The sequence below is a fragment of the Ischnura elegans genome, chromosome 2 (genome assembly GCF_921293095.1).
Source record: "Ischnura elegans chromosome 2, ioIscEleg1.1, whole genome shotgun sequence".
Lineage (NCBI taxonomy): Eukaryota > Metazoa > Arthropoda > Insecta > Odonata > Coenagrionidae > Ischnura > Ischnura elegans.
The window spans coordinates 39,605,102-39,677,190 of NC_060247.1; the positions used below are offsets into that span (position 1 = coordinate 39,605,102).

Sequence of the window (72,089 nt, forward strand, 5' to 3'; positions counted from 1 at the left end):
ATATTTTCCAGAAAAAAATATTTAGAAATCATTTTACTTATACGTAGGTATGCGTGAAAACAAAAAGCCATAAAAGTGTACTCATTCTTTGTTATATTACGCTTTTTTGACCACACCTTTTTACAATATGATTTAAATTACAAGGTCGTCAAAATTTGTTCGAAAACGTAGGTGTTACCTATGTACTGCCAGCATTTGAATATGAAAATGTTACTCAAAACATCGTATTGAGCAAACTTTTTTCAAAAACCGAAAGCATTTTTAATTAACGACAATATCAATGTTTTGTCAATGCTAAGTTTGGAATCGGGTCAAACGATCTTCAGACAATGATTTAATACTTCCGCGTGATCGGGGGTTAAATTTACGTGAATTGGCATGACAAAGAGTTCTTCTGTACCAGTAATTGTACCACGGAAGCTTTGACTTTACGTTCCACTGCGCAAACCCCTACGCTATCGTAATACCAGGTTTACCATATTAACTATACCGAAGCTCATAGTACTAAGCTTTCAGCCATTTCGATTCATCCGAGATGGCCACGCCACGTAGGAAAGGAAGGATTTCCATGAAGCCAAAACCGGTTGAAAGCCTCAAACCCGCGCTAAAGCTACACATTACAGTAATTTGTAATGTTTCAGTCCTGGTGTGTAATCGGGGGTTAGGTTTACGCAAATGGCAATAAATAATTATTCCAAACATCATGCTCCATGAACTTCGGTAAAACTGCCACGAGAAATCAGGAATCTAGATAGAGCAGTGGTCTGCGCAGCGGCTCGGAAGGCCAAATGTCCGTGGTTCGATTTACCAGCCCAGAAATATTATTTCTCTAGGCAATTTATACTAAATTCATCAGAGTGCCATAGAAATGAAGCAACCCTACGAGAAAATATGGGACGTTCTGATTATAGGCGAATCAACTGATGTTTCGCCATAAGCACATTCAAATTCCCCATAATGACAGAATAAGGGGTTATAATAAGTTTTATTGAAGGGTTAGTTATCATGAGGACTAGGTTATCATGTAACATGTTTGTGAATGTATGTTTTCACTTTCCTTGTCTACATCATTTCTCTGCATGAAATTTTTCAACTAATGTTGCTAAAAACTTAAATTCTAATTCAGCATGATTCGTTTGCCTTTAAGGTACTATCAACGCACACATATTTGTGTTTTCGACATTGGCAGAGTAAAGGGTCGATCCGATGTTTTGAGTATCATACTTTCGGTTTAGGGTGGTAGGAATACACTAAGAATTTACTTTTTGATAAGATTTTTTCCAATGCTGCATACCGTAATCAATGGACATGTTTTGAGTGATAGAGAGAAATTATTTTCGAGCATTGAAGTCACCTGCGTCGTGGAGTCCCTCCTCTTGGACACGCTGCCCGCCGTGGGCGTGGAGGGTGCGACCGGCGCCGATGGCACTGGCGACCCTGGTGGCGCGGCCGTCGTGGGTGCCGTGGGAGACGTGGACGGAGGCGTGGTCGAGCTCGTGATTATAGTCGGCGGCGGCGGCAACGACTGCACCCCGACGGCAGACACGTTGGGCGACTGCTGCGGCGACGAAGACGGAGGGACCAGCAGCAACTGGTGCTCGCCGGCGCAGGAGGGCCGAGGCGACGGACCGCCGCCGCAGCCGCTGTCCGAGGTGGACGAGGTGGAGGGCCTCTGCTCGGTGCGGTAGTAGCGCGGCCCCCCGCCGGATGGTGCGGTCGGAGTGGCGGGGGCGGTGACGCCCGGGGCGGGTGTGGTGGAGGAGGGTGGCGGTTGGCCCGGTTCGGGCGAAGGGGAGGCGACGGAGGGAGCCGTGACGACGACGACCCGCGTCGAGTCCCGCCGGCCGCGACGTGAGGACGTGGGCGGCGTGGGAGTGATGGACTCCCGGCGCCCGCTCCTCGCGGACTCCCCGGAACCTCGGCGCTGCGAGGACGAGGAGGAGGATTCGCGGCGGTGGGACCAGAGGCGGGCCAGGTCGGAGCGGAAGTCGGTACCGGACTCGCGGCGGCTCTTTATGCCCGACGACTGCAAGATTAGGGAGTGTCAGTATGTTATTATAAACGTATAAGGAAGATTTGAGTTTTGTATTGCTACATGTATACATTCTGGGAATGAGATTACCAAGTTATGTACCAACAGGAAGTAAAAAAAAATTATTCAATCACCGATAAAGAATCAAAATAATTATTCATCCTGGCTGGATGAAAAGATATTAATTTTGTATGTATTACTGTTCTCTGCTTTTCGTAATACGTTGCCAAGAACTGAAGGTGCTTGTGCATCACACATAAATGTTTGCAGTTTGCCTCAGGGACCAAATATTTTGAATGAATTCGAAAAGGCAGAGTATAGAGATACGATTGAAAAATTTATATTTTAACTGATCTATTCATAATTTTTTAATATTAAACTTTTTCAAATGTTCTTTATTCGCAAATTATGAGAATGATTTATACCAAAAATTTGTAAATATACCAACACGTTGCTTAGTATTTTTCTATATTAAAAATAAGTTTCCAGTTTCACATTAATTACAATCTCCTGAATAGCCTAGATAGAGGACGAACTTTATTTATTTTTGTGTGATAATGATTAAATAGGTCCAAAAAACACATTGCTGTCCACGCATTAATTTTAAGTAAACACCATCATGGGTAACAATTGCACCATTAGCATTCCATTTTCATATCCTCAGGATAGCATTTTTGCACTGCATTATTTTGGAATAGTCAAATATATTATTAATTTCCAAATGGATAGCTTTTTACGCAAAAAAACTGACTTCACGCAGCTAAAATAACCCTGTCACATACTTATAAAAATGCTTTTCGGAATAAGCATGCAAGTTTACTTGCTAACAATGGGTATTACAAGTATCATAGGTAATAATTAACAGCCAAAAAGAAATTTTCAACCTTAGGTGGCATTTGTGGTTTGAAAATTACACATTTTCAATTTCATAACTAATTTCGGCTGTCTTTGGTTCAGACAGACATAAGATACGTATGTTATAAAAGGAGACTTTAAACGTTTAAGAGGGTAAAAAAAGTTAGCTAAAGTGGCTGCATGATAGTAGCATAAAAAGTCAGTTTTCGAGGACCAGAATCACGCGTTTTTCAATTAGTTTCCAAATAGGTAAAACAGCCTCCGTTGGTTGTAACGTAGATAGGGTATAAGAATAGCATAGTTTTGAAAGAGTAGGACAAAAATCCTATAGTCGTGAATACCATTTAGCTTTAATTTATTGATGAGCTTAAAGTAGTAGAAATACACGTTGCATGCTACATGTTCCTTTGATGCCATTGTCGGCTAACGCTGAAAATCCCAAATATATAGGTTAAATTCTTTGCCATGATTGGATGAGATACGTTAAAAATTTATTATCCATGCTGCATGCAAAATAATTGGGTTCATTAGTGAAACGCTTAGTTATGATTTTTAAATGGAAGCAAATTCGGTGCAAAAAGCTTATCAGGTTGGTAACACTATTTCCAATCCTGCTGGACTCATGGCAAGGTAATTTAGAGAGATATTTTAGGGCACATATATTTATCACATATTATCCATTAAGGCGGGCGTACCTTGGTGGAAGCAGCTTCCGCTGACGACTCCCTCCGTTTTCTGGACGAAGACGTTTCGGCAGAGGACGAGGACCTTCCCCAGGGCAGGCTCTTGGCAATGTCCGCCAGGGTCTCGCGGCGGGGCATGTCTTTGGAGCCCCGCCTGCCCACCACTACCCCAGATGACGAAGACGAGGTGTCCTTTCCAAAGCCACCTACGCCGACTCCGCCGCCCCATTCTCGGAGCAGGTCCGTCAGCTGCGCCAGCGACGACCGCCTGCGCCGACGTGACCTCTGTTGTTGTCGCAGGAGCGAGGTGGCGGGCGGAGGGGAGGAGGCATCCCGGGAGAGGCGCCGATGTGGCGGCGACCCCGCGGTGCTGCCGTCCAGAAGGGCGCCGATCTGCGCCGCCGAATCTCGGCGTCCGCTGCCCAGACGTTGGCGCAGCGTCGACTCCTCCACCTGCTCTCGGACGAGGTCGTCCCATCCGTTGCCGCCTTGCCACACCAAGCCCACCTGGTGGCTCAGGATGGGCAGGTTGCAGACGAAGCATATGGCTGTCATAGTCCTGCTCGGGGTAGAGAGAAAAGAAGTGAATTTCAGTCGTTGGTTTCGGCAACAGATAAGCTGTACATCAGCTTAAAAATAAAGAAGATCGATATGTGACGATTTCCGATTCCTATATTTCAAGGAAATTATTTTCCGGTTTATTCTTAGGTATCTCCAGTTAGATGACATTTGTTTTGCGACATTTGCATCAAATATAGAGGATACATGACTGTAATATGGGAGTAACTGCGGTAGCGCCTGCATGCTGGCATAATGCAGAAAAAATGTGCTACGCCTTTTTTTGTATAATGGATGAAATGAAGACAACAATTATCCTCATAGAGTAAAAAAATATTTTCAATGAATTCCGTACATATAGCGTGAGAGATGTTAAAAGTTTAAACAATTAGGAATGTTAGTATTATGCATTACCCTACGTAAAGTATGAGTGTATTTTGGTATTAATATCGAAGGTTACAGTTATTTTCCAATGAATATATCGACCTAGTTTAACGTTAACACCATGGTTAATTGTCATATCAAAATAGCCCGCAAGAACCAACAGCCTTAAGGCATAACTCAAAATCGTAGGATATTTATCCAACTTACATCTTGGTAAACATTTTGGTCAACAAAGATTATAAATACGAATGACAACTTTGACTTGGATTTGTCTTATTTGCAAAAATTAGGTTATATAACATAAATATTTAGGTTATATTACATAAAATTTTATATTTTATTACATTAAGGTTACCCAGTTTATTCATAAATGAATATTGAACATTATTTAGGTGGAATAGCCACGCATAAATATTTCTACTTTCAAAACTCTATGCAAGAGAAAACAAGAGCATGAAATACATATTATTTATAATGCAGTATTTAGAACAATAGGAATTTAAAGTCATGCAAAATAGTATATTTACCGAAAAAAATGCATTTAAAAAACACTGCACCAAACTTATACCTTCATACAAAGTCTTGGGCACTGATGCAGACGCAGCGAGAATGTTGTTTGGCGAAATAAAATCATTTGAATTTACTGGGATTCAATAAAAGGTTACTCTCGATTACCTGTTAAGTATGCATAAAGTAAGCAAGCATACCCATATATTCATTACTCTTTATATATTCCAATTTCAGTTAAGCGAAACGGTTTTTGCTCCGTGCGAAGCTTACATCAATGCATAATCACCTTAATTGTAATGCACTAAGAAGTTTTTGCTTCATTCGAACGCAAAAAATAAATCTATTCCAAAATAAAACCTATTCACCCGTGATTTGGTAACGTCATGTTCATCCATTTACACTCACTTGAGTCAATTCTTCATTATTGCCATAGCAGCCCCTGCTCTTAAAATTCTGTGAAATCTATTTTGGTTACAAAAAAACGTACCTCTGACACATCGCGCTCAATTATTTGTTATTTTTTGTGGAATTTATGGCAAATCAATCCAAATAATGTTGTAAATGAATTTCAAAGGCCAAAAAAGAAAGTTTTCTCGTTTCGAGCAGTGGATTGGGTAAAATTTCTATAGTTCCGTATGAATTATAAATGTATCATCGGAATTCTTTGAAAATAATTGATGAGGCTAAAACTATTCTTATTATTATTATGAATGGTGTTTTTAAACACTGAAAATATCGGAACAATTTCCCTATTTCGTAGTATTATTGGCTCCGTTTATTAAGTAACAAATGCAACAGGTGCGTGTAACGGATTTATCAATGTTTCTATCAACTTTCCATTGGAACACAAAAATAGTTTTAATTAATAGTTGCTTAAATGGCGCATTCTGTTTAATATCGTTTGAGTAGATTGAATTTGGCATGCTTATTTATTTTTATCCGTTTATCCTAAATTATATCCAATTTTCAATTAATCTGTTAAGTATTTTCTGGTACAGTCTTAGAAACTTGTATTTTCTTGCAGTTAAAATTTTATCATTTGCACACGAATGCCAAATGCCAAATGTTTGTTTATGAACATCCTCCAAATTTATGAGTATGACGAAATTTATGTTGCCTGGAGTTTAGTATGATGGTAATTAAAATAAATTTCAATGTTGATTAGTGTTTTGCAGTGTAGGTATTTCAATGAACAAATATTATAAATAATATTAATTAATTTTTTTACATTGAGTCGAGCTTAAATAGAGACTAAATTTTAATAATTATTCCATTCCTGAAGAAGATGCGTAACCATAAGGAATAGAAATACATAAAATCATTGAAAAAAAAAAACGCGTTCATATAATAAAATTATTCACTATCAAATGGAGCTTCAATTCGAGGGCGAATGCTTTGCAAAGCCTGGAAGCGATTGTATCCGTAAAATTGAAAAAATATAAACTACATCTTTTTTCTGCATTGCTATTGGTAAAATCGGTTGAGAGCCACCGAGAAAAGTTGTGCGGAGTAAGTAATTTGATATATATTAAGTTAAGACATTATGGCAGCAATGAAAAATAGTTTCACAAAACAATTGTGTACCTCGGAGATAATGACACAATGTTCGTTCTCTTAAAGTTTCAGGAAAGCATTTGAAGATTTTTAAAATATTTAACCGGTAATTACTAGAATGTTAGGTTGCTATACAAATAGCATTGTGATATAAATATGTTGTTGTAAACTTTTTAACTAACCTTCCAGTAATTACTGGTTAAATTTTAAAAAAACTTAAAACTTCATTCCTGAAAAATTTGGAAAACGGATATAGCGTCATTTACGAGGTATAGAATTATGTATACTGATATGCGCCCAGGTTTTTACTCTGAGGAGTGTTCAGAGTAATTACAAAAAAATTTTCTCCAGACGAAAAATATCGCGAGCAGGAGTAAATGTAATGGTAAGTGTTTCTCTCACTTGCATCAAAGATATCAAAAAGGCGAGCACAGACCATTATTACTCGGCAAAGAGAGCAAGCTACTTTGAGTGAAAATGTGCTGTCCCGTGCGTAAGAAAATGGAAAAATACACCATATCATTTCCCTTCACCGATCGCTTAAATACGGGTCAATGTTTGCTTAAAAAAGTTGTGGGGAATCGGCAGACATAACTTTATTTTGCCTTGAAATTATGATAATTATTGAAAAAGAAGTTTCATAAAGCAGCTATGAAGACTGATATACTAATTTATTCACTCTGAGGAGTGTTTAGATTAAATAATAATTATCAAGACGAAAGGTATCGCGTGTACGGATACATGGGGTAGCACTCATAAAGTATGAGTTTGTTCTAAAAAACTCAGGTAAGTGCGGAATATCAAATTGTACATACCATTATCGCTTAGCAAATGGAGTTGCAAACTGAGAGTGCGAAAGAGTTGTTCGGCTTAGAAGCGATCCTATACGAATGAAGATGGAAAAGTACACCATAATGTTTGAGTTTTTTCAAAATAATTCTGGCATATGCGGAATACTACACATTACATACCATTATCGCTCAGCAAAGAGAGAAGCAAACTGAGACTTGGAATGCGTTATACTGCTTATGAGCGATCCTATCAGTATGAAGATGGCTAAATACACCATAATAAACCATAAAGTTTGAGCTTGTTCAAAACAATTTCGGTATGTGCGGAATACTGCACAATACATACCATTATCGTTTTGCGAAGAGAGTATCAAACTGAGAGAGATAATGCTTTTTACTGCTTGGAAGCGATCATGTCCGTACTTCGACGGTGAAAAATTACACCATATCATTTTCCTTGGATCGCTCGTGTTAATACCCTCTTTTCGCATCCACCTCCGAGTATTTCTTATTATTTCGACTCCATCCACCTACCCACGCACCCGAGTCCCTTGTTTATTTCTCCTACCGAGTTGTGTGCCTCCCCTACATCGCGAAATCTCCACCTCCCCTTTACCCACTCCTCACGTTCTACGAGAGCTCCCCCTTTCCATTCCCCTTCAGCCCCTCACCCCACGCGATTCAACTCCCCCTCATTCATCTCTCTCTTTCCGTTTACTCACACTACCCCCTCTTACCCACCCCCACCTATTTTTCTACCCCTTCCTTCACCTGCCATTTGCTCCTCCTACCCTGCTCACCTGGTAATCAATGAATGGATGCTTTAATTCATCAGAATAACTAGCACAATCTCAATGTAGGTATTCGCGATTCGTTGATTATAATAGGCGTGATTTTCACGACTTTTAATCGACCGAGCTCCCATTAAAAAAAAGGATTTCCGACATCCGAAAGAATTATCTCGTAAATATTTTTATTACTTTTAAATCTTTGGACCCTTGAGTTCAGTCCTAGAAATTTTGCATCAAATATATATCGCATGACCTCAGTTAACAGTTATTTACGCCTCTCTTCCGAATTTTTTCCTATGCCATATTTGAATTACTAGCGCAATAATCAATGTACTCGCGATTCGTTGATTTTAATGAATAGCAAAAAAAGAATTTACAATATCCAAAGAAATTATCTCATAGATATTTCATTATACCAGGTAATATTTAATGTTTTTAAATCTTTGGACCCTTGAGTTTAGTCATAAAGTTTATCTTAAAATAAAAACATCGCCAGAACTCAGGAAAAGAAGTGAATTCAACCAATTCCTCCTTTCCCTCACACTTAAATTCCATTTTTTCCTGCTAATTCTCTACTTAATTAGACATCAATTAATCAATAAATGGGTATTTTATATATTTACTGAAAGAATAATAAAATAGTGGATTTACTATCAAATTGTTGAATCCAATGAACACGATTTTACGAGCATCCAACCTGGCCAAAATATCTTCAAAATCCGCAAAATCATTACATTATTATTTTTCCTGAAAATTTTCTAATGATTCATGAGCACTTGCGACTTGTCATAAAAATTAAGGTAAATATATTTCGCATAAGTGTGGCAAACGGTGAACTCAGAGCATTCCCACGTGAAAGCCTCTTTCAATAGTAAATCCAACTTCCAACACCAAATAAAATATTTCTATTCTTGAACGGTTTAAAAAAGTTACACTCCTATAGTTTCTGCAGTTATTAATACTCAAGATATTACCCTAACCGTTTTTCTATAATCGATATAAGAAACAGTTGAAGATGCGTTGAACTAAATAATTTAAAATACCGATCAATAAAATCTCGTATAATGTGATGTATGAGCTGCCCTGAATGAACTAATGAATTAGATGCACTCATACTCAGTAACGTTACTTTCACTCACAAATCCAATTCTTTGAAGTCCACCATCAGTTATTCAATGCTCACCTCATTCAAAATTTGAGCCACATTTCAGTCCCTTCTCGCACTGCTTCGCCCATTTTGGAGTTTGAGAAGTGAAAGAGAGGCCGAAAGAAATAATCTGACAACTTTCAGTTCGTGCTATGTTTCATGCTTTAAATACGTCCTCGAGCAGCTTTATAAGTTCCGTTTCTTACCGCAAGTATGATCGAGAGATTTGCTAAACATGATCCAAATAATGTATTCTTTTCTCTCAAAAAAAAAAACTTGAACGAAACCTTTCACACTAAATTGCCAAACCCTTAACATTTTGACGTAAGCACCTAATTCATCACCGCAAATTATCCTCCTATAATGAAAACTACCTAAATTACGCTTTCAATAGCAGGCACACGTGGTATAGAATGAGAAGCATTGCTAGCTTCGTTAGATAAATGCTGGAACCAAGCAGATGTGGAGAAAATCATAGGGAAAATTCACCTGAGGGAAAGAATAGATCTCGCCCGTGACGAGTAGACAACAATAATGTGGAAACAGAGTCGGAGCTATTCATCATATTTGCTTCCAGCTCTTTCCAACATCTACCTTGTTACACATGCGCATATTCCTCCCACTACCCACCAAACCTGTGACGAAAGGGAGGGGTCACAGGGTTCGGAACCCCGCAGATATCGGGGTGATATGGTTCAAAGAATAACTTCTCCGAATTGACTCCTCTAAAAATTACCTCTCCCCAAATGGCTTCGCTGAAAATGTATTCCATCCAAGGTCTTGAAACTTAAATATCCTTACATATACTTAATATCACTCTCTAATGATTCCCGGAAGCGAGAAAAATAATTTTATGGAAATATTCCATGTTTAGCTTCAATTGATACCTACCTGAAGAGTATGAAAACAAGTAGGATGTAGATACCTCTCATATTTGCTTTCAGCTCAAACCTTTACATCCCGCCAACCTCCTTAGGTGCGTAATCAGTTGTAAGTGGTTTACTGAGAACTAATTTTCAATATAATGGCCGCTTTACGCGTAGCATCAAATTACACACCACGAGGCTGCATTGTTCTCTCAATTGTTTTTAATGAGAGCAAGTGGCTAGCTAATTTGCCAACTTACACTCATATACACAACTTGAAAATAAGTTTGTGTTTCTAGCGGCTTCGCACGATACATTTTGCAATTCACATTTGTGTCCACATATGGTGGTGCAGTAACGTGCTTGTCGTAAGATGGTCATAAAAAAGAGTAGGAAAGTAGAAAAAAACACGACTTAGATTGGTATTAGCATCTTCATTACAAAGGGTGGAAAAAGGCCACGGGATCATTTCCCTACAATCGGGCAGAGGTCAGGGCAAGGGAAAGTAGGGATGGGGAAATCTCTCAAAAAAATGCAGCCACATGCCGCAGTGATTTAAATCCTGACCAACAGAATGGGAAGCCCACTCTCTCAACACTACCTGAACATGAACCCTCCTACTTCAAATTCATATAATTTCTCCTTTCTTCATTGAATGCTGGAATCGAAAAAAATGTACCCAGGGAAGGTACTACAACTTTACCTCTAATGGTGTCAGCGAGGAGAGAAGAGAAAAACATTGGAAATTACTCGCATTTCTGCTTCCAAGGGAGGCCTCTCGCATATCAGAATTTTTAAATCCATAAAAAGTAAAACAGTAAGCATAGCTAGACATTTTATCGCTGGAGGCATTGTTATTTAGAAAACAGCTCATCACACACACAACATCTGATATTTCAACTTTACACTCTACACCTTTCCCCAGAATTCCACATCTCATTCAAAAACATACATTCATCCCATAACTGAAGACAACTATCCACTCCAATGAAAATGGATGCAAATTAAGCTTTGAATAAGTAGTAACACAAGCTGAATTCTGGAACTGAACGGAGATATTACATGGAGAAAAATCATGGTTCTACTCATACTGGAACCAACGTGATAAGTTGAATTAACTAAAGGGAGCTACCTATCCTTTTTGGGACCAAGTTCACTCTCCCACATCATCGGCTTCATACCCACGCAAATTCCATTCAAATAACTGCTTTCCCTATCCCGTTAGGTATACATATATTTATTACGTATGTATATTTACCCCTTTGCATGAATGCGGAAACTGTACCGAAAAAATATAAACAGAAAAAAATGCTTGCTTTGCTTATAATAAATCCAAAGTGAAGAGATGAAAATAAATAGTTGCAAGAATCTTTTCTTTTATATTTTCTCTTATACTTTTATCTTAAACATCACGCGTAATTGATTTTCCGCCCGTGCAAATTCTATATGCAACTGGAATACCCTTTTCCCACATTCTACTTGAATTCTCATATACAGCATTTTCCTTTTCAATGAATACTGAAGCTGAACTTAAAAATTACATACACAGTAAATAGAACGGCATCAACTTCTAACAAATGAATATGACCTTTTTTCAATAAATACGAGTCCTGAATTTATTTGATACATGTCAATCTTAATATTGATCATTTAATTATTAACCAAGTTTCTCGTCAAAATCAGTGAAGAAAAAATTTGCGGTAACCGCATCTCATTTTCAACTTTCAGCACAAGTGATAGGTTCAGTCTTAACTTCGTGGAAGCTAGCGATATTTACAAATAATACAACTTTTTTTAGTCCAAAAAAATTCTTTCTAAACAACCAACCCGGTTTTCAAAGATACATTGCTATTCTGCGAGCCTATAGATAATAAATACCGATGATATAAAATAAATACCGATCAATTCAGATATGACCACGCAGTTGACGGCACTTGGCTTTGAAATACGGGTGTGTGACTGTATTACATTTTAGTGGTCTAGAACCAAGTTATTAGAATGATAAATATTGTACTTCTTGCTTAAATCCTTTGTACAACGGAATAATAAAATGCTCTTTGCCTTTCCACTCTAGTTTTGTTGCTGGGCAACCGCTTTCAACATACTCTACGTCATTCTCATGCACGGCTGCCTGTAGTTGAGCTTGATAATGGCGTAGAATACTTCGAAACCGGTTGCCGAGTATTTAAAGCGGTGTGGAAAGTAAAGAGTGCCCTTTATTATAACTGTGCATTACCTCCACAAATTGAATTCACCTCCTATCAAGTTTTCCACGACGTTGCTATTACACCGCCGCAAGTCCTACCTGCTACCTACATTCTCTCCTCTCTTTATATATATATACGTACCGATGACCCCTCCTCCCACTTCTCTCCTCCCACGCGGCGACAAAACCTCCACCCACTCTCTACGGCCTCACCCACTCGAACCAGAGTGAACCCTTCCTACCATATCCCCTCCCTCTCCCGCAACAAACTTGTGCCCCCCAATTCCCCACACCACCCTCGGCATCGGGAGCTATGCTTCCCCCACCCCTCTATAACTCCACCCCTCCATCCTGCCTCCCCCATCCACCACGAGCTCCCAGTCATATTCCGTTTCCCCGCAAACCACCTTTTACATCGATCCGAAAAAGCGGGCTGTCCCGGAGGAGAAGGGGGGTGAGAAGAGAGGGGGGGGTAGGGAAAAGGAGGGGGAAGAGAATGAAAAGGGGGCAAAGAGGATGAGAATGAGGGGGAATGAGAGAAGATGAATGGAAAAGGAGGGAATGTGGGGTAAATGGGAATGGAATGTAGAGGAAGCGAAAGATGGACATTTTCTTATTAAATTGCGAGTCTTTTGGCTTTTCACTAGTTCCCCCACTTCGCTGCAGAAAGGGTCCCATTTGGCTAGTCGTTTATTTTGGGATTCGACTGTCATACGAAGTCATTCATGCCGTTTTGGGCAAAGAGACTAACGATGCCCAGGGCAAGGTTTACAGTAAGGGGTCGGCAACCTTTTGCGTACCATTGACCCACACATTCATATCGGCTGGACTAGGCAGGCTGCAAGCACTGTATTTGCCCGTGGTCATGTAATATTGTTTGGTGTGCTTAACCATTTGGATAGACTATATTTACGTATTATCGGCCCTGACAAGAAAAATAATTAACAGTAATTAGTTTAGGTAATAAAATATAAAACTTCATGTAACCCAATACTGCTGGATTCCGACCTCTGGACTAAAGAAAACATCTTGCATACAGGTATTTTTTCGGCAGTCCGATTTCGCTTTAAGTCCAATAAATTAAATGTCATTCCAATAATAAAGTCGCAGTCATTCAAACTCACAGCAGTATTATATTTGAATTTTCAGTTATGCCGTTTTTTATGAATTTTCCAAATGCAGTTTATGAAAATCATTATAGCATGTATTAACGCGAAATCCTAATGTAAAAAAATCATAAAACGTAACCTGTTGGAGAGAAGTCAAATTAAGGGTAATTACCAGCAAGATTTCTGAAAGTGCCTCATGTGGACAAAAAAGTCTAAGTAGTTAATAAAAGCATGTTGAAGCTACTGCGTATTGTATCATTGATGAGTGCCGATATACGGTATAACAAAAGTATGGACCGACAATAACTAAGGATAAAGGACATTCCAGAGCTAAGGAAATGGTAAACTTATATTATTTAAAGGCAACTACATTTTAAAATGAGACATATTGGGCTAAGAATTTGAGAACAAAAAAAAGTGGGACTTTTATTGGATTTCTGTCTTGCATCCAATATTCTGCTTTGAAGGAAGGAGGAAAAAGTAAAATAAATTATGAATCTAAACACTATCATGCACTAAACAGAAATTCTTATTCCTGAAATGTTATTCTTTTATGTTATTCCTACCATTTTCAGCATCATCTAATAATATAGTCAGGGTAATAAAGTACTTATGGCTAAATTTCATGCGAAAAAATATTGCTGATAGCAAAGTAGGTAGTATATTTCTTTTTCTTGACCTCAATTATTTATTGATAAATGAATTTTATCATTGAACGGCTTTGCCTTAAAATTATTTTGCTGAATTTTAAAGTTATATTCACTAATTTAAAGTTACTCCCGCTCTTTCCTGAAACAACATCATTAAATATAGGAAATTATGCATAAGTTTATCATTTAAAAGTATTCATTTCATGTGATTCTATTTCTCTTTCGTGGTTTATAACTTTAAGAATTAACAGGATTCAGTTGTAACAAACGTTAACTTCACTGAGTTGAAAAAAATAACGCATCAGCTCTATTTTATGAATATTATTATCTTTTTAAAGATACTGTAGATCAAATATTTTGTAGAATCAAAGGAATCACCTCCTCTAGTACCTCCTCAGCAAATCAAGGAATTCATGAAAAGGAATGAGAATACTTGAACTCCCGAGAAAAAACAATTGAAGATCATTAGGAGGAGAAATTCTTATCCAACGAGGTTTTATTGAACACTAAACCAAACATGACAGCTGACGTAGAAAATTTGCTTAAAAACCCAGATTGAAAATTGAGTTAACTCCCATGTGAATATGAATGAACTCCAATGTTGGGAACCAATGGTAACGTGCTTTTCCCACAGCTTTGATAAACCCTTTAATTCTTTTATTTATTTCCAAAGCATTTGAGACCGATAAAAATTGTTTCTTACAAATGGGCCATGATGTTAGCAGTGCGAATGCCAACATATTCTGATTACTCTCAATATTTCATATTGCATTGCTACCTTCAACTGAAAATAAAAAACGGGATATCCTCTTTCTTATTACGTCAACTAAAAAGTTGGCTGGAATATATTAGCTTGGCCAATTTTTTCACTGTATGCATGTCATTTCTTTATAGCAGCACCTCATAAGGAAGGAAAGTCGGGATTCGTACCGTCAAGAATTAAGTCCCAAAAGGGATGCTTTCTATGGTGTGGAATAAAATGAATGTGCCAAGGTTTGCTGACCACTTGGGTGCCTCGTTTTGCCACATCTTTTTGTCTGGAAATTTCGAGATTTTTAACGAAAAACGTTGAAAATGTAAATGATTTTAATTTGGTTTTAGCAAGCACTCTATTTTTCCAATTGGGTATAACATTGGCCTTTCCTTGATATTTTAGACCAAATACGTCAGCTCTATTGCTCTTAATTATCGAGAAAATAACCTTTTTTGTGCCTCCGAAAGCAGTTTTGTGGGGTATGCAACACGCCGTCTCATTTTACGCTATGCATGCGATAAATGACGCAAAATAGAGATATTTTTCAGTCAGAAACATAGATTTCACGTCTGAAGTTGAAGAGGGTAGTATTGATCGTTTTGGCGCATGATTACCAGTTCTGCAAATGGAATATTATTAAGGAGAGATACAAAGAACTGAAAAAAATTAATACCGTCTCCGTAAAAATCATAGTGGAGATAAGACAACAATCATTTGCAACGATGTGGGCTAATGAATCATTAAACTACAAGATCCTTACATGAGAAATATAATCCTATACCCTATTTTTTACTCAGAAGTAGACAATTAGATATTAATTTATCCGCAAATGAGAAGAATAGAATGCCTTTTAGCATGGTGAGTTTTTGAAATTTTTAGAGCATATTTGGGGCTAACAGAATTCTATTTATAAATAAGAAGAATTTACTGTACATATATATACTTTATAAACATTTTTCCACGCGGAGGCAGATTGAACATTTCATGCTAATTGAGTCACAAATTTACCCTTCATTGAATATTAATTGTTTTAAATCCATTGCTGACAGACACCCTTCCTTCTTCTTGCATATACTTACATACACACCCCAATATTGAATTCTTCAAGTGTTTTAAATGCTGTTGTTAATAATATAATCGCATTTTCTTTTCGAATTTTCCCAACTTCTACTCCACCACAATTTCCATAATCTTCTCCTACTCTCTCCAAACATCTTGTTCCAGCTGAGTTCACGCCAGTTTTGTGTGACATAAAGGATTGCCACCTGTTGGATGCGAATATGACGTAGCGTTTACTAGAGGACGAAAGAAAGGAAGAGGTACATTTTTCTGGCCGTGAAAATAAATCAGAAACATCGGCTAATAGAGAGTTTCCTTTTTTAAGTCAAGGCTTTGAAATAAACTCCAAAAAAGTTCTTCACGAAAATTTCAAGCAATTAAGGATTCCATCAAGGTGCTGTATAAAAAATACGTATGAGACCCTTGATGGTTTCTCTGTGAAGGAAGATAATTAAATTTTTTCATAAATTCCTCACAGCAGTCATTAACGCCCTCAGCTGTACACCTTACCTTTCAACAATATTTCCTTTGTATCAAAAGAATAACTGTTTGCAACTTCTTTTTTTTTAATTTTCAAAAGCACCTTCGTGAAAACTAAAGTGAAAATAAGGTAATGGCTGGGAGGTTTTATAGATTCTTAACATAACGATGGGCGTCTTCAACCAAACTGACGATTGATACTCATTTGAATGAATGCATTTTTCACGATGTCCACGTGAATAAATGTCCGACATAGGCATTCTTTTATCTCTCAGGTATGAATTTAAACATAAATTGGTACTTTCTAAATATTAGAATTACATTTTTATTTATCAACCGTTCTCAGGTGATATTTGTAATGAATTATGAATTAATTATGAATGATTAATGAAATGATGATCCAAAAACATAATAGGTGCTTTGCATAGGATCTTCGGTTGTATTTATAAAGATTAACATAGTAAAAAAAGGTGCTAACTAAGAGTCCGGCAGAATATACTTACACCCATAAACATTAATGAAGGTTAGAATTGAGTGTAGTTCATGATGCATGAATAAACACTAGAATTTTAGATTGCACTGATGATTATGGTTGGTCAAATTAATATACTTAGCGAATACAATTATAAAATAAATCGGTTAAAGCTAAGCATGACTAAGGCAAACCTCTTTTTAATTTCTTACGTTAAATATACTTGCTGCACATGAACCAGTTCTATTAATAGGTAATGAGTTTCTTCGAAGTTTCCTCTTGATGTTTGGAATGCCATTTAGCACATAAGAATTGCCACGTAATAGAAACTTAAGATGAATATGATGAACACTATATAAAAATTTAAAAAATGCATATAAGAAGTCAACTATACGTAAAAGTCTTAAGATTTACTATTCATTTATCAATGGAAATGGTACAGCATAAGTATTTTAGTTTCATAATAGCTGCTACCTAGTACCTTCTCTTTTACAGCAATGATGCAATTGATCAGAAAAATATTATGTTTAGACTAATACACAATAGGCGAATAAAGTGTTTATCAATTTAGAAACCTTACCTTATTTCTGCAAGGCAAAAGAGTGCATCAAGTTTTTAATACCTACGGAATACCATTTATGTAGATGCCTACGTAAAAATATTTTGGGACATTTTTTTTTCTATTTCATTTTTCATTAATCAAAGCCCTCCCATAAAGGGTTTTCCCTTCAAATAATTTGTATTCACTTAGAATTATAACATTATATAGAGGAATAGCATGGAAAAGTATTAAGCGAATGTGAACAAAGAGCTTACACACATTTAAACAAGGTTTACCTTCAATGATACCTTTGAAATACAAATTTGTACAAATAAAAATATCATGCAACGTTTTTTGAACATGCAAGAATAGCCGATTTTGAAGTACAATATTAAACTGATTCATTGTAGCGTGATAACTTTCTTTAATTTAACTATTATTCATTCGTTCGAAAAAAAAATGTATTCATTCATCTCATGACTGATAATTTGCATTAGTCATGGGTGCAGTTTGACAGAAGTTAGAAGTAGCATTGCCTTTCTTTTTTGTCTAAGATAACAATGAGTGTGGGCGTACATGGAGTAACAGAGAGTGTGGGTGAAAATACCACGGAAAACGGTAAAATTTATCGGCGATGAAGATACTTAATTTTCAAATAACGGCGCTATCGGGTTATACTCAGGCAAAAAGCTGTGAATAGTCGTTAAATATTTGATGCGGAATCCGATATGGACTATTGATTCAGCCACCTTTAGCGAACCAAAGGAAATCACTCCAGTCGTTTTCATGATGTGCGTGTCCAGCGGATGTAAACGGGAGCAGTAATGACGAACTTAATAAGCTTTGCGGAAGCATCGACAGGTGCGCCACCAGTTGCGCACCGGTGCTGCGCTCTCTCGGAGAACTGTTGCTTCTCGTTTCATTCATGGAAGCGGGCTGCGAGCGAATTACGTTATTGCACGAATTTGAAATTCACCGCTCATGACGGGAATGAAGAAAGTACAGTAATTGTTGAAATATTAGCGGACAAAACGATAGATTTGTTTTCTAGGATCAATAATGGATCATATTATGAAGTCTAATAGTAAAAATGGTCCTGCGAAAATTTTTGAATTAGGATTTCGGATGATCGTTAATTTACATATTTTTAGATCATTATAATCAATCTTTACAATCATGCATGAAAGCCTAATATCTTGTTAATACTATAATATTAATTAGAGAAAATAATAAAAATACATAAATTTCTCTATCAACATTCAAGTGTTACGACCTTTAGCTTATCTAATTATTGGAACAACAATGGAAACAACTATATCACTAACATTGGTATGTAAACTAATTCTTTGACTGCTACGCCTAGTTTCAAATGGAGATGAAAATTCATGAAAAAATTTTCAATGCATTTTTACCCGTAAAAACAATTCTATGTCGCATGCAATGCAAAAATAGTATAAAAATCATGCGTAAATGTCAAAATTTAAATCTAAATTGCTACAAGAAATTTGACTGACACTAAATATGATGTTACTCAATAGTTATAGCGTATAGTTATCGTGATGATTTAAAAATAGGTTTTTAATGGTGCAATATTAATGGAAATTCTACCTAAAATGTGATAGCTAGGAAAAAATTTGCATAGGAAGGAAAAGCAAGAATTACTGAGGTAATAAAAAAAATCGAAAAACCGAGTCAATTGTGAGCGACACCTGTAGTGATGGAGTCTGGGGGAAGTAAGCGCCATCTCATTCTCTTAATTCACACCAGGTGGCAGACGGATCTAGATGAAGGCACGGGGGTCAAGGGCTGTAAACACACGCAACAGAGATGCAAACACCAAACCATGATTACAAGGATCAACAAATAGGGAACACTCAAATTAGCTTTTACATAGACAAGAACACTCATATAGTTATTACACGATGATCAAAATTTTGTTAAATAAATTCAGATATGTTATTACACGCCTCAATCTAATCTATTTTATTTTATTCATATACATTTAAATGACACTATTATCAAATGAAATATTGCATCGGTTCATGGTAACATGCATCTGAAGCACACAAAACATACTGCATTAAAGAAGCGAGAAAAATATCATGTAGAAGCTTTATGTAACAGGAGGAAGAAATGATGACATAGGAAAATAACAGATTTAATTTAAAACTGTATTAAATGATTAAGAATATACTTAAAAATAGGCCATTTCTAAAACTATTTTGATAACATTAAATATATTTAATATATGCTTACATTAGAACAAAAACAGTGTAGGGAAAACATTAATTTATAATTAGCACATGTATCATGAACCTATGAGGGGATGGCATCTGATGTGTTGAACTTTAGACAGAGTTGCTATACCATGAGGGTTGAAAGACTGAGCATTTTGAATATGGTATGAGAATGTGAAACTTAAAAAGATAGAAAAATTAAAAAATAATAAATAGAATGAAACTTTTGTACGTATGAAATATATTCTTCCAAACTAATCACTTAATGTTCATCAATGTTTATCCCATTGAGTATAACATGAATAATTTGGCCAATAATATTTTCATGACTGGATTGAATCGCTCAATGAAATGCAGCTTAATGAAAATACGCATAAGATGAAATAACATCTTGTCAAATAGATTTCTTTGAGCGTTGAAATGATAAATCTACATTGCTATGAACAAAAACTCATTATATACATATGTAAGCAGCTTGCAGCCTTAATTCATAGAGATCTGTAAATAGCTGCCCAGTTATCGAAGCATTTCGTTTCATTCAAATCTCGCCCAAATCCCGCGCGTCGAGTGCAAGTTCGTACGAAGTACCGCTGTTGGCCACAGTAGCGCTGGACGAGATGTCGCATTGATCGATGCGCCAAAAGTGGTGAAATTTGTAAGCCTTCAGGAGTGAGCGATGACCCCCGGATTTTTGAATTACTGAATAATTTCATCTTAAGACGGGGCATAAAATGTTCTGAAGTACAGAAGAAGGGATTCATGCCGGAAGAATGGCTAACCGAAAAAACCTTCAAAATATTATTCGTATTACTTCTACATTCGCATACTGCCTGTGAATGTTTGAAATTTAAAATATAACGGTCTTTTTAAAATCTTGAGCAATCTTTACCGCCAAAAATCAAAAAGATCAATTCCAATCTTAGATCACAAAATTCCATTTATTCCAAGCACCCAGAGTAACTTAAAAACTAGCAGTGGTATTTCAATCCAGCAGATTTAAAGGTGACCTGAATCTCTAATGTAACACTGGAAAAGTAATTTAATCCAAAATTTGCAGATCCAAATCATATTTACCCTCTAAACCAAAGGATTAACTACCCCTCCTTTTTGAGGTGTGTGTGATCTTTAGAACTTTAGACACTGAGGGAAAATTTGGAGATTGAGGATTCACGTAGAAAATTTACCAAATCGTATGTATTTGGGAATTGGATTGTCTTTTGTTCCTTATAATCGTGTATCTATGTATAACTACGAAATTACCGATATTAAGAAACATTTATCAAAAAACCCGCCACTAATCACCAGATACATAAAAATCTTAGAAAATAATAACACTGAAGATGTTGTTGAGTGGAGATTTCAATTCAAGGAGTAAAGGACCAAAATAGCGCATTGGCATGAACATGGAAAACTTATTTATGCGTATGTCAATTATTATGCTAGAAACGCTATCTATTGATTTCGCTAACAAGAGTACTTTGTTCCTGATAAGACTTTTGGTGTGCTTTTTTTTGACAGTATTCAACTAGTAGTAGGTATCAGCTGCGTAAATTCACTACGGCTTCAAATTTTCAATTCCTTAAGGGAGTCTGCTACTGTGTAATTGTATGCTCATTCTTATTCATTTTTCATCTTCTATTAAACTTTGCGCCAAATAGAAAAACAATAATCCGTATGCTAACATGTTTAAAAAAGACTCTGCCAGTCTTGTGTTCAGGCCTCACGGGGTTTATTTTAGCTTAACCTTGCACACATTGGGAGCGACATCTGTCCATAAAATTTCACATTAATCTGTCACAGTATCCTTGTAGGGCAGTGACTGGACGACCAAATAAAGAAAGTAACCAATTATGTGTTTTACCGGGCCGCGTTCGCGATCCATCGTGGAATCCGTTTTGACGTCAAAGGGATCCAAAAATATCGACCGCGACCAGTACCAAGAAAAACCTTTCTACAAATATAATCTACGACCAACTATGGAAAAATAATCTTAAAAATTGATCATTTTTTATTCAATTTTATAATTTAAGAGTATTATCACACTCAAACATACTTTTTCTCGTTCGTTGTGATAACAGAAAGTCAACGAACTGTCAGTCCGTAAATGTTGCCTTGAAGATGTTTTACAAAAAAAAAAACGCAAATTGCATGGATTTAAAAACAATTTATTTTGGTGTCTTAATCAATTAATGTTGGATTCATAGGTATTATCGCGATAAAACTTAATAATGCTTTTTGTTGCTTCTAAAAGAAGAGCATTTGATTTTCTTACATCTGCTGGTTTTTTAATTGCTGATCACGATGAACAAAACAATTCAATCAATTGATTTAAAAACGATATTTATCTTGTGACGCCCTCTAGCCATACTGTAATGGAAAGTTTTATGGCGAATCTTCGCTTCAAGATACATCTCTGGGCTAAAATGGATGCCTTCATTATACTATATTCTCTTATACTACTTAAATTTCTTCTCTCCGTATGATCTGTCGTGGTAAAAAGAGGCTGTGTGTGATCTTCGACTATAAACTCTTCGTAAAATCGAATCCACCTCTCGAACTGTCAACAATACCCTGGTTACTTGTTGTAAAAGGGCATTTCCATGAAAATGTTAACTTTTTCTCTCAAATTAAAATTTAAGGCTGAAAATATTTCATATTGATAAATCAACAGCTTAATGGTTGGATTTTATGAAATCAGTATTTGAATAACTGTTCAGAGCCTTATTAAAATATTTCAAATTATTTTTCGATTCACAGAGTTTTGAAGATGTTTGAAATCATTGCACTTAGGAGGTTGATCTGGCAGTAATTACGTCATACGCTAATTTTTGGCATTTTTTGAAGGTATTTTCATAATAAATTTGTTTTCTGTGTATGGAAATCACTTTGATAAATGTTTTTTGATCATTCACAGTTAGATATTTTGCATTTTTTTTTTGCATTTTCAATTTTATCGAAACATCCTCGTGCATAGTTTTCTCTAAAGGTAATTCCGTCACAGGTGGAATTGCCCAAAAACAACAAAGCTCAGTTTTCGATAGCTTAACTTGGGGTAGAATGCATTATTATGAAACAGACCAATTAATGGATCAGTAATTCTTTGAAATGTTACACAAAATGATGATTGATCACAAAATCCAAGAATATAATGTACGATAGTTGTTTAGGTCTCTTGAGTTCCAAAACTATATTACATATTAGCCAATGGTAAATAATAAGAGGGGTGCAATCGACAACCAACAATTGCAATCCTAAGTCGAATTAAACCGTATGAAGTTAGCATGAATAATAAAATTTGCCGTATAACTACCTATTTTTAACTTCGTGAAAACGAAACAAGTGAAATTATGCGAACACGGCTCTGACCTCGTTTACGATTGTTTCACACGACTAATGAGAACAATTTTTTTTACTTACATTTCTTGATTGCCATAAGTTACTTGATTTAAAAAAAACCAACAACCTTTTTAAATGCCTCCCGGCTATTTGGCGACGGAGGATTTAATGGCGAAACCTCACTTCAATTGCTTCTTCTAAGCTGGCTGTCCGTAGACATTACGGAGGTAACGTGTGTGTGTGTGTTCCACTGCAGTATCCAACTCACTTCTTTCTTCGGACGTACCCCTTTCTCATTCTCGATCGTTACTCTCTCTCTCTCCCTAAAAGGGTAACATGTATCATAATGAAGCAGACCAATTAATGCACCAGTATTTCTTTTTAATATAGCACAAACGAAGTAAGTAAGGAAGTACGGTAGTTCTTTTGGTGTCTCTCTAGCCACTGGTGATTTTTAGAGGAGTTTTTCCTAACAACTACAATTCAAGTCGAGTTAAAGCATTTGCAGTTACAATGAAAAAAAAATCGTTTTATTATTGAGTCGTTTCTTAACCTTGCAAAGATGAGTCTTGTGAATTCATGAACACGGCTATAACATTATTTACGCATTTATCACATAAAGATTAGAAAAAATATATTTTTTCTATATTCATGTGATTGCAATTTTTGACCGTCAATTTTTGACCGCAATTACATTTTTTGATCGTCACCAATTACTTGATTAATAAAAAACACCAACAACCCTTTTTTTACGCCTTCCGGCTATTTGGCAACGGAGGAGTTTTCCAAAATAGCTGCAATCCCAAGTCAAGTCAAACTTTCTGCAGTTACCATGAATAAAAATTCGTTGTATTGCTGACTTTTTTTAAAATCGCAAACATGAATCTAGTGAAGTCTCGTGAACACAGATTCAACCTCGTCTACCCTTTTTTCACTCGAATATAGGAGACAAATATTTTTTCAACTTTTCTGATTGCCATTAATTACTTGATTTGTAACAACAGCCACTTTTTTACGACTTTGGCCTATTTGGATACGAAAATTCAATGGCGAAACCTCTCTACAATTATATCTTCTAAGCCGGCTCTCGGTAAACATTACAGTAATATGTGTGTGTGCTCCATGCCAATGCACACCCATCTCACTATTCATCTAACGTGCCCCTTCCTTTCATTCCCCCCGCTCCGTAAGGATAATGGCATACCCTGCGCGACCATTTCCCTGAGATTCCCCCCTCATCTGAGGGTAAGATATATAATGAGGCAGATCAGTTATTGGACCAATACATCTTTTAAATGTAGCACAAACCGATGATGGATCACAAAATTCAGGAAGAGGAAGTAAGATAGTTCTTTAGGTCTCTTCCTAGTCGCTGGTGAATTGGTGAATTTCAAGTTTTCCCAACAAATGCAATCCTAAGTCAAATTAAACCGGATGAACTTTGTATGCATTTAAAAATCATTGTATAATTACGTTATTAAATTTGAGAATATGAATCTAGTGAAGACTTGTGAACATCAACTTTTGTAAACATCAACATTAACCTTGAACTTTTACCATATTAACGCTTTTTTCACACGTCTAACTACTAAATTTAAAAAAACAACATCTTTTTGCTACGTCTCCCAGCTATTTGGCAATGGAAAACTTAATGGTGGAACCTCTCTTCGATTACTTCTTCTAAGCTTGGCTCTCCGTGAACATTACGGAAGTAACGTGTGTGTGCTCTACGGCAATGTCCAACCATCTCACTTTTTTCATCGAGCACACCCCCATCCTCTCATGTCCCGCTTCGTAAGGATAATGGCATATCCTGCGCGACCATTTCGCTGCGATTCCCCCGCCCTCTGAGGGCCCCGGGGCTCTTCAATGGCACGATGGGTCGTATTTCTTTCCAACCCCGACAGAGTCAATTGTGCCCGGGAGAAAAACGAGAAGATAGGGAGGAGCGAGCGCCTCCCGTTTCCACACGGAACAATCCATGCTATGGATAAAGGGTGGAGGAGAGAAGAAGAGCATCGTGCTTTTAGGTTTGAGCATTTCCTGGCGGAATAAAAAAAGAAGGCCACGCGAAGCCATCGCTCGTATCGCCACCGTTGCCTCCGTCCTTCACTTGTCATTCTGCACACCCTTTTGGCTCTTATTCCGCGTAAGACGTCTTTCGCCCTAACTGCCCCACTTATTTTTTTTTGGGTCACTCTTCTATTCTTGTCGCTTCTTTGAGGGGAATACAACTGTTAATTGGGTCACTTTGTCTGAAGGAATGCAGGGTCCAAAGGGAGTACTTGAGACGTTTTCGAAAACGCTCATAATCAAGTGAACTTAATTTTTAGCTTGCTTGACATCTTAGGACTGCAATAAAGTGATGAGCGATATATCGCAAACTGTGATTGAATCACCGTCACTGAAAAGAAGCAATGACTGCCGGTGACTTAACACTCGAAATCACTGTGACTGTGGATTCTGTGAAGATAGCTCAAGCTGCTACCAAGTGATGAGCGATATATCCAATCTGTGATTGAAAAGAAGTAGCCATCACTGCCAGAGACTAAATCACTAAATACACGAAATCATTGCGACTGTGAATTCGGCAAAGATAGCTTCGGCTGTTACCACTGCTACAAGCAGCAGCAATATTAGGTATAATAATGGATGTCTTATTCATCATAAAAGACGAATAAGACATCCATTATTATTAATATTAGGTATTAGACATCCATTATTATACCTAATATTAATAATAATGGATGTCTTATTCGTCTTTTATGATGAATAAGACATCCTTTACAAAATATACAGCTAACGGTTTGAATTTAAAATATGTTAAAAAATACCGACGGGATTTTAATGATTGCCACTAATTAATTCCTTTCCCTTATCAAATTTACTTGATTACCGTAATATAAACTCAGAATCAGAACTATTCCCTTAATAAAATTACTTTTCATGATTTTCCAAATTTCAATAAGTTTCTTCGTTCCTTTTGAGGAGAGCTCATTCATTGAAATTGGACAAAATATCAGGAATAGCAGCTCCACAAATCACGGCTGACTTTATGAGTGATTCTATGAGTGAGCAATTACAGTGAAGAATCACCGTCACGATGAGTAGCAGTCATCGGCATATGTGCCGACTTGGAAAAAATACTGGGGGGGGCGTAAACCGGGGATCTTGCCCCGGGAAATTTTATAAGTATTGAGTTTTAAGTTTTTTAATCATTTTAGAAGAGTCATATGATCGACATTAGAACCCTGATAACTTAAATCTCAATATCTGGACACTCCGGGGAAAATCGACAAGCCTGACACATTTTTTTCTCACACCCATAAAGAATTTTTGAGGGCTCCCCCATGCCCCATGGAGTCGGCGCCAATGGTCACAGGTAAGGAAGTGATTGGAATATCATAGTTCTGCTCACCACTACTGCAATATCATATGGTAATAAACGGACTAGATCCTGCGGAAGAGGTTTCAAGCTATCACATAAAGATAAATTTAGTAAGGAAGTTAGAAAATTGCTCTTTACAAAAATATTTTTAAATTCACCATGTAGTAACAACAAAGCTTTTCATCACTCGAAGAATATATGGGTGATCTTTGAATGTTTTTGGACCCATTTTGTCCAAATGTAATGCAGAGCAATACAATGCAATTATACTGCAGACAAAAGTTGGCAAAGGAGGACATTTGCTAAAAATTTTCAGGTGATAAAAAAACTTTAAACAAGTCATATCTACAAGACCAGCCCATCGATAATAATTAGTCATCTTAAGCTGCCGTTCGTCTCAACCTGCAATGCCAGTGTTTCTGCTGCAGATAATTATCTGAAACTTTATAGGGTATTAAATTTAAATGGAAACTTACAATTCCATATACTTCTTAAAGAAGACCGGAATAATTTTAAAACGCTTTCCATATTTAGATTACATATGAATGGTAATTCTCTTTGTAGTACGTTGCACAGTCTGATTCGTTCATCACTTAGCTCCTATCACCTGCAAGACACGAGCTCTCTCTCTACCTGACTTCCTCATTTTCACTGTCTATTCTTTTATTCTGGTCACCATCCTTTGGGAAGACGACGGCTAATTAGGTGAATGAAGGGATGCAGCGTCCAAAGGTGTCGTCTTCCAAAAACAAATACCCTCAGGTTTCCTGTATCTCATTTTGGTTTCTTTTCCTGCTTCTCGTTTGAGGGTTTTTTTCTGAAAAGCTACACTTTTTGGATGCGGCATTTCACTAGACAAGGTGACCTTTCTTTGTTTTCCAGTTGAATTAATAACCTCACTCCAATTAAAGGCGATGTTTTACTATTTACGAAAAATTATAAGGTTTCTTAAAACCTGCACACAAAAAATAAAATTCTTGAATAGCTTTAAGTTTTACCACAGTTTATTGCATTTTAAAACAAACGCTGTCCCGCAACCCTAGTATCATCTTGCTATGCTGCAAAGAGTTAATGCAATAATATTTTTCTCATTCAGTTTTATGTCTGCTTTTGCTTGACGTTGTCCTAAGATTTTTGATCTAGTTTTGCATGAAAAAACTCGGCCGCACGGTCTACTTCATCTGACGTACCCACTTATATATTCCTGTCATTCTTCTATGATACTCCCGAGGAAGGACAATTGTTAATTAGGTTAGTGTATCCTTCGCGGAATGAATGTAAAGGCTGAGAATAATATTCTGTTTTTCTACCATAATTTCTCCACTGTCTCCATTCATTTTTTTCATCTGCATCAGTCTTATCTTGTTGAAGTCCAGTGGTTGACGACAATAATATTTATATAGAGTAGTCATTCGTGTATACTTGGGTATTTTACATATGGTAAAACTGCGACAAATATGATTCATTTCCCCGGTATAGTGGTTATATAGTTTTTGAAATAACTGGTTGTATAAGAGCATTACAGCAATTTGGAAGACGGCCGTCTTCAAGTAGTTCCTGAGCTGACGCCAGGTTTTGATGAGCTTTGCGTTACATTTTTCGCCGCTATACAGATCCGGACACAAAATCTTACCACCCAGGAGCCGAAAACCGCGCTCCCGTTGTAAAGAACAGTAAGTACTTTGCGCGTTAATAACTCCGGGCCTTCTTCCCGCGATTTGCGATTTTCATAACGATGTACGAGCCGAAACTGTTATCACCCGCGCGAGTGAGAATCATTGAAGGAGTTTAGTAAGTTATCTGACAGTCCTTTTCCCGAAGGAAGCATATTTGTGGCAGAATGTGAAAATGCCTAATTATTTCGCAACTATTATAACTATTATTACACATATATTATGCTTTCAAATCACTAATCGATCATGGGTGGCCAAATTTCTGACACATATGAGCAGAAGGGTCAGGGAAGTGGGGATAATTGGATACTATAAAAAAAATGTCATCTCCGTGATTTACCACGTAGATGACATTTTTTTTATAGTATCTTGTTTGCGTGTGATTCTTTTTTTACGCTAGACACTTTGCTGCCTTGGGAAGGGTGATGCAGTAAATGGAATAAACTGCCTCTGTTTCATTCCGTGGAAGGTACATATATGGATAAAAAATATCGCAAATTTCGTACCCATTCTTCACCAATACCTTTCATCGCTAACATTTGATTCATTATTTGCATTTATTTGTTTTTATTTAAGGAGCGTGGCGGCGGTGGGTAGAGTCATTGGCTAATGATAGATGGGAACCAGGTTCAAATCTCGGTTAAAGCCTCCTTCCATGTCAATTGCTTTAGTTTCAGAGATTTCGGCGGTAAAAAGGTCACGCCCTTCCAGCCCACATTGCGGAATGTATTCTCTCCAAATTCCCTTATTCTCAGTTTTTTTATTCTTCCAATGAAATCAACCACCTCTTCATTCACCTGTCCTTATTCTGTCTATTAAATAAATCTGTCATCATGTGTAATCATCATCATGCCATCATCTGTAATCTGTCAATTAAATAAATTCAAACTACGAAACCCATCGATGCCTAAGTAATTAAAGAAGTATTAAAATTACAAAGTTTGTGTATCATTAACTATTGGATATATTTCCACATATAATTTAAATCGCAAATGATTGACTATATACCCTTATTTACTCCATCAATACCTCGAATCTTTAATATAAGCACAAGAAAAACTCGAAAGGGTGTTCCCCAACCATGACATAAAATCCACCGCTCGCAGGCTGACGTCGGGGGAATATTAAGTCGGTTCTATGGAATATTTCAGCCTACCTTAAGAGGAGAGAAAAGGAGTTGAGCCTGAGATGCTTTGCGGGGGGAGCCCGGGAGTTCTCCCCGTCTTCCGCTGCAGTCCAGTCACCACCTCCGCAATCCCCGCAATTTTTTCCTTTCTTTTTTCTTTATTTTTTTCTCCTCCACAAACATTTCACCGTCTTCATTTCCCGTTTGCGTTTTCTCTCTCTCTCCCTCCCCTCTCTCTCCCTCCCCTCCCTCTCCCTCCCCTCTCTCCCCCATCCTAATCTCTTCTCTTCCCCCTCCCTTCCTCAATTTCCCTCCTCAACACCTCCTCCCGCCTTTCCTCACTCCAATCCCCTCTCGCTTGAATTTCCAAAGAGTGAGAGAGAATTCTGTTGCCGCTGCTCGAAAAGGATTTCTCAGGATTACGTGACGTCATCAGGAGATGGAGGTGGAGGTGTTCCCTTCTTGCTTTTACCTGCTCGGATGCCGCTTTGGCCCTCCTTAACTGAAGCGGCATCTAGCCGTACAAGTTCCCTAAAAAGTCCTACTTCTCCTTGAATTTGCATACCTCCTGCTGAACCGACTGATGGCTTTTTTTTGCTTCAATGTGTTTCATTTCCACTTTCTTGTAGAGTATCACGTTGGGGTTGGAATCTTTAAGAGTAATAAATCGTGTTGAGTTTCAATCACGATTTCGTAGAAAGATTTTTGAGAAACAATGGTTTGCTTAAATATGATGTCAAAATGATAATGCCTTTCTACTACCGATTCCTCTGCTGGCTTATCCCCTGATTTCTCAAAATAATTATCACGCAAAATTTATTTCCATTTTAAGGACTCGATATTAATTTTCAGGTAGGGCATCAAACAACTTCGCCTGCTAGAAATATCCACTGCATAATAAAATGATTTGATGTTTAATATAAAAGTATGATAGTTACATAAACTTCTTACAATCTGAATACTTACATGAAAATATTTGGAGAAAGAGTGCGCGAATACCTATTTGGTGTTTATAGTATTATTTTTATTTTAAAGTTTTTAAAATCATTATTGACCATAGCATTGATTCAGAAGTTGTCTCAAATAACTGGATATTTTAAAGTGAAAAGGAAAACAAAGCGTAGTATTTCAGAGTTACCCCGTCATATATAATTCCTATCAAAAACATTTACGGGAAAATATTAGATAAGCCGTAGATTTTCATGAGCACTGCCGACTTTCCATAGAATTAATTATGAAGTTCCTCATTGAAATGTAAAAAAAATATTTGTAAAAGAAAAATGAAATAATTATCTCCTGTTGAAATAGCGTGCGTAAGAATACTTAAACAATGCCTGATTATTTTTCAGTATATTTTTCTTCACCGTCACTTTCGTTAATATTAAAAAAAATATAAGTAATATTTGCTTTCTAAAGCAAATATGAATGATTAAGATCATTTATAAGTTCGTTGTTTACGTGAATATCAAAGAGATAAAAATAATTATAGGATTATAATTAATTTTTCGAGCAAAAATCACTGAGACCATTTAATAATGTCATTGCTAAGAGAGAGCGGGAGAAAACGAGATTTTTAATAAGAAAAATAAACTTAGAAAATTAGAAGAAAAAAACTGTGCTAAAGGTAGTATAAACAGCATATGTTTAATGTGGGATGATAGCATAAAGGGATCAAAAGGACAATGTGCTGAAATGCGGACGGAAAACTCTCGACCGTGGAATCGGGGTCTGAAAAGAACAATAAAGCGGAGGATGGAAAGGAAAGGAGCAGTCTTTTGTTTAGAGAAGATGGGAGAGCAAACTGAGGGTTTCCGTGTCGCCTCTCGCAAGCGCAGCGGCATACAGCCACCGCGAAGACCGCCGCCGCCCGCGCCGTAGGCACAACACTCCCCACCCGCAGCAGCTCTCCAAATAGACTCGCTGTCGTCAAACGCTGTTCGCTCCATTCTAGGGGGCACTCAACGACTCCACTCTAGTGATAGTGGTGCGACAGCTAACATACAGGGAAAATCTCAGCTCTCCATGCCATTACATTCAGATTGAATGGTAATAATGATAACCGTATGAAATGCGATTTATTTATTTATTTACTGCGATCCCGAAAACAGAAAACCAGCCTAGGAAACATTTTGGGGAAAAATGTAGGAATACTTTGTGGCTATAGCACTAATTCGTATTATAATAATTTTGTTATTATTGTCATCCATGATAATTTTCTATTTATTTTAGGCTACTATTAACGAAAATATAAGTAATTATCAAGTGCAACGACTCTACTCTAGTTATAGTAATATGAAAGCTAACAGGGCGGAAAAATCTCAGCTGTCTCACGTATGATATCCACATTGAATGCATATTATGATGAACGCTTAAAGTAAGGTTAATTTTTTTATGCACTACGATTCTAAAGACAGAAATGCAACCTAGATTTTCACTAGAATTGCTTCTTATTTAGCGATATGTACAAGAATAACTATGACGCTACTTAATTAAATGTATCTATAAGCATTTAAATAAATTAGATGATATATAGCTTTTGAATTCTGACCTTTGCGATTATAAAGGGTGCGCGCCGATAGTAATGCAATTGAATTTCCTGCACCGCTCCTATTGGTTGGAGTGGGATCAAACCAGTAGGTGGGGTCAATACTAAGCTTGACAAAAAAACAGGCAACAATGATGTGACAAAATGGCAAAGCTACTAACGTGTACGTTTTATTTAAAAGCATTCAAATATTCATATGCATCAAACCTCCACTTAAACAAGAAAGCGAACGCAATCTTAGGTATATTGGAATCTTTAAAAGGAAATCTCATATTTAATTCAAATATGTACGTCGACAAATGTCTTCGATAAAGAGATACTCATTGCATCCAAATTCATTTATGAACAGATTTTAACTTCCACCTCAAGCCTAAAAAAAACATTTTTTCACTTAAGTTCGTCATAAAATGTTAGTCGATAAAATCTACAATATCTTTATAAGGCTTAATATGAACCTAAAATAAAGCGTGTGTAAGTACTGTTGCATATAAAATTTGATCATCTCCAATTAGAGTTCCTGGTTGGCCTAGATATTCTTAATATATAATACTCTTTATATGAGCATTATATAAGTTATCCAAAACTTCTAGTATGTCCCCTAAATATTAGCACAATTCTGACCAAATTTTAACATTACCTCTTAACTGTTCCTCCGCAGTTATCTTCATTGGTAACGTGCATTTTGTTTTAATAATAGATTAAAAACCTCGATAAAACTGCGAATATAGTGTCAGAGTCTAAAATAACGGCCAAGCATCAAAATATGTTTTCTATTAAAAACTTTCTCCGTATTTAGACGCAGAAGTAGGAATTATACTGTTGCTTGTAACAAGTAGCAATAGCCTGGGGATGGAAAGGCATTGTGCGAAGAATGCAACTGGGTGTTCATCCGAATTAACGGTTACGCACGTGGCAAGGCTTTCATTAGTTTCCAAATCCCCCTTTAATTAAGAAGAACAATAACACCCGATGCGAACCTAATCCGAGAACAGAGACATTCCTTCACAATTTGGTAGTAATTTGCACATTCCCGAGGTGTCAGAATTCCAAACATCCATCCCCTGGAATCGTATATGCGAACTTTTAAGGCTGTGACGCTGCATATTCTCTTCATGGGAATCTCCAAAGTATTCCAAAAATTTTGTTCACCCTCTGCTTCATGGTATTCCTGCAAGTCCCTAATATATAAAAATAGTGATCATCGTAGTAAAATCCATATTAAAGTGGGAAATAAATATTGACTTGGTGCTGAAAACATTCATCGGTATGAATTACGAAGTTACATGTTTTATCATCATACGATTTTATTCTGCAGGAAATGTTCAACTGCATTGGGTACGATAAACGTTTTCCATACGATAGATCGATTACGATACATGTATTATAGGCACTTAATACAAACTATTTCAATTGCATCTCCTAACATTAATGTAAAAATTAAACTAAATTTTCACCAATAAGTTTATCTCCACTCATTCATTGCTCAGGAAACTCAATTTTGAACACTATTTTCTATTAATATTATTTACATTTGCCATGCCCTTTAACAGTGTCATTTCTCATTATTTACCATATTCTACTAACATAATAGCCTTTTGTAATATATCTTGGATGTCTAAAGAACTATGATCTTTCAGCGCCTCCATTTCAAAAGAATATCTATTTCTAGCCCTTAAAGTTTCATTTGATACAACGACATCATATTGTAGGAAATAAATACTTCTTAGTGATATTAAAACCTTCTTTAAAGGCTAAAACGGACGAAAGTTACGTGACTTACAACGGAAGTGGTAAGAAAAGAACATTTTAAATGTGAATAAAAAATAATTTTTATTTCACGATTTAAATTTCATGTTTCATTATATAATTCTCCTGTTCGTATGGAAAGGATATGTTTCACATTAACCTTTTACTAACTACTCTCCTATTTATAGAACTTACAGCTTATTTCGCAATATACTTCAGAGTTTTCAACGAGATAATTCCTCGAATCCTGCGAATTTATTCAATTCTTTGCTAAATTAATCATGATGAAAAACATTCAAATGGCCAATTGTTAAAAAATAATGATTTACCCGCTTTGGATAGTCACTTTACTTGACTGTTTGCGAAGCTTTGGACTGGTGTAGCAGGAAATCTAGGAAAAAGGATATGAATCAGCGACGCGAAGAGTGGTGGGGGATGAGCGTCATTGAGCTGAACGTGGGGCAAGTAAATAAGAGCTGGCTCAGGATCCGCCGCTGCGGGGGAGGGGGAGGGGCGAGGGGCTTTGATTGGTCGGCGGCAATTAGGGGAGGGAATTTTTCCCGGAATGCCGCGGTCACGCCTCCCTTCCCCCTAGGCCCCCGCTGTCCTCTCGTCCCACTCCTGTGCCATCCTTTCCCCTTTACCGTCATCCAATCCACCCGTGATCTCCCCTTCCCATCCATATCGGCTTTTGCCAATTCACTCCACCCCTTCCCCGTGGCTTTGTAACTTTCCCAGGTGATTATTGATATTCTGGAATTCCAAATTTGACTTCTCTTTCCCGAATTCCTCTGCAAATACTCCACGCAAGTGACATAATAATAATTATTCTTAATATATTTACAGCATATTTAAAAAAAAATAATAATCACTCACTATGAGGAGGCTGGTTTTGGTGACTGTGGTAGAGCTCATCACATACTAAGCCACGGCTTCGCGAATCTTTCTCGCCTGTGTACAGGCCTGCCCTGCAGCGAAGAAATATGATGGATTGAAATTTTTCTTGGAAAAGTCATTCGAAATACAGCATTTAAACGAAGCTCAACGTCAATAAAACTGCCTTGAATTGCGAAAAATGTTACTCATGCAAGTACATGAGTCAAAGTAAATATTAAAGACCAGAAATCAAGAGAGTAAAATAGAAAAAAATATTTGGAAAATATAAAGGGCATAAAAAGGAAAAAATAAAACGTTCAAATCAGCGTGAGCTATTTCCATGGATATGGGCCAATTATTAGCTGCTCTTGTAGGTGGAAATAAAAACTGAGTTATCTGGCATTTAAAACCGTTACCATGTACCTCGAAGTGTGGAAATGCGTATTCATATGTCATTAGAGTCAAAGGAAATCTCAGAAATGTTAGGAATGAATTGCATATACTGAATGTATGAATATTTCGTATTAATGTTTTGTAATTTACCGAGTATCTTTCAATTCTAAAATCACAACTATTACGCCGGATATGTTTTGGAATGTTAAGTTCTCTCAATAAGGTTTGTTGGTGTGGGAAATTTGGGTATATAACCCAATTTCTTAGAAATAAGGAAAATAGGTCCACACTTTTATCGGCAATTTCCGTCTCTCATTGTGAAAGCTTGCAACTGCATGCGATAGCTAAATTAAAAAAAAAAACTGAAAAACTGAATGCAGGATCAAAATTTGTCTGCGCGTAAATGGTAGCATGAAAGAATCCATAGGGTGGGTGACTAGCGACTAGGAAATTCAGAATAAACATCACGGCTCATTACAAGCAATTCGTGTGCCGCAAATTAAGAATTCAAATGACAGAAACAAAATTTATTGAGGAGGGTGTTAGTGATTTTCCCAAAAAAGGCTTAAGTTTTCATTATGCATTTCATTTTTCGCTGCAAAAGGATACATTTTTGAAATAAATTATTCTTTTCTTAAAAAAGTTTAATTGAGAAATTACATACGAGTGTTTACAGAACAAACTTCATGAATACTGGGTACACGCAACATTTTTTTGTACGACAATAAGCCAATTCATTTTCAAAATCATATTTTATAGGATTATCTTGCCCCTAGAATGGTCTATCTCTCAAATCTGATCTGCCAAAACATAACTTTCTATCTTCATAAATGTGTTCACTGCTCCAAAGCAAGATTATTAATCCACTGCTCGAATTATTAGGTTATAAATAGGAGCGAATGATTGCGTTTATCAGGAAGTTGTGAGGAGACACCTCGTATTTTTCCATCCTCGAGAGAAGAGCTCGTCGAAAATTTAATACCCACGCCACCCCCACCCTGCTTTCGAATAAGATGTACCAGGGATAAGCCACCGCCCCCAGACCCGTTCTCTCCTCCCGCGCTTCCTCCTGCCTCCTACGCTGCCAAATTCCTCCGACGCAACTGAATTTTCAACTTTCATCGTTATGGTGAAACTCTACTCCATGCTTGTCACCTGAACTCGGATATAAAAGTGAGCCAGGTTATTTTCAGTCGCTGAATGAAGGCTAACAGACGTAATTATATGACAAGACAGACGCAACAACTAGAATTAAGCTAAGGAGGCCCAAATTCGTGCGTTAGAGGATTTATTAATACTGCCTTTGTAGATGTTTTTTCATTGGATTTCAAAACTGGATGTCACATCGCATCTTGGCGAAGAGAGCAGAGCAATTCATTTACTTTCAAATTTTGGAATAAGTACATTATGCGCAGGGATATAATTGATAAGTTATGAATAAGATACATCGTATCACTAAAAAGCAATGTTTTGGTAAAAAAAGCATTTTTTCAGATGAAATTCGACTGGCTCTTTATGCTGTAATGTAAGTTACGACTTCAGTAAACCCGGTGCGCGGTGGTAGGCAGATTATCCATTATTTGATTGGAGGAAATATAGGAAATCAAAGATGGTTTATCAAGATTTTTACTTATCGGATGGGGTATTGAATAGAAAGGAGAGTGGAATGTGCGTACGGTGGCCCACAGTTTCATTTCTCTTGGTCCATCACTTAGACAGCTGTAATTGGAAATTGAATTTGAAAAAACATCTATTGAGCTACGGAATAGAATATTCTCTCACTGGAAAGGCGATACAATGAAAATCAAAGAATAAAGGTTTAGAAGTAAAGCTTATGGTTTTGCATATTAATATATTTAAATGTTATTTGACATCGAAAAAAATTCAAAGAAGGTCGACAGTGATTTTAGCTTCAAATCAATTGAAAACTAATACCGAAGGCTATGATTTTGTTCCCGTGATATTCTTAAATAGGGCATCTTAAAAGGCAATTTAAAAATGCCACGTAGTTTATCATATCATAAGAAAGAATTTCCATAGCTTCCGATCCATACGGAAAAGCTGAATACTGAAGGTATTGGTAATTTTAAGGCACTACTGTCTCAGGTTTTCGCTCTCATGCATTTGAGAAACGAAATAAAATCTGCGCAGAAAAATCCTCTAGAGACCAAATTTGCAGTGTCATAATTTTCATACTTGCATTATTTCGGTTTAACACCCGAAAGTATTTTCGGAGAAAGCTATAAGACATTATGGTAGCGCTTCTGAGCATATAATTCCTGCCAAACACATTTAAAAAGCTACTACCGTATAATCAATCAATCAATATGTGTTTCTTTTTACTCTTGCCTTTCTCTTTTAACGTCATGGTTTATGGGCCGCATAATTTAATAAATAAAACTAACAAAAATTCTAATGATTGTTAAAAGACTACCTAAAATATTACCATAAGTTACCTGGTTTCTACATACAGAAATCATCTTCCCTAGTCTGAATTGAAGACGATACCTAAGATTCTGGAAAAAAAGACACCTTTTTCTGTGGCCACTTTTCAACAGTAAAATGGAAAGGGGCTTGAAGCCTAAGCGTGTTTGACGAGATCGTATCCAACGTCTATGGAGTTAAATTTCCACTTGAAATACGCGGAGTTGGGCGTACATTTATATAGGGTGTCCATTTCATTTGTAGAAATGAAATGGTAACCACATTTTCACTCTAAAGTGTTCTAGGGGAAATATTTTACCCACCCGGAAAATTAAATATGCCTTTAGTATAGGCCATAATTCCGTCATACATTTTGCGTAAAGAAGCAGTATTTCCCATAAAAAGGGAGGGAATATTGTATAAATGATATGAACAAAATAAAATTTCGAATACACCTCTTCTTAAGGGATCTTAAGAGTTAATATGCTAATGAACCATGAGTTTGCTCCTAGTATGTTTCGAACGCCCTTTCCATGTGGTTAATATTTCTCCTGAAAAAATAAATTCTATACCTACATGTATATTCTAGTAATCCTTTGATATTGTTGATTTCGTATCACAAACTTAATTCTTCTCCTAATGGAATCCTATGCATGTAAATTCTAAAGTCCCTCGATACTGACAATTTCGTATTACAAGCCTGCGCAAGTTAGTATAGTCTCCCTGGGAAAATAGCAAGTAGGATAACAAAGAGATCAGAGATATTAGTATATTCGTTTCATGAAGGTTTAAAAAAAAATTTTATTTGTACCTGATGACAATATTTAACTTTAAACACTTGCACTATGAAAGTAATATTCCGATTTTTAATTCATAATTTTTCTGGAAACTCACTTTAGAAAAGGTTTAGCTTGAAATCAGTGATCGATAGATAAAATGCTCTGAACCTAACATTAATGGTAATGATCATTAGTTATAGTGCCAATGCGACTATAAATATCGATAATTTCAATTACTCCCATCAGCTGTCCGAGTTATTGATGAATGCACTAAAGTCAAATTCTTAAAGGTTTTCTTTGAGAATACCACCGATTTCTTCATGTAAATTTAAATCAAACACAGCTTACTCCTCCCACCCTCTTTCCTGATAGCACCAGTGAGAATGTATATGAAAGCCAAATTCGTTATGTTGTTTATTTTTACCAGACGTCGAGCGGGAACTTTTTACGCTGTTATCAGCTATGAGCAAATCTGAAACTAATATGAAGATTGATACGGCTTCCGTTTCCATAAATGTCGAGCACATCGACCTTTGGCCCGAAAAGCCGATTTCCACTCCTAACGTAATAGCTGTGACGTCAGCAAACAGGCACCAAGAGGAAATTGAATCAAACCGCATGGAAACTGCTTGGTTGGCATTATTTAATTACAAAAAGCGCTGAATGCATAACTATCTGACGCATTGATTTCGTCTTACATTCAGATCAACTATGCCCTCCAATAAGAACCTAACCTAAAACCCCGATTTTTCGAGGAAACGATAAGAAGTTACACTTTGATAAGTAAAATATACGTGGCGAAAATAGACAATATTTAAAAAAACTAAATTGCGATGTATTACATTGAAATTAAATATTGGCGATGAGCAAAAAAATGACTTCTTTATTTGCACCGAAATTGCTATTTCTTGTATAATGAAATTCATAGCTTCCCTGAGTTTTTACAGGGAAATGTAAATAAATTTCACGTAGACTATGTGTCTGAGTAAGCCTTAGGGTGCAAGAGGAACTTGAAGTGGTCGCGGAAGAAGCAAAAGTGGGAAAATACTGAAATAGCAGTTTGAAAATCTCCCAAAGCTCGCGATCACGTGGTAGCGGAAATTTTAAGCTTCGTTTGATTCCGTTTAAACTAAATAAATACCTGTGGCACTTAACGAAGTGATTTTATTTTATTTATATTTTCAAAAACTGTATCCAAATTCTAGGTAACAGCGCATCTCTGTTCAGCCATTCCCAGCTCCGCTGCTAACGCGGTTGTGAAAACGAAATGGGCATTCTGTTAATTTGAGGGGTTTGGGCGGTGACGGGGAAGAGTTTGATTCAAAGCATTGCGTTTTGCGGCACAGAAACTTAGCTCTTGTGGACGGAGGACGAGAGGATACCAAAGGCGTTCAAAATCTGGTTGTGGATGGGACTTAAGATCGGTAAGCGTGCGGAGAGGAACAGCTAGACATGGTGGGCAAGGAGAGGAAGCTAGATGAGATACGGACGATACCGAGGCCCTGGACGGAACGAGTACCAAGCGGGCAGGGGACATTAAATCGGTGCCAGAGGAAATATTGCTTGGTAGGCTTGGTGAAAATTGGAAGAAAATAGGATTCATAGCGAGAATACAAGGAAATTGTACTTGTTTTGAATTTAAGTGGGAATTTTAAAATGGGAGGGAAGACGGCCGGAATAGTCGGCGAATGCGCTATGTAAGCGTGCCTTAATCGGTGGATTCATTAAATAATATTATACTATTATCACCGGCAATATGACCAAGTCAGCCCCCCTCCTCCCTTAACCCTCCAACAGGACAAGGAGTCAACTCTTCCCTTTCGTGACCCCTTCACCCGACTCTCCCAACATGGCCGCCAGCCGCACTTTCCTCCTCCCCAGCATCTCAACTCTCTGGTGTGTCCGACGCACCGCCCAGCCACCCACATTACGCCTAATCTAGATAATGGACGGCACACAAAGCTTGTGGTTGATGTTCTCTGCTCTTTTCCAAAAAATTTCTCTCTCTCTTTCAACGCTTTCCTCACTTCCCCTTCTCCTTCATCGCCTTTCCCTTTTCAGACCTCCCGGCCTAGGGCAAGTTGGTTTTGGAGCGTCGTCGGGTTGAGCAAATAGGAACTTCACCCCTAGAACCTGGCGCTATTCTTTTCTCTAACCGGATACTTGACCAGTTCTTAATACAACTTTAACAAAATACGCTAGTACTCTTCGATAACCGGTGATACGATATTACGTGCACCTAAATTTTCAAATACGTTCAAAGCCAAAGTAATTTGAAAAATAGCAACTGCTCGCTAGGCATAAGAATATAAATATTAACCAACGCAAACTATTTATAAATTATAGGTACCTGAAAATTTAAAATTTATCCAATGTATCAATATATTTGTTGCTGTTACCATAAGATATGTTATTTTACCCATTTTTTTCCTAACATAAAACCACATTAGGGTATCGCATGAGTCGAAAGGTTTAGCAAGAAATTCCAGTTTACCCAAAAAATTTAATGCATTGATTTTTTCCCAATTAGAATTAATTAAATGAAATTGAGGGTTTTCATATTTCCAAGATCATGGAATAGGAGGCAATTTCAGCAAGAAAGAGTAAAAAAATCATATAGGTCGTGAAAGGCCTTTCAAAGTAAATATAGCCCAGAGGTAACAGCTGAGAATGTGAAAGGAAATAAGTAAAAGCAATCAGGTTCAATAAAATAGGCTGTTTTAACTAGCTCGTTGGGAACCAAAAAGAGCCCGACATTAATAGGATTCATTCATTACTATAAGAATATATTTGACATAAACGAACTGGGTCAGTACGCATGGGCAACTGTGGTAACTTCGGCGCTCCACAGGTAACTTTTCCCGAGAGATGCAAAAAGATTCATAGTCCTGTATTAGGCTATTTGAATTGTGCTTTTGACTTCGTCCTTGCATCAGTAGACAGATAGCAGAACGGGAATCATTTCTGCATTAGTATGGGTTTTAGTTCCATGGAATAGCATCAAATTTTTTTAAACGGTTGTTAAAATAGTAGAGCTTCAGAAACAACCTTAAATTAAAATTACATGATCTGTCAATAATTCAAATGCTTTCCACACATTTTTTATTAATTTGTAAATTAGACAAGCTTGTTTATCCAATAAATAATGAAAATTTGGGCCAAAGTTACCCTAACAGACGTAATAAGAATTAAGTGGGTGAGAAGCCAAGGGCTACAAGGGAATTCTATTTTATAATAAGAGTTAGTTACAGAAATTAGGTGTAGATAACAAATGAGATCAATTAGATATGTTACGATGCATTTGATTTTTTACTCGACGTAAGCACAGAACTGAGAGTCACTCGTATCCCTTGGCAAACATGTTTTTGTGTATTTCTTCTAAAAATTGAATTTACCTACCTATGCTGAGAAAAATGTCACTACCCCTTGGCGTCTCATGCCCTCAATTAAGAGTGACTTATTAAATAACCAGTGATCGATCACAGGCGTAACGGCAATAATTAGTCATTGCCATGAATAATGACGATTTTCATCCATAGTTAAAAATTAATGTCGGTGAACAGATAAAACTTTATAGATCTACAACAGAACTAAGGCAATACTAATTACAAAATAAATTGGCTCAAGGCTAAAATAAAGCGAACATTCAAAGAGCCGGTGCAATTCGATGACACAACAAGTGTTTAATAATTGAGAGGAGATAATATGTTTGTGGGCTAAAATTGGCATGCGATATCTCATTTCACACATCACTCATTCGTATTAGTTTCCAATTTGTCTCAATTACGCCTATGCTGTATTTCGCCTCTGCTCTCCAATTCGTCAAAACGGCTGCATTCCACGAGAATACGTCAATATATTGACTTCTTCTCATCCCATATTGATTGGGATAATTAACTCTGCAAGTTACGAGTGTCAGACTGGTAAAACCTTGTAAATATAAGATGTTGTTATAATTGACTTTTAGCAGTATTCATACGGTTGATGTATTTATGTGTTTAACCCATTAGTGCCCGTCGGCAACTTTAGTTGCCATGCTACATTTTGTCTCATACAACGTTTACTAAGTAGTCAATTCATATGATTCTTCGTGTGTGCTTTTACTAGACCTTACATTGTTGGCCAGCGCTGCTCGTTCCTCGTCAGTTCGATTGTGTTTCGCGTACTGGTCGGATTACTGCAGCTCCTCCAGGTGTTCAGCCGACGACTGGTGACTATCTTCTTTATCATGTTAGCTGAGGACTTTTTCCGTATTATATTCACTAATATTTATTTTTCAACTTATAGTGAAAGCTTTAATGAATTACTATCCAAATTATTACGTAGAAATATGGTTTTGTTTTTTTTCTATGCCAATGTAAAAAGTGATGGCAACTTAAGTTGCCGACGGGCACTAGCGTAGTCAAAAATTGCAAATATTCGTATTTTTTTGATTTAATTCAGTTTCAAAGTAGTATAAGTACTTAAACAGTAGCTATTAAAACTTTATTGAGTACTTTTGAACTTTTCATGCATTATTCGGTGTTTTGTTCTTCTAATCTTCCTAAAATATCGATATATTTTTGATTAAATAGCAGGTTGCCCATTTTTTTGGCATTGGGAAAAAGCACTATTATTTGCAAATTCTATCGAAATAAGGTCGGTTTCATTTGCTATGTTACACACCATTGTTTATTAATTCGCTTTTAGGGCCCATAGGAATTGTATTAAACGAGGCTTGCGCCTGAATGAAATTCTAGATGCCCTATTGGAGGACGATGTTTCCCCGGAAAGCATTGCCATTTGCCCTCCCGTTGAAGAGAAGGGAATGATAAGCGATCAGGATTCCGATCTTTCTGACGAGGAGGTGGAAGGAGACTTCAGCCATCTTCCGGCTCGTATTCTGCAGTCAGAGGTTCATGCTGACTTCTCCGAGGAGGCTGAGGAGAGATTGGTCCAGAATGGACGGGGTAATTTCAGTGAAATGTGTGAAACCTCAGTAACGCTAACCGTGAAGAAGCCCAAGAAGCGAAAGCGTTGTTACCCCGTGCGATGTTGGGAGGAAAACTGTCAGGACTTTGCTTCCAAAATTGAAAATGTATCGCCAAAATATCTCCCCAATGCGGAAGACCATTTGCGCGAAACTGTGAACTCCCCATTTGATGCCTTGAAAGCAATTTTTTCGGAATGTTTAGTGAATCGTATAGTCATAGAAAGCAACCGGTATGCCGCCCAACATCTTGTTCATGGTTTAGAGGCAACAAGTGACGAAATACATTCATTAATAGGGGTAATGCTTTTGTCAGGATACCACCGCCTCTCTCAAAAGAGAATGTATTGGAAGGTGGACCCGGATTGCCACGTGAAAATAGTTGCGGATGCAATAAGGCGAAACAAGTTTGAAAATTTACTTCGCTACCTTCACCTGGCAGATAATGATGCTAACAATGGGAGTGACCGAATGTACAAGGTACGTCCTTTGTTTGATTTCCTCAACCAGGCATTCAAACAAATAGAACCGGGGAACAGTTTGAGCATCGATGAGAGCATGATTCTCTATTACGGCCGGCATGGGAGCAAACAGTTTATTAGAGGAAAACCCATTCGCTTTGGATTCAAGCTGTGGGTTGCTGCTGATCCAACAGGCTACATACATCATGCTGAGCCTTACTGCGGTTCATCCACTCGTCTTCCTGACACTGGGTTGGGCCAAGGGGGGGGACGTTGTGTTAGGTTTAGCAGAGGATTTCGACAACCTATTTACGTCAGTTGAACTTTTAACTGAGTTGACCAAAAAGAGATTGGGAGGAACAGGGACATTGCGAGAAAACAGAGTCGGATCAAATATGAAGCTACCTGACAAGAGGGCTTGGAAAAAGACGAACAGGGGTTCTACCGGTTTTTCCGCTTCTTCTTATCTAATTGCGGTACGGTGGAATGATAACGCCGTTGTCACCGTTCTCTCAAATTGTGAACCCATGGAGCCTATGAAAAAATCAACTCGGTATTCCAGGGCAGAAAAAAAGATTCAGTTTGTTGATGTTCCAGGTACAATCGCTAGGTACAATGCAAATATGGGCGGGGTGGATATTTGCGACCAATTTGTTGAAACCTATCGCACAGCAATCAGGACAAAGAAATGGTGGTGGCCATTCTTTGCCTGGGCGGTAGACATTTCAGTGGTCCAAGGATGGCTTCTTTATAGAAGATTATTTGGTAATGAAATGCCCCAACTTGAATTCAGGCGCCAGTGTGCAATTTTTCTCCTTAAATCTTTTGCTGTTGCCCCGTTGTCACCAGGAGTGCGGTCACCATTTTCGTCTTCTCCGAGAAATAATTTTCGCCGAGATCACAAAGATCACATAATTGGGAGGGGGAATTCAAAGTATCGGCGATGTCGTGTTTGTAAAAAAAGAACACAGCATCTTTGCACAAAATGTGATGCACCACTGCATGCTAACAAATGTTTCGGAGATTTTCATTCGTAGTGTGTAAAATGTGTTTCTTTAATTTCCTATTGTTCCTTTGGGCGCATTGTTGTGAAAGAAATGAAAGTAATACATTTTGTTCAAATTTTCAATATATTCATTCTATAATCTATTGCACAAACTACATCTTAAAATTACTGTGCTTCATTTTTTTTCTGAAAATGTATATGATCTTGAGTTTTTTCTGCCAGTCCGTGTTAATAAGTTTTATTTGTTTGTAAAAATGAAACATATCAAGTGTTGTCATTTTTGTAAATGCGATTTATTTGAAAAATATATGTGCAATATTAACAATTGTTTTAAGCTAATAAAGTTCAAAAGAACATTTTAAAAGTGTCGCGATAGGTTATCGAATTCACAGAAAATCATTACCCATCTTGCCAGAATAACATCCCATTCTTGTGTGAGGAAATGGTAAGAATATTATAAAATAGCAGTGCCCGAATGCAAATATTTCATAATCTCCTCTATTGCATTGCAATAGGAGCACAGCATTTATTTTGAAGAAGTTAACCTCAAAAAACCACTGGTAAACTGAAAAATAGCGAAGATGGAATGAAGTTTGCATATTTTGACTATGCTAGTGCCCATCGGCAACTAAAGTTGCCACTTCAGAAAACAATGAAAAAATTATTATTGAGTGCTAAATTTAATATATGTTGTTTCAAAAACTCCTAAGACCATTTTTTGAAGATATTGTTCAAATATAACAACTAGGGAATTATGGGCACTAATGGGTTAATTAGTGCATGGAAAATATAAACATGGGTTTCAAACGTTTCTTATACAGGAGCGGTAGAATTGTAACTTTAAGTTTGAAGTCCCAAGTTTGGTTTTCAGATTAATATTTACCGGTAATTCTCAACGCAAGAAGCTTGTACTGACATTTGGCAACGTTTCATTTTAGAATTTTCACCATTTTTTAAACTAATCATTATTTGCTAGATTGGATATCACAGAATAACATTTGGATTGTTTACACTAATAGTAAAAAAATCTGTCCATCGTTTATAATAAAGGCATACTGAGCTCAAATAGTTTGAACTATTTTGGGATAGACCCTGACCAAATAGTTTGATTTTATGATTGACTTAGCGAGAAAAGTTTGTAATTTTGTTAATCAATATATCATGCATTACTCTAGTTCCAACTTTAAAGTATTTTTGGCACCTAATGTGTGATAAAGGTTCAAAAAGATTCCTTACTATTCAAAAGAAATACCTAAATATCAATATTTTACTTTGATATATATTTTCACAAAATTATCAAAAAGTTGGTTCCATTTAATATTGGCAACTTAAAAATTGGCATTTTGCGCATACCACATGATAAACTTTAAATAAATATAGCTGGATTCCACGGAAGGAAACCAGATTCTGTAATTCATACCAAATGATTCATGTTTTAAGAAAACAACCTAAAATTTTCGTACTTTTCAGGGCATAATATATGATATCCGCCGATTATATCTATACATGCGCGCTACTTTTGAAACATTTGTCTCTTCAGGCAAGGTCTTTAAATCAGAAAACTGTTGAATTTCATTCCATTTAAAGAGAGAAAAAATATTCATTCGGTTCCTATTGTTCGTTTGCTTCGGTGAAATGCCCCGTCACTTAATACTTTGACTATAAATAATTTACTTAAGGAATAAGATTTCTGTACTTCATTTTCCTTCCAAAGCTACCATTCCTATTCTGATAAAACCGAAGCCATCTCTTTACTGAACTCTCCTATCTCTTCGAAACTCATTTTAATCTGGGAACACGCGCCGCCGTCTGGCTTACACAGACAGCAAAGGGACAGTATAGAAAGAAAAAATTCAGGATGAAAAAGACTTTCCTTTGCTTGCTATACAGAAGCCATCTTTCCCAGTCTGCATTGAAAAATAGATTGAGCCAAGGTACATGCGGAAGGGTCGAGTATGATTTTATTTCCTGTCTCTTACATGTTTCTAATAGGAGGTGTCTTTATATTTTTCCAGAAGTCATACCCAGCCGTAATGTAGTTTGCCTACGCAAAGTTTTCTTAAGCACCCAATCCTTCTAGAATAACGTGAATTAACATGCAATAAAGCGACAATAAACTGCATCGATTGGATTATTGTTTTAATTGTAGCTAGATGAATAAGTTTTCTCACTGAAGGAATAGATAATATTTGAAGTTACTGCCACAATTTTTCAGGTGATACAAAGAAAAAGGTACATTAATGCTATCCAGTTACATATATAGAGACTCAAGTGCTATTTTTCCTCTTTATTCCATAAGCATTAACTATCAATTTTTGCATGATCCACTTTTAATAACACTCTATAATTATACTACAACTCGCCAGTGAAATCCATACTCCACAGCAGTTTGAATTAAGTTTACTCCACTGATGACGTGATAAGTTTAGCGAAATGAATATTAATGATGATATGGTAGTGTTTATTTCAACATGAATGCATTTTAGGTCCAGGGTTTTTCACGATATCCTCCGTCTCCAATCTGAGTGGGCAAAAAACGTTGTAGCGTATTATATCCTAAGTTTGAGAGATATCCAGATATTTTTCACTGACCTATATCTGGTTGAATGGAGTACCCTTTTAATAACTGAAAACCTTTCATATCTTTTGCCTTTCATACAATTCACACAGCAATGCTCAAACGAAAAGTTCTTCTCTTGAAATTATATCAGGAAAATGCACGAATACATGTGGCATCCCTTTCCATGGCTATTTGATTAAATGGAATAAGGAAATCCATCATTATAATTGTGAAAATAACATAGCAAACAAAAATATCAATGCAAGCGCCAAAGGGAAAGGTTAAAATCGAAAAGCTTTTCCCAGCTCCTACTCTATCCCAGCTGAAAAGTATCCATTTTGCGCCGGAAAAAAATGTTTTTATGGGTGCTGTATCATTTAGGACAATACAATAAATAACGACGCACGAAGAAGTCTCCCCGATGGTGATAGAAAGTATTATCAAGCATGTGAACTTATATTTAATTACGAGGTCCAAAAAGTGTGACAATACATCATAATGAAAGTTGAAAAGTAGCATCCAAAATTTAAAATCTGTGACTGGTATATTTGATCTTACGTACGTACATATTTGAAATAAAACCCTCTAGATATCGAGCTAATGATACATAAAATAGCGTTAAAGCATTTTTATCGTTACTACGTTATTTAACTTCTCAGTTTATTTTATTTTCTAACGCAACCCATTACACCATTCTAAAAACAATACCCTACTACGCAGTGGTAAAATTAAATATTCGATTGGGTACTGTCTGCTTCTTCCCGTCATCATGAGCCACGTTATAATGAATTTTTGGCAATTGTCAAATATAAGGGCGACTCTCGATAGCAAAATTTGAAAAAAGCATTAAACGAATGTAGAATAATGACATTAGTGATAGACAAAGATTCCATACTGCCCATTAAAATTTATTTTACTAAAGATGTAAACTTTCACAATTTAAAAGCTCTGACTGGTAAAGTTGATCCTACGTACGTAACATATTGATGGCTAAGTTCTTAAAATACGTATCTCAAATTCGGCCGGTTTGAGACAGGTATCTTAAAAAATGTGTAATAACATTAAAAAAATAAAGTACCAGCAAAAAAAAAACTTTGTTGGCAAATGAATGCTTCATTTTCAGTTTTATGAACTTTTGGCTTTTAATTTCAGTCTACAATAAAAAATATTAATCGTCATTTTTGCTCTCCTGAAAATTTGCTATTTTGGATATACGTGTTGTTAGAACTTAGCCATCGATATGTGAAAAAAAAACCTCTAGCTCTACATGGGGGACCTAATGTATAGAAGAATTAATCTTAGTCAGGTTAACTGGTGTATTAAAATAGGCACATAAGATGTAACTATACGAAACCCTGGTCTTGTCTATTTTAATATGCAAGTGAGCCTAGCAAAGTTATATTCTTTTATTTGCAATACAGTTTTATTAGCTTTTAGAAGCATTTACTTTTATGTGCGCTCATTGACTGCAGTTCAAAAAAAGTGTAATTTTCTTAAAAATGATATATTTTTCATAATGCGTACCTATTAGCTCTGAAGTTTCATCAAAACTTCCACATGCTACTAATTCAATAATTTTAACTACATCAGATTCGTCGGGTACATGATCGCAAGGGAATCGGTAATTGATGATAATTGCATGCCAATCGAAACAAGTGTTGTTGAGCTGTGAAATAATGAGCAATGCGAAATCTTCAATATAATAGTCAGACGGATTTCTTTAGATAATTAGAAAATAATAATTTGACATGGGTAAAGGATACGACTACGCAGTTTCAATTGAAATTCTTGTTTGACTGGTGGGGTTATACATCGGAATTCGAGAATTGCTTATAGGCACATAGTCCTCCTGCAGCATAAAGCTCAGACATTGTTCTCCTTTGCCACCACCAGCCATAGCATTAGTTGTAGAAGATTTCCGTTGCTATGACAACAATCAAAAGGCCTCACAGCATCCATTGTTTTTTTTTATAAATATTATCCTTCCAGCCCGCTGGGAGATTTGCTCTACAAAGCTTACTTGGAAGACATAAAAAAGCAATGACAATAAAAAAGCACCTTCACGCATTACAAAGCTCCTATTTCGACCTTCCTCCATATTCACGCGCCTTCATGGAGCATGGAGAGATGCTATCAAAGAATGGGGGTGAAGGGGTTTTCGGAGCTGAGGAGATTACCCTATGGAAAGGCGTGATAGGGAAATAGGTGGCTAGAATGAGAATACCTCTACAGCACACGCCACGGGGATGAAGCAGGGAGAATATTATTGGATGCTACTAGGGGGGTTGTGGAGGGAGGGGAGAGGGGTAGATGCACGAGTGGGGGTTGGGGTGGTTAGGAAGGGGAGGGAGAGAGAGCCGGTTACTTGTTGCCGGGGCAACAACAGGATTCATATCCCAAGCTCTTGAAGCCCGGACTCCTCTACCCTCCCCCCTATCTCACTCCAAGCCGTCCGGATTCCACTGCTCCCAGAGCCCACCTTCGATGTAGTGCTAAGGGCCCAGTCGTCGTTTCAGCCCGGTTCAACTCTCCCCTCCCCTCACCACACTCGGAATGGCGAAGAATTGAGATACCGAGGAGACAATGTGCACTCCATTTCAGAATCGGTAGCGAGCGATTATGCGCGGAGGTAGAAGCTGCGTGATTGTGTAGCACATGAATAGAATTAGAAGGGGCTGAGATCATTATTTTGTACTTTCATGAGGCGAACTCCCAGAATTTCGGGCCAGGAAACTGGGTCACAATATCAAAAAATTGAGTACGTTTCACATGAAAATTGCGAATCTATTGACTTGAAAAAGGTGCTGGTAGAGTTCCTTTGTGAACTTGCTTGAAAATTATTTCTCCCAAAAAGTTAATTTATTAGTTAATATTTTATTAAATTTTACAATGTGGACTTAAAACTTGCAAAATTTCATCTGAACATCAAAATGCTACTTATTCAATAGAAATTACCTGGAGGTATTTCAAGCATACATAGCATACATAGGCGGAATAAATGCTTTATTATAAAGAATATGTCTAACTACGGGTTAGCCATTAGTTATAATATACTTTAAATTTTTGTTTTTTAGTTTAAATATGTTTTATTCAATTTATTGAAATAATTACCAGGCGAAATGTAAATAAATTAACACATTCCTTATTACGTATCACTGTTACCCCTATTCCTGCCTGAGACATCCCCAAGTAAGTCTTTTAAACAAGAAGCGTATGGATTTCCAGAATTTTAAGCAAAAACTCGCTCCCAAGCTTCAAAAAGTGTGCGGAAGTATCAAGTGAATGCTACAAAAAATATTTTGACACTCGTAGGATTCATAAATGAACTGAAATATTCCTTATTATACAGTATTAATACCCCCTATTAGCACATGATTAAAATGGTCTTTGAAAAATAATAGCATTAACTTTGATAATTTTTAAAATCACAAACTTGTCAACAAATGAAATAAAAGATAATCAGCGATCGGTAAATTTCGAGATTGTATTATAAATTACAATATACATGGCTCTTAATATCATGTCACAATTTTCGTTGCACTAAAAGGCGGGCACTAAAATAGCATCAAAATATTTATTTATTATTATATATATATTTATATAATAATAATAATAATAATATATTATATATATATATATATATATATATATATATATTATTTATATTTATTTAAATATTATCGTATTTATTTAAACATCAATAAGTTTACACTCTTAATAATTGGGGCTATTCAAACAGCAATCAAATAAGCCAAGAAAATTTAATTTCAAGAAAAAACAGAACCACTGTTGCTAGGAATTTTAAGCAGAAAATATTCCTATTTCCCCTAGCATGTATCTTATATTTTTTACTAGCGAATATTTTATACCCATGCAGAATATTTTCAAAGAATACAACTAATAATTGTGCAATGAGTAAAACTCTTCATCGCACAAATGAAGCTCCAGGAAATGATATCATTATTAAATGGGTTCCCTAATTGAAAGAAAGATAAACTTTTAGATTTTTAGAAAAAACACGAAGGCTCCTCCATATTTTTTGTAGGAATTTGTTAAAATCTCAATATATGACGATGCGAAAGAGTTTAATAAGTAAATGCAAATATTTTCCTGTGGGAGGCATTTGTGGTCGATCCTCTGCAACTTATTTTTAGCTAATTACAAGATACCGGAGCAGAAAAACACCCTATCATGAGATTTCTTGTGAAGAATAAGGCCCTAATGCCAGCATTCGTAAATTTGAATGCGACCAAAACGAATAAATGGATAGGGAAAAAAAGTCGTCAAGGAGAGGGCTTGCTAGAGAAGTATGAAATTTTGTCGGGGCAACGGGAAAACATTTTGAGAATCTGAATTCTTTCCATTCATAAATCTATTTCCATGGAAACCAATGCTCACGCTGGCATATTAAATCGTAAGAACCTCCAAGGTATTACCGCCAACGCTACCTCTAGTGGCTTGGGTGTTTATTTTTTTTTATCTCCCGTGCAATTCATAAACGTTAGCGTCATGTCTTTATGATTGGAAAAAGGCGGACTCCCCCAACTCCTCCTGGTCTATTTAACCTTCTTTTATCCTCCCTTGCCTCGCTCCTCAATGCCATGCAGCAAAGCTCTCCGCTCTGTCTTCGCTCCATTTCATAAGCAAACCACTTCGCTGATCGCTGGGGAAAGGGGTGATTTGGGAATTGCGCGCGTGTCGAGAAGCCGAGAGAGTGGTGTTGGGGTGAGAGATAGGATGGTGTGAGAACGGTCCAACAATAACGGAGTTGGGGAGTTGTTCGAGGTGGTATACTAACTTGGAGAGAAAAGCTAAAAAATCTCAACAGTCGATCCTCTATCTCGTAGCTGGAAACGATAAATATAATACTACATCCATGATAAAAATATAGAGCATAAAATATAAGAATGATTATTTAAATGTTTGTTTTCCAGCGTTGATACATCAATGAGAAAATGTTTGCTTTTTGTTCAAATATACTCGTAATAGGCTAGACTTAGCAAGTCGCTAATAAGCGATGTGTTCATATTTGCGATCGGTAACATAATAAAATACAAATGAGAAAAGAAAAAAACGACATTTAAAAGTGTAATATTCTCTTAAAAAGTATTATCATGATAAATGACTCGTAAAAAGTGAACAGAAAGTACGAAAGAGAAAAGGAGAAGTTGCAGCGATATTTCGCCGTAGTAGTGCACCTTCATAAGACGATATACTCCTCATGCACGACCGGCAATATTTTCCCTTTTTTTCTAAACTATTCGTGCATCATAATGTAGGTTATCATATTCAAATTCTCAGGGAATATAGACTAGACCCTAGTCAACATGCACCTGCATTTCCAGTGTGAGAATATCAGTTTTTTGTGAATAATGAGGTAAATATTCATATTTGGGAAACGTAAATATTGCCTTTATGGACCCTGAAATTTTAAGTGGCATTTTCGCGGAATAACTCCAATAGAACTTATAAATTATCTTGAATTTTTCATATTAAATGATGCAGTCTCTTACCAAGAATTAGGCATAGTTTCATATTATCCATACAGGTGGTTAATGATATCGTATTAAAAAGTCCTGAAAGTTTAAGGTAGCAACATGTTATTAAAAAAATGGATAGGAAAAAATGCGACCAGTTAGCAGTCCCATTGTGATATCAAACGTATTAAAGAGGCTACTGTGCTTGGGAATGGGATTAATATTGCAAAATCTAGGAATACGTGATTCTATGACGGGTCTTATTAGAACATTGTGTTGATACAGTTTGTTTTAATTGCGCCCATTTCATTTGATAATTTTATTTCCAATAACTTCAATTCTCATTAAAAATAAAGCATCAAGATTTCACAAAAACTATGCATCAATACTACATATGATCTCAGTTATGAAATTGGGGTTTCAATGTTGGCCCAGGCTTTTGAGAACTAGGGTGCAGAAAAATGCACAGTAAAGTATACCCTATGTATTCCGAAAATTTAAGGATTGTAATTAAAGTTTCCAATGAATATAGCCCCGTTCAGAGCAACTGAATTCGATGTGATTTGTGTCATCATTTCAATCGAGTATCATCCAAAATCTCTAACATCAATATTCAAATAATATAATCTTAGACTGATCGTCAATCGTGCAAGCGATTCAAGAGTGCTTCATATGGTTGTAGATAAATTCATTGATATTTCATGCTACTCGCTATATCCAAGAATATTGGATCATTTTCAAACTAATGACTATTCCATGTCGAGTTATACCACTTGAAGTTGTTGTGAACGTTAAGCCGCTCTTCTTAAGGGATTAAGTCCATAGTAACGCCACGTTGCCGTAAACGGGGCTTAAAACATCACCATGAAAGAGTAAATCCGACTGATCGCGAATGATGAGCTCTTCCACGGGGATGCGTACCTCCTGCCTAACGGGTGTTTTATTAATTTTTTGAGGGATTATTTGCATAAAACCTATGGCATCACTTTGAATACTTCAGGGCACATGAAATAAATTACTGTCATTTGATTCCTGTTTCTCAAATGTGTTACGTTTCGCTTTTACCCTCCAATTATTTTCTTAGAAAAAATCATTTTTGTGAGTAGACACAGGGAAATGTTGAACAGGATACATACACCCTACTTGCCCTTAGAATTTATTTATGTATTTTTTTTTAATTTTCCACTTCCCTTTAAATAGCGCATAATGGCCTTACAATGGTTTCGAATACCAGAAATACAGTCCAAAGACACCTATGCTCTAGATAGGGCCACCTACTCAGGTGAAACTTGAACCCACGACCTTTGGTTTGGTAGGCCAAGACTTAACCCAAGGCCAACGAGGCCGGTAAATGGAAATTTATATGAGAACGCATAATTGTTATGCCAATAATTAATCCACTAACAAATAAGTTCTATCGAGGTGGAGGTATGTTTACCCTTAAGGAAAAATATTAGGCGGGAGAGAGATAGTGGAATGGAGAATGAAGGCATTAAACATAATCATAGATATCGTATAATGCAGTAACTTTGTGACTGGTGGAATGACCTTGTGACAAGGTGCCTATTTTTCACATTTTTCATTTCGCGCCGCGACCGCTCGTCCCATGAAAGAAGGCATTTTATTTGCCAGACACGCTGCGACATGTTGCGGCAGCCGGATGGAGCTTCATGGGAATGAAGATGGAGCTTCTTAGAGCGTTTAGTTCTTTCTGATGCAATTGTCTGGCAATATTATTTTTTTACTCTTTCGGAATATGAGGGAAATTTTATATCGTGAAAACGTCTCTGTTAAAGACACAACTGAAACGGTATGCGCATTTTTTAAAGAATATGTTTAGGAAAATTACTCTAGAATATCAATTAAATCAATCCATGTTTGCTGAACTTATGAGACAAAAAATGGAATGCATGCATTGTGTGGTGGCTTTGTGACATGTGAGCTTGTCACAAAATCACCCCGCCATGGTTATAGGGTAACTTTTATCAATTTTCTTTTGTGTTTGCAACACTGAAAGGAAGATGAAGACTTATAAAAAGAAGTTGGGTGCAAGGACCTAAAGAAATTACTGCAACCACTAGATGTCGCCCTCAGAGGCGCAGCGAGGAGGGTGTTTTGGGGGATAAACCCCCCCCCCAGAACTCAGAGACATTTTTTAGTTTAATACACTTCACTTAATTAGATTGATATTTCTAATAGAGTAGTGTAATAATTAATATAATGTCCCTCAGAAAGCAGTAAAACTCACCATTTTGAACCATTTATCTAATTCCGCAATTTATTAATCTCGCACCTACCGCTTATCCTAGTGGGTATTCCTTGCCGCCACACATACCGATATTAGTTGCACTTAAACCTCCCTCGGCTTTAATTCCTGTCTGTGGCCTAGGTCGCCATATTCGATGTTATGAAAGTCATTTGGCTTGCAATTTTGTCGGATTGGAAGTAATTAACGTCCGGTAGCCGCTGCACGTCCGTTACGAAAGACGAATTACCCGGTCTGTTAAAGTAAATGATGCAGGAAAACTCAATTCAGGATTCAGGAAGACTTTAATTTTGCCGCTCAGCAAAATGGAAGTTCTCCGAAGACTTTCGAATACCGTCTTCGAAGAGAGCCTGTAGTCACTCGGTGGGATGACTTTGTGACAGCGTTTTCCCTTTATATAGTAATTCATATTAAATATTCAGATTTTTTGAAGACATAATCATTAAAAGGAAGGTTGAAGTTTGAAGGAAAAAGATAGGTGAGAAAGGGAAATTTAAAAACAGTAGCTAAAAATAGTCTGTAAATTTCATGAAAATGTCTTGCAATTTATGTCATCATTTATGCACAAACTATTAAAATCTGCAACCCCTTCAAATATTTTTCTACCTAATCTGATTAATTCAGCCAAAAATTAGGGTTACTAGAAGAAAAAATAAATTTATGATACCGTGTCACTGGACCACCGTGTTTCAAAGTTCCTTTTATGTAAAATTATGTTATGTATGGAATTCCATTCCTCAACATCTGAAAGACATGATGACAGTAGATACTTTTTAAAAAAAGATTTTTCTCCTTCTATTAAAATGAAATTTGATGCTTATGTTAACATATTGAAAGTTATCGTATTTTCTGCGCATGAAATACTGTATTTTGTCCATTTAGTGTGAAATTTGATGACCATGTCAATATATTGAAAGTGGATCTGCATGAGTATAATACTTCTCCAGATTTTCACGCTAATACTTTGTAATCAAAAATTAATAACAATGTTGAATATCCCATTGAAAATCCCACAAGATTTTCTCAAACCTATGTGTGCATGTACTTATGCTCCAAAGCACAATCCTATAGCAAATTAAATATCTGTATATCTATCTATAATTTAGACGGAAATAGGATTGCATGCATTATTTCAACTTCCCTTCATTCAAAAAATGCATATTCAGAAAGATTAATCCTTTCTGTCGAGGTCACTCATAGTAATTGAACAAAATAAGAATCTGACCTCGTCACCTCCCACTGTAGCAGAATGGCTACAGATCATTCTGAAGAAACAACTTCATGTATCACCAAAATATTTCACTGAATTACTAAAGATGAACATAGTACTTAAATATCTTAACAAGAGCAAGCAGAAAGTTTTGTGGGCGGATGTGGGTTAAAATAAATTGTGTAACATACAATAGTAGTGTGTCAATGATTATATTTAATGTAAAGCAGTTCCACAAAATCGCCATCCACCCAAAAATATGGAGGTATTCTTCCCTCGAAGAAAACAGCGGAGGTGAAGGCGAGTTTGGCGGAGGGCGGCCCTGTACAATTCGACGGAAAGAGAGGCAAGTGTGGAGGTCGGGCGGGTGGTGTGAGGTGAAAGAGAAACTGCCAAGGATCACTCCGCGTCATTCATCACCATCTGCGTCAAAACGGTGAAAGGTTGGATGGGGTGGGGTTTTAACGGTTGAGATGAAAACGGATAAGGTAGAACAGGCGGCGGGTGCCCCTCGCAAAACAAGACCTCCGCGTTCCGGATGGGCGGGTAAAACGACTGACTGCCAACGACCGCAAAAACGACGCCTTTCCTCGGCTCAGCGGAAATAGTTAGTCACTCAAGCTGTCCGTTTTTTTTTTGTCGAATACCGTATTCTCGTGTTGGAGTAGTAGCAATTCCTTTTTATTCGATGAGAGCACTTTCAAATAATGACCAACTCAAGGAAAGACGCCAGTAGTTCCATATATATTGCTTAGCTTACAAATCAGATTCCGTGGGAATTTGATTAGAAATATAAATTTCCATCGTAAGGCAGTCATGTTTGGGGAATTTTGTAATACATAACAATAATCAGAATCTGTTAGGCTTGAAAATAAGTCTATCACATTTAAACTTGAGGGAAATGAATAGAATTGGAATTTAATTTTCATAAAAATCGTTAATTATGCAGAAAGACGATGAGATATTTAATTTGAAACGGGAATTAATACTTAATTAATAAGGTCAGGGAATATTTACACATTCCTTCAAAGTAACAATTAAAGGAACAAACTTTGCATTTATCCACCAATTTATTTTCGCGGTACAACTTGTTTCGACGCGCGTAAATAAATTGGTGTATAAATAGAAAGTTTGATCTTTTTAATTGTTGAAATTGTTGAAAACTTCCACAAAGTTGAGCCTGAGACAACCGAGATTATCCTTGAAAGTAATTGGCTATTACATGTTTTCAATATAATTAGGAAATTATACCATTAAATATTAATGACGATCACCCTTTTTGTTTTCATATTCTCTTTCCCTCATTATTACTCCGAATGTGTCTTTGCTATTAAACTTTACCATCTTTATTGCAGATCCAATAAAAAAATGCAAAAATTAGCAAATGCTTAGTTTAATGTTCCACAAAATAAGGGTTCAATCTAGCTTTTCATAGTTATATCATTATATCTATTATCATCATCTTATGATTTTAACTAAGTGGACAGCACAAGTTAAACATTATATAACAGACTAAATTGGAAGTCAAGAAACACCACAATTTTTCTCGTATCCGTGGCTTACAAATATTTTTACGCATTGCATAAGCATTCTTGATTTTTGAGTTGGATTTACGCAGTATTTTCTTCAGAACTACTCTCAAGTTGCGATAATGGAATGTTCACAGAGTGAACAGTTCCCTTCCTCGAGTTTCGCCTTTCTATGTCTCCCTTAAACATCAGAGAAAATTCTTTTCGGAAAGTTTGAAACCATCAACTCCCCATTGCTCCCCTCCCTCGTTTTCATTATGTGGACTGCTGTCCTCCATCCTCCCTTTTCCACCCACAGTTCTTCTCTCAGGCTTTTACTCCGTCTCCTTCCTTTCTTTCCCGTAGCGGATGCGCGCAAGGCACGCTTTGCTCTCTCAACTCCATTCAACCAATTCACTTATGTCCACCTCTTCCTAGAAGAGGTCCAACTTTGGGCACAAACAACTGAATGTCCCCCTCGAATCTCTGTTATTTTTCTCCTATGATTTTGAACTCTTCAAACAAGGAGAGTAGCCTTTAAGAAAGACGCATAAGGGAGCCGGCCTCGGTGGCGGTGGGGTAAGGTCCTAGCCTGCCAAACAAAAGGTCGCGGGTTTTAGTCCCACTTGGGTAGGCTGTCCATCAACAGGGCATGATTGTTCTTACACATCTTATCTAACGATCTGATTCTTCCTCATAGAATAATCCTCCAAGATCGTTAGAACATTAATGGATTTGCCTGGTTTCGCTTTTAAGTAGGGCCCTCTTCGCTTCTATAGCGTTGAGGTGTTTTTCCCTCTCCCGTTCCTTCCGTCCCTTTCCCTTCCCAGAGGCGTCGTCGGGCTCCTATCGCGGCGGCGCCTCTTTCCTTTTCCCTTCATCTCCTCCCCCCCCGGGTGATCGGGCGTATAAACCACGGGCTTGGTTCCCGGCCCCGGTGCGTTGTATCCCTGAAGGGTTCGCCCTGAACTCTCATACTCTTTGTTCTTACACATCGTCAAATTTGTTGAACGTCCCGATGTTAAATAGCCAATACGTACTTTATTGGATGCTATAGAAATAAATAAATAAAAAGGTAAGATTTTTTAAAAATAACTATTCTCCTTCTTGTGGATCAGCAACTTTTACATTGCACATATTGCAGAAACGAATGGATTGTGCGCCTATATCAAGCCTCCATTTGGCAAAGTAGACCTCCATTTCTATTCAAACTTAGGGCACAAGTCGGCCACAATTCTGAAATATTTCATATATAATTAAGTTCTATTGCTTCAGGCTGTAACTTAACCGTACCATTATTTAGTGACTTGATTTGAGCGTTTTACCTCACAATGCTTCCAAGAGCATCAAAATATTTTTTAATATGCAATGCTGAAAACTGATGTCAATAACAGTTTGAGCTGCATTTTCTCATAAGAATTAATATCCAAAATCAAATAAATGGCCCTTTTATTATCCTCGCAGATCTTTGTAGCTAAGATTTTCCTTATTTAAACACTACATAAACTCACAAAATGTCGTGGTACCGTGAGAAAATCAAGAACATATGTTAAATAAGGTTTGGACAAAGTAAAATCTGGGTTCACAGTTGAGAGAGGATAGTGTGTAATATCTGTGCGCAGTGAATTCAAGAGATAATTACAGCATAGGAAGCAATTAAAACTCAAAATATTTGGAACAAAGATGAGAAAGTGGGCCACTAAAAATAATGACAGACATTTGCAGAGGAGAGCATAATAGATAGACGACGAGGCAGTGAAAGGAAGGAAATTTGGTAAAAATACTGACTACATGGAAATTGTATCCCAGGAAATGACGCTCGAACAAATTGCGTTCAATCCAATTACGCACAAATATCATGTTCTCAGTAACGTTGGTTAAACTCTGATTGGCAGGATAAAATTAAAAATAACATGAAGAGGAGAATTTTTCCTAACGTAATAGAGTTTCTCATTACCAAAAAGAGAAAATTTGAAAAGGAATCCAGTATAATAAATTTGAACACGGCTGAAACATCAATTTAAAAGGATACATTTTAAAGGATTTACAAAAAACATGAGTTTTATTTATTTTAAATGAACAGAAGCACCTCCTTTTCAAAATTATATGCTGTATATCTTGTGCTAATCAAAACCCAGTTGTTTATAAATCATTTTAAAAATGACTTTTCATGATATTTCATCATTTATTTAACCACCGAAATTAATATCCCTATGCCGAAAGCCAGCATCAAGTAAAATTCACTGAATACCTTTGCTCTTAATAAATTTCGTCGGTATGCTCTCCTGCGGTGATTAAAATGTGTTAACAAAGCCTTGCCATAATTGATGCCTCAGTTTGGACCAAATTACCTCTAAATACCTTTTTGTTGACATTGTTTTAAAATAGTATGCTGATATCATTCCTACTCATTTGCCGTGTGGATTTAGCATAGTTTTGTTTAATCTTTACAATAACCTTGAAATCTTAGGATCTTGGAAAGACTAATATCATAAAAAGATATAGAGGTAAATACATCTTGGTGCCGACCAAGGTGCTATCACTAATGTTTTATTAATAGCCCATAATTCTAAATCTATAAGCCGAGAAAAATAAAAGTGATAAAAATCAGAAAAAATAGGTAAAAAAAAAGATAGAATGAACAGTATTTCATCACACTAACCATATTTCAAGAGCATTCATTCATTTATAAGATCGAGATTAGCCTCTCAAAAGTTTTCTGATCGGTTATCATACACCCAAATTGAGGAAATGAGTATCTAGAATCAACATGAGCAGGTGTATATGGGGTGCTATACGAGGGTAGCCCTCTAAGCGTCGGGAATAGAACGTTCCTTATCACCTAGCAATGGCAAATAGCAAAAATTCTTATCAACTATAAATGGTTCTGACAAATATTTCTCGGGTTTGCATCCAGGTTAAAGCTTTTATGTAAGCCGACGTTTCGGAAGACGACTTGTCTTCCATCCTCAAGGCTGTGTTACTTGAATGAAGTTCAATTTCACACTGAACAGGATCGACCGTTTATGGAGACAACAATACGGCTCAGGTGTCGTCCGATTGGCTGTAGGTCTTTTGAAATTCTTCACGTTTAACCCTTATGTTTTTCATACAGCTGAATACAGGTCTCCATGTAGTGCTTAGATGAAAGCCAGTGTCCCGATTGAAATTTTTGGGATTGAGGCGGATCTCTATTGCTTCCTTAACTACGCGGTCCCAGTAACGTTGAGCATGGCAAAGGATTTTGGTGTCATCCCATTTAATAGCATGGTCTTCATTAATGCTGTGTTCCGCCACGGCCGACTTTTCTGGTTGCGCTAATCTGAAAAATCTCCGGTCGGACCATTCCATAAGCCAATCGGACGACACCTGAGCCGTATTGTTGTCTCCGTAAACGGTCGATCGTGTTCAGTGTGAAATTGAACTTCATTCAAGTAACACAGCCTTGAGGATGGAAGACAAGTCGTCTTCCGAAACGTCGGCTTACATAAAAGCTTTAACCTGGATGCAAACCCGAGAAATATTTGTCAGAAGTATTCACCAGGAAAAACTTAAATCGTTTAACTATAAATGGTGTTTATAAACAACTTTCTGAGTTGGTTAATGCCCATGCAAAGGTTAATTAAGATCGGCCTGATAGTTTTAAAACGGTGGCGTGTCAAAGTACCCATGTCGCTGTACGAGATGGAATTGAGTCATGAAAAGTACAGCAAAATAATTTTCAATAACTTTCGATGAAGCCTCACCCAGAAAGAATTCGTTACTGAACTTTTTGCTGTTTTTAGCGAACCAAAGACAACCGCTTATCTCTGGTATGCAGAGTTTCAGCGAGGACGCTCTAGCCTCACTGACGGACCGCGTAAAGGGCGACCAAAAACCGCCGTCACTCAAGAAAACATGGATGCTGTACGTAACAAGATTATGTAAGATCTTCATGTTACATAGCGTGAGATTCATGCATCATTGGAAATCTCAGGGACTTCAGTTCAAAAGATCTTACACCAAGAGATACTAAAAAATTGGTTTCCCGCTGGATACCGTACCTCCTCACAGAAGAACAGAAAGCAGCTCAAATAGAGTCGAAATACTCTACAACGATTCAACTCACGAGCATCAAAGCACGTTTACAACATCGTGAGTGGTGATGTATCATGGACCTATAGCTATGAGACTGAATCAAAACGCAAATATTCAGTATGGGTCTTCCAAAGTGAGCTCAAACCGACAAAATTTGTTCGGTCTCGCAGCTTTTCCAAAAAAATGGTCGTATCGTTCGTAGCCAAAAAGGGTGTAGCGGCGATTGCTCTTGACAATCAAAGAACAGTTAATGCTTAATGGTATACGACCATTTGTTTGCCGAGAGTGATCGCCGAGTTTCGGAAAGATAACCCAAATCGACGCATTGCGCTCCGTCTTGACAATGCAAACTCACACACCGCCCAAGTCTCAAAGTCATTTTTGGAGCATAAAAACGTCGAAATTCTACGTCATCCTCCATACAGCCCGGGCTTAAGCCCCAATGACTTGTTAACGTTCCCCAGAATCAAGAATATGCTACGATGACAGCGCTTCCAGACGTCTGAAGAAGCGGTTGATGCCTACAAAACAGTCATTTTGACTACCCCTACTTCGGAATAGAATAAATGTCATAACGATTGGTTCCATCGCATGCAAAAGTGCATTGACTATCTTGGAGAGTAATTTGAAAAACAATTTTAAAAATTGAGTTATTGTACCTTTTATAGTTTCCTTCATTCCCGGCACTTAAATGGCTACCCTCGTATTCAACGAGAAATGACACAAATGAAAACAATTCGTGGAACGGTTACCGAGGATGGCTGATGCCGTGCAGGGATAAAGATTAGAGTCGCAATAATAAAATCAAGCTGTCACAATATTATGAATCTTTTATTTCATACGCTTTGGGGTTAAATAATCTAAAAAATACTTTCAATATGCGGTAATGCTCACACTTTCCATAGAAAAATAGCAGCCCCTTCCGAAGTGTGGAGACGGATGGTTTTAAGATTTAAAATAATAAATTTAATCAAAAGATCATCGGTACTGGAAATGCCCTTAAGTTGGAGTATGTAGAGGTAGAGAGAGGAGATGAAGTTATTATTTCTAAGGGCCACAAAAGTTAGCTTACCAACATCACTCAAATCGAGAAGCAAGTGTAGATTATTTTAAACCTTCTCGAAAAAGCCATTACTTTGGATTTATGCGATACTATTTACTAACAGAAACATGGAAAATTTGCCTATTTAATACGCTAAGAAATTTTGCAAACATTTTACGGAGAAAAAATTATTCACCTTGAACAGGATTCGAACCCGGATCCTCAGACTGGATTCGAATCTAGGTCAAGGCGGATGATATTTTCTCTGAAGAATATTCGCACAATTTGCACATAGCAGGTGACTCCGTAAAGATGTCACTTTGACTTGCCCCAGTAACCTTAAAAAAGCTTAAAAACATTTTAATCAGAAATTTCAGTTTAGAAATAATTTCATTAGGAAAAATAGATATATTTAGAAAATATTCTTATTAGAAAAACTGCAACACAAATTTTGATAGGGGGCCACCAGCGGTAGGTCAACCAGTGCATATTTACGAGTCCCTGACGCTGCAAGACGAGAGTGCACGATTCATCCACAACCGTAAATGGATAGTGTTATTAAGACGGCAGTTTATCCCACTGCCATTTCGTCCCAAACTTTCCCTTCCCTTTGCATTCTGCATCCACAATCACGTCTCCTCCGCAGGCTTTCCACACCAATTTCCTCTCCCTTGCTTTTCCAGAAAACAGTCCCTCTTAAGTGGTGGCACAAGTTTTTTCCCCTTGTTTCCCGCCATCTCGACACTCTAAAAACCTTCCTCTCCCCCTACCTTTACGGCAACTTGCTCTCCCCATGCATCATTCCCTTTCACCGTAAACTTCCACCAAGTCTTCTTCTTCTGCCATCGGGGGCCTTTCTCTCCGCTACGAGCCGTCTCACTTGCGCGAGCCATTACCCACGAAGATATCCCGTAATTTTAAGCTTTTAAGCAACTGTAAAGTGAATTGGTCATAAACTGCTCACTCTAAAGGACTTGGTAAACGATAGGGCATGACTAATAGAATCTTTTATGGATAGCGTAGAAGATAATGAAACTCAGTTGACTCTTGGCACGAACATTACGAGGCATACCTGCAGCTGTTGAGTAAAAAATAAAGATCATTCACTTGAAGGAAGTCAATCTTGGCAATGCCAGCATTATTTACGAATAATAAATGAGAGACCTGCATGGCCTATGGAAAATTCAATTAATGCGCTAATTTTAAAGCCCCTTTATTTTTTTTATAAACGTATTGAAGTTCAAAGACCTTTCATCGTTACCTTGAACAAAATAGGCTACATTTTTATCAATTTATGCTGTAGTACAATTTTAATTTTTGAAGAAAACACCTGTAACGTTGATGAAATAATATTCATGTTAAAACTTACACTATAATGGAAAATTCAAACTATTTATTATACAGTTATATTAGAACTGTCATTATATCCATGAGGGATGGAAACAGTCAGTAATGAAGGCTATTGATAGATCTGGGTAAAATATTTAGGAAATATACACGATAAAATAAAATGTTGGAACGACTACAGAGGATATTGTGAGAATGTATCCAATGGCTATAAATATTATGACAGAATGATACTTCAACAGACCCCACTACTACAGCTCTTCGTAGCGTCAGCAGATAAGGCATTAAATTAAAAGCAGTCTATCTGGGACAACCTGTTGATTACTTTTATATTATCGCACATTAGGAGAGAAATCCCGTCCAGTTTTCGGCGCGAATAACGTAATCATTAATAATAATTCGAATTCATTTACAACGTTTTATCACCTTTCTGTTTGAAAGTCCTTGCCCTCATCCAAATCAAAACCACGGGTTCAAGTCCCGTTTAGGCAGGTTGCCACTAATTTTGAACGTTTATTGTTTCATTGTTAAGAAATTCGTATGTAAAAGCCCCATATAATGATTAAATCATCAACAGGTTGTCCTCGACACTCAGATTTTTCTTTATTGACTTATCTGCTTACGCTTCGAGGTGTAGTAGTAGTGAATGACTGTTGAAGTAGCAACCTGTGGTAATATTTATAGTCAATGGATACATTCTAACAATGTGCCGTATAGTTTTTCCTACAGATTAACTTTATTTACTGTGTATAGAAGCCCGAAAGGCCTTTGTTCCCCATATAGTGCTGTTTTCGGTGGCATGAAAATAATAAACACATAAACAATGGTTAGCGAACACATTTTATAACATATCCGGCCACTGATTCAGCATACAGAGCCACTGCCTAAGAGTACTATTGCGTGTCATGAGAGGACGGATACTGGGATTGATCCAGCAGACAAATATCCGCCGTCTGAGGAAAGGGAGAGCGTTTGCTGAACAGGAGGTTTTGGGGGTCAAGGAGCAAATATATGTAAGCTCGGCAGCGCTAAAGAGGCCCTTCCCTAACGGCGGACGGCGCGCCGCGGGTCGAACAAGGATGCTCACGACCTATTTTAGGAGTTGACCTGGGATGCCCCCTTTCCAATTTGTCTCCACCCCTTCCCCCCCCCTCTCAACGCAATCTCCGCTCCTCCCGCAGTCGGGGTTTCGCACACTCAGACAGACCGACAGGCCTCCACCACCGCGTTGTCGGGCCACAAGTCAGGGAGAGAGGCGGAGAGCAAGGAGGAAATATTGCGGTTGCCGACGACAAGCTGAAAGCGGAGGCAAAGGGCTGGCAAAATAGCACCCGGAGGAGGAACGGGTTGGAAAGTGGAGAGTATAGAGGGCTCCTCATCTATACATACATCATCTATTGAACCCTCACAAGCTGCATAAATTATCTTATTCAAGAAATGTTTCCGACTTCGATTCTGATAGAGTTTAAAAATTAATAGAACCGTATTTTTCTATCCGTTGCGTCGTATGCTTCTCGAGCTATGTTTGGCATGCCACCATAAAAGAGGTAAATTGAAAGGCGCAATTGGATCTAAAGGATTAAAAGGCGGAATTCTTGGTTCGATGGACTGAAATTCGCTCTAAAAGTGCAACTGCTAGCGTGAGTGAAAATTTTAGCTCAGACAGTGAAGGAGAAGTTGGAAATAGGAAGCTACGAAAGTGTATGTTATGAGTAGAATACTCTTCTTTGTCATAATTTTTATAAAGAACAAATCATCTGAGACTTAAGTTTAAATCCTTCCCAAAATTCAATCCCTCTGGAAGATGTAGGGTAAAAAGGCTCGGGATTGTTGACGTGGCCATTGGGAAGTAACCGGGCTAAGTCGGAAGACTTCGATCCACTTGCTTGCATCCTTGGCCTAGCAAGAAGTTCTGCATTTCTCAAATAATTCATAATTTCTGGGAAAATAAAAATATTTTCCCAGATAATTAGGCATGGAACCTATTAAAATAATTAAACGATAAAAGATAGTTTGATAGTGGTCGCACGATTTATAAATGTATTGCATTAATAAGTAAACTAAATTGACGATGAAAGAAAGATATAGGGAATATTGAAAAAATACCAATAATGAAAAAGATGACAATCACGAAGATTAAGTGCATGAATCGAATGAGTAATTTCGTGAACCTAGTTCAGTGGGAGGAAGGGGATTTTTTCTACTAATCCTAACAAGAAGATGAGGCAACTTAACTTGCCACATCATGAGCCTTCTGATAATAGTGAGAAAATGAGATAAAAGCAACCACTAGGGGACTAGTGGTCAGGTACAACGAATTAGGAAGTCCTATCAAAGAATATTTGGATCAAGTGTTCTAGGATATGAAAGAAAAGATACAGGTTAGCATTAAAAGATATTTTAATACTAACATAAACAGGTTAGATATAATTTGAACATAATTATTACTATAATCGACAATTTTTCCAGTTGATTTAATGTAATCAATCGAAAGTGATTACGAAGAAACTATTTTTTAACGACTTTATTTTTTCTGAATTCTTTACATGCTGAGGTTATGAATTCCCTACTTTTCAATAAATCGTTCATGAAATATTTCATCTGCCTAAGAATCAATACGTTGACACTTAAAGTGAATTTTCGATGCGATGGCAGATGTATTGCATCGATTCCAGTTGAGCGAATTTATTGGTTTGGCTACATTATTTACAGAAACAGTATTTATACCTTTAAAATAAATAAATCAAATAACTTTCTTTCGTAACGAGAATGACCTCTAAGTATGTACGAAATAAATTCTAGTAAAATAATATTTTAGACCAACTGAGTAAATTTTATTTTATGACAAATATAACGTATACTGATAAATTTTCCCGTTTATATAGGATATTAATTTCACCATCAATTCCGCTTTCATTAACATCAATGCTGTGGGGATTAAGGAAAGAGACATTGCCACGATGAGCATGGTAACGTCTTTAGGTTACGTAAGGGTTGAAAGCACTAGTAACGGAAGAGTCTCGTGAACAAAGGCAAAGTGAGCCACCATTAGCGAAACTAGATTTACTGTTCTAAGATATGGGCACAAGCCCTCGGTCTCCTATTTCCCAAATAACCTTGATCACACACATGTGGTCTCTCATTCATGAATTGCACTATCACGCGTATACATCCACAAATGATCGCCATTTTCTTATTCCGTAAAACGTGCCATCCTCGAGATACAGACTGGCTAGAAAATGTAGAGTTGGCAGTCATTAGGGGACTGTGAGGCTGGATTTTGGGAAGGTTTGAGGACCTAATGCCTGCAGGAAGGAGGAGAACAAGGAAGTGGAGAGGACAAATGACAAGGAGGGGAAAAGGAAGAACTATATAAAGGAAGAGGAAGCAACGAAGTAGCACTTGGGAGATGAGTACCTCCCAGTATAACCACTGAGGAAGCCTACCATTGGAGAGTAAGATTCGCAGAAGAAGCAGGAAGGGAAGCAATTTTGGTTGAGAGAGCACACGAAAAGATCACAAGAAAAGACATATCTCTCCTGCAGAAGGACCTCTTGTTCTACCTAAGTCAATTTCCCTTATTATCAGCACCCACTTTACGTTCGGAAGCCAACCGTTGAATTCACATTTTGTTTTTTTACATTAATAAGAAAGCTGATGGAAACTCTATGAAGCTAACTTTAGAGCATCTCAACATTGACCCAGTCATATTTATTTGTTTAACTTTCGGCCAGCAAATAATTCTCTTGTACTTGATAATAAAAGAAAAGATAGGAGCCACTAAAAGATAGGTAAGTTATGATTTGGCAGAAGTGAAGCAATTCTAAATGATAAAATTAAAACTTCGGTGAGATAAATCTCAAATGCATACCGTATGTATCAGAAATAAATATTAGAAAAATAAAAACATGTTTCCAAGTCATGGAAATCAAAATATTTATTCGATTCTTATTTATGAATGTTTTCCTTTCTTAAACTACAGATGCATTTAAAAGTCATAATCAATGATTACAGGTCTGTTTGTCGGCGGGAAGCAGCCCTCATCTGCCAAACTGAAAGTCGCAGGTTCGAATTCCAGCAGGGCAGATTATACCTACCTAAGACACAGATGTTTGTGGTAATCTACTGCTATTTGATGAAGGTCCCCGATGTAAAGGCCAAATAATACTATTATTGGAGTGATGATCATATATAAATTAAAAGTTACAAAGTGATAATTATTGCGATGAAAGTACTAGTAATTCAAATATTTTAAACTAGTTTTGATAAATCTGCTTATATGTCATTTGAGATAAAGAAATCAATTGTTATCATCAGCATAAATTCTACGTAGAAAGGAGTAATATAACAAAGGGTTGTAAAGTAAAGGCTGGCTGTAAAGGGTTGTGGAAGTACCACATGCATCAGAAACTATTGCACAGAATGAATGAGGAATTTAAATTCGAACAACATTTGGTCGCTGGAATGAAGGGGGCCTTTATATTTCTGGTGCAATAGCACTTTTGGTAATATGATCGCATATGTATCTGCGAGGGGTATATGAAAAGTAATAGCCTCCAAAGCCTAGGCGTCACCGCATGCAGCACTACACAAAATCTAGCCACCCTGACGTGTTTGTTGGTCCTTCCCCCTTGCCGTACCACAAACAGACCCTCAATAGCAAAATGATAGTACTAATAGGTATTTGTATTATATTTGTTTCAATATTTACCCCGCTCAAGAGAATTATGTACCGTATAAAATCTTGTTGAAACTGTTTAATTGTCAAAGTTAAGAAAAGAGAAGGCATGTTAAAGATCTCATGTATTTATTTGACATTATAAATATTGGTGAATGCAGTTTTCTTTGGCGAGTTAAAATTTTTATGCCTCAAATGTTAATTTGATGCCCAAATCTTTGTTTTACCTAAATTATGCGAAACATGATTATGCAAAAAATTCACCATTACGTAGAATGTGAAAGACATCATAAATATTGTAATGAACTTAATTTGTTTCAGCAAAGAAATGAGTATTGTAAGGCTCTAATATTGTTAATGAACTATGACGACTAAATTTAATGTGTTACCTATATTCTAAAAAAACTGGGATTGTGTTTTTTTATTATGTTTATATATTTTCTATCAATTGTGTTTTTCCAGTAATTATGTTGGTGGGAAAACCAATAGTTAAATGAATAAATGATTATCGGCGCAGCACGAATCCACGATGAGCGTCCCGAATGCTGCTCCGGCCAAGTACGAACTGCAGTTTTTCATGAATTTTTCTAATGGGAAAAAGGTTGCTCCGATTGAAATTCATCGCTAATTAGAAGTTTGTTGTCTGAGGCGCACTGACTCGAAAAGTTTACGGAAAGGGTGCAAAAGATTTACTGCTTGCCGCATCAACGTTCATGATGAGGAGTAGGATTCCCAAAATCGGCGGGCAATATAATAGCTACTGTCGATCGCTGGTCGATTTCATACCCAAGGAGACAAAAATCAACTCCAAGAAATTAAAACAAACTTCGAAGGACTATCCAGAACAAAAGCCGCGGCAGGTTGACGAAAGGCGCTCGATTGGACGAGGACAAGGTGTGATGCCCACAAGGGACAAGGATGTGGCTCACAAAACAACGTCACTCATTAAGCAATTTGGATGGAATGTGATTTATCACCCACCGTAAAGTCCAGATATCGTTCCCTGTGAGTATAATCTCATTGCGGCCCTAAAGAAAATACTTGGGAGGACGAAAATTCGCTCTCGACGACGACGTTCAAGAAGCGTTTCTTAACTTCCTACGGGAAGCGGAGGGAAGCTGGCTTCAGGAGGGATCCAAAAAGTTCATCTCACAGGTACAGAAAGTCACTGAGAGCAAGGGAAACTACTTCGAAAAATATCTGAAGCTTCAAGATTTCTAACCATATAATATGCATTAGCAAAAAATCTCAACAACTGTGAAAAAATATGTGGCGACCTCACTTTTCATAAGTCAAACATGTTTAATTGCCTTAAAAATGGTAAAGACGAGGCTACTTAGGGAAATTAAAATTTTTAATTGGTAAAATTTGATGCATTTGGTTAGCGTTATTATTAATTTGTTTTATTCAAAGTATATTGTAAGTTGATGTAACCTTATTTACTTATGTTGCTTCTGTATTCTAATTTGTTATGTGCCGCTATGTATGAAATGTTTAAAAACCTATTGAGAAGATATGAGGCTTAAAAGGTACAACAACCTTTTAATATAATAAGAAAGATATATTTGTCTATTGCATCAGCATCGATATAAAAACCCCGATGCCGATTTTGGAACACAACTGTAAAACAAAGAGAAAGGAAGTTGCCTACGTAAATGGCATCTTTTTTTTAAACATTGGATTTTCAGGATGAAGAAAACCTATTTACACATGCTTCTTTGCTTTAAATGGTGTTTCTTTCAAAAAATCGGATTCTTAGGATGAAGAAAAATTATTTCAGAACATACTTTTTGTAGTACATACTTTTGTACAGTACATACAGTACAGTACAGTTCAGTACATACTTGTGTACAGAAACCTACGCACGAAGTACATACTTTTCTTTGCAACAGATCACGTATTTTTAAATACTGGATTTTCAGGGCTTGTATGCATTACATGGCGTTTTTTTTAAATTGGTTTTTCAGGATGAAGAAAACCTATTTACACCTGCTTCTTTGCATTAGAAGGAATTTCTTTTAAAACGACGGAGTCTTAGGATGAAGAAAAATTATTTACATACATTTCCTTTGAAATACATGACGTATTTTTTAAACATCGGATTTTCAGGATGAAGAAAATTTATTTACATACGTTCCTTTGCATTACATGGCGTTTTGTCAGCTTTAGTCTGAGCACTCTAAAATTGAGCCGAAGACGACAACGAAGGAAGCGATGTGACATGAGCAAAAGGGTGTCAAGATGAAGACGGGTGAAGGGGAGAGAGGGATGGGAAAGGATTGAGGGAATTAGCAAGAAAGGGATGAAGCCAAGGAGATATGGTGGGTGACGAGGAGGAGGGAAGAGGAGTAATCCTGTGTAAAAGGGGCGAAGAGGGAAGAAGGGTCTTGGCGGTGGTGGGGAAAGGGGAGGAGCGGTGAGACTTAATGGGAAATGGGATACGGGAATGGTGATAAGGCCCAAAGGGGTGGAGGTCGTGGAGGGATGATCGAAGAAGGTGGCTCACTGTTGCGAGGAGAGGAATACGGAAGGATAGGCTGGCGGAAGAAGGAATTGATAGATTTTTAGTAGTTTCTACTAGATATTCAGATGATGTAGAAGTTTCTACAATGTAACTAAATAATCTTAAGGCATTTAGATGATGAAATAATATTGTAGAAACTAAATTTATATATAGTAACATTGTTGAATACGGAAGGAAAGGCTGGCAAAAGACGGAATTTATTTATTTTTTACAGGTCACACAAGTCCACTTCTAAATAGAGTAGGGTATTTGTGTGTGCATAAAACCAAAAAGGTATTGACATAAATACTTAAATTTTTTCCACGAAAATAAAGTTTATTTAGACCTAGGTTTTACCACAAATGAAGCATATTAATATGTTCATTTTTTTATGATACTAAATCTTCCGATGATACAGTACGATTGAAACCTAGGTTATTGGGAAGAGCTTAATTTTAAAAATATATTTGCAGCTATTTATTTTTATTATTTTAGCGGTAAGTGCACCATGTAATCGATTTAACAGGTTTCAATGTTACTACAATATCTTCAGTTTCAGAAGGAAAGGTTGGTGAAAGACGAAAATTATACATTTTTGCAAGTCATTCTTGTGTACTCCTTACAGGGCAGGGTATTCAAGTGCGTAAAAAACTAAAGCGATATTGATGTAAATATTTTTGATTTTCCACCGTCATGAAATTTATCATTACCTTAGTTTCAATGTTATTACAGTATCTGAAGTTATATACAATAATATTGAAACGTTGGTCGTTTGCAAAAAGCGTGCTTTCTAAAATTTTTTTCTGCCCCAAAATTTATAACCTGACTAGATGACCCGGTGAACTTTATATCACCTTTATTTATCTATCTATGTATACAAAAATCAAATATAACAATTGCTATTCGTTCGTCTAGCTAAAATTCAAGAACAGCTTAGCCGATTTGGTCTGTCAAGCATGCCACAGATTACCTAATCACTGTGTTAGAGATAATTATGTCAACAAATAAGTATCTACCAAA

The 72,089-nt window shown here is 36.9% G+C and overlaps 2 protein-coding genes across 2 annotated transcripts in view; one reads left to right on the top strand and one right to left on the bottom strand.

Annotated features, from left to right (window-relative positions):
• The window catches only part of LOC124174211 (flocculation protein FLO11-like), a 10,602-nt gene extending 5,082 nt beyond the window's left edge, over positions 1 to 5,520 (bottom strand). Inside the window, exons 1-3 of the mRNA XM_046553307.1 lie at positions 5,510 to 5,520; positions 3,583 to 4,129; positions 1,355 to 2,026 (exon numbers count right to left, since the gene is read on the bottom strand). Coding sequence (XP_046409263.1) covers positions 1,355 to 2,026; positions 3,583 to 4,129; positions 5,510 to 5,520 — 1,230 coding nt within the window. The remainder of the gene's footprint in view (positions 1 to 1,354; positions 2,027 to 3,582; positions 4,130 to 5,509) is intronic.
• A 19,912-nt stretch (positions 5,521 to 25,432) lies between these two features.
• On the top strand, positions 25,433 to 43,717 carry LOC124174212 (piggyBac transposable element-derived protein 2-like). The gene is made up of 2 exons (XM_046553308.1): positions 25,433 to 25,506; positions 42,655 to 43,717. The coding sequence occupies exons 1-2, from the start codon at positions 25,433 to 25,435 to the stop codon at positions 43,715 to 43,717; spliced, it is 1,137 nt and encodes a 378-aa protein (XP_046409264.1).
• Positions 43,718 to 72,089: the final 28,372 nt, after the last annotated feature.

Coding starts and splice junctions, on each gene's coding strand:
- LOC124174212 (XM_046553308.1), top strand. CDS start 25,433: ATGACTGCCGGTGACTTAACACTCGAAATCACTGTGACTGTGGATTCT. Junction 25,507..42,654: donor ATAGCTCAAGCTGCTACCAA/GTGATGAGCGAT, acceptor ATTCGCTTTTAG/GGCCCATAGGAATTGTATTA.